This window comes from Nymphaea colorata, chromosome 1 (assembly GCF_008831285.2).
Source record: "Nymphaea colorata isolate Beijing-Zhang1983 chromosome 1, ASM883128v2, whole genome shotgun sequence".
NCBI lineage: Eukaryota > Viridiplantae > Streptophyta > Magnoliopsida > Nymphaeales > Nymphaeaceae > Nymphaea > Nymphaea colorata.
This window is the reverse complement of record NC_045138.2, coordinates 7318905-7390993: the sequence shown is the minus strand read 5'-3', so window position 1 is coordinate 7390993 and position 72089 is coordinate 7318905. Positions and strand designations below refer to the sequence as shown.

The 72089-nt window shown below is 38.5% G+C and overlaps 3 protein-coding genes across 4 annotated transcripts in view; 2 read left to right on the top strand and 1 right to left on the bottom strand.

Moving 5' to 3' along the window:
* The window catches only part of LOC116245709 (dirigent protein 1-like), a 621-nt gene extending 142 nt beyond the window's left edge, over nucleotides 1-479 (top strand). The window contains exon 1 of the mRNA XM_031617220.1: nucleotides 1-479. This exon is cut by the window's left edge and continues 142 nt beyond it. Coding sequence (XP_031473080.1) covers nucleotides 1-425 — 425 coding nt within the window. The 3' untranslated portion in view covers nucleotides 426-479.
* Nucleotides 480-18157: 17678 nt separating this feature from the next.
* LOC116255667 (protein PSK SIMULATOR 1) lies at nucleotides 18158-36513 on the top strand. 2 transcript variants are annotated; one of them, XM_031631568.2, is made up of 13 exons: nucleotides 18158-18405; nucleotides 19006-19771; nucleotides 23567-23892; nucleotides 24020-24112; nucleotides 24216-24306; nucleotides 27522-27615; nucleotides 28360-28457; nucleotides 29630-29699; nucleotides 32763-32869; nucleotides 34500-34616; nucleotides 35231-35307; nucleotides 35443-35487; nucleotides 35578-36513. In XM_031631568.2, exons 2-13 carry the CDS (start codon nucleotides 19445-19447, stop codon nucleotides 36092-36094), a joined length of 1962 nt encoding a protein of 653 aa, XP_031487428.1. In that variant the 5' UTR covers nucleotides 18158-18405; nucleotides 19006-19444; the 3' UTR covers nucleotides 36095-36513. The 2 variants fall into 2 exon arrangements, with proteins under 2 accessions (XP_031487428.1, XP_031487436.1); XM_031631576.2 differs by lacking the exon at nucleotides 18158-18405 and adding an exon at nucleotides 18510-18621.
* A 1220-nt stretch (nucleotides 36514-37733) lies between these two features.
* LOC116245915 (DAR GTPase 3, chloroplastic) lies at nucleotides 37734-66571 on the bottom strand. Its single transcript, XM_031617529.2, has 9 exons — nucleotides 66360-66571; nucleotides 64330-64473; nucleotides 64078-64194; nucleotides 63805-63948; nucleotides 63605-63691; nucleotides 40103-40218; nucleotides 39297-39478; nucleotides 38230-38287; nucleotides 37734-38146 (listed from the first exon to the last, which is right to left on the bottom strand). The coding sequence occupies exons 1-9, from the start codon at nucleotides 66534-66536 to the stop codon at nucleotides 38023-38025; spliced, it is 1149 nt and encodes a 382-aa protein (XP_031473389.2). The 5' UTR covers nucleotides 66537-66571; the 3' UTR covers nucleotides 37734-38022.
* Nucleotides 66572-72089: the final 5518 nt, after the last annotated feature.

The window sequence follows — 72089 nt, the reverse complement described above, 5'->3', positions numbered from 1 at the left end:
TCTTCCACGACATCATTGTCGGCGAGGAGCCGACCGCCGAGAAGGTCGCCGAGGTGGAGATGAGCAAGACCTCAATGACAGGGTTCGGCATGGTTGCTCTGTTTGACGACCCATTGACGGAAGGCCCAGACGCGACGTCGAAGCTGATTGGAAGGGCACAAGGTCTCTATGCTTCAGCATCCCAGAACGATTTAAGCTTGCTAATGGTGCTTAATTATGTGTTTCTGGAAGGTGAATACAATGGCAGCAGCTTAAGTATACTTGGGAGGAACTCGATCTTTAGTTCGACCAGGGAGATGCCAGTGATCGGCGGGACCGGAATGTTCAGGCTGGCGCGAGGCTATGCACTTGCTAAGACTTATAGCTTGGACCTATTGACTGGGAATGCTGTTGTTGAGTACAATGTGACTGTGATTCACTACTGAGTTTGTGGGAATGTTCATATTTTGTGTCCTTTGTAAATGCAATAGCTGAAATTTATGGGAAATTACTCAACTTGAGAACTAAAATATCCCATTTGAGTAGTAGAAATGGGAAGTTATATGCATATTTGTAAGGTTGTCAAAATGAACGAACCGCAAAATTAACGAACCGAATGAGTTGAGTCTGGGCCTTGGTTCGAGCTAGTTTGTTAAGAATGAAAACGTGTTCGTGAATGTTTTGTGATGAACACATGATCTCAAAAGAGTGGAAGGTCTAATTTTCTGAAATACTTAATATGCCAGCACTTTATGTCTATTTTTTCTCTTTTTTTTGGGAATAATCTGCAAAGATGGATCGCACCAGCCAAAATATTAGAACCCAAAAAAAAAAATCTAAATGGGGAATTAAATTCAACAATCCAGCTTTTTTATCTCATAAACTCTAATGTGCACTTCACAATTAGCATCATGGTTGTTTTTTTACCTTTTGGCTTTTGTAAATTTCTTCCCCATCTATGTTGTTAATTTATTAAAAAACCATTAAAAATAGCGTTCTACTTTTTTTTTCCTTTGCATATGGTTTTTTGTAGATACACTGCATTCTACTTTTTTCCCTTTACCAATGGCGCATTCAATTTTTTTTTCTCTTTACATATCGTTTTTTTGTAAATAAGCTGCATTCTACATTTTGTTTCCGTTACATGTGGTTTTTGTAAATCAGACACTATGTATCATGTATGTGATCAACATATAAGGGTTGATTAATGTAATAGCTAACTAGAACTCCAATTTTACCACAGATTTTTACTGTGGTCATGGCTAGTATTATCCATTCAAAACTTACGTTCAAAGCCATAGACTGCAATTGAACCAATACCTTCCAACTAAGCTATAACACTGACACCCAAATTTAGTTGATTCTAATTTGACTCATACCACATTACCATCCAACCAATGCCTACTACAAACCTTGCTGCCCAAATCAAGCAATGAATACTACAAACCTTTCTCCTCAAATCAAGCTGCATCACCCATTTTAATATACCTAAACCAAAGCCAAATAAACTTATATTAATATTTGTTTGCTGACCACTTGATACATCTAAGTTTATTCCACAAAAGACAAAAATCAACTTGAAATCTTGAACCTTCTTGGTCTACATAGCCCAATCAGCAACTAGCTCAAGATTTGGACCATAATATTTGAGTTTAAGGATCATGTGATGATGAATTTGGTTTTCAAATGCATGGGAAAGTATACTATCATGAGCATTTACTTCCCAAAATACTTCATGAGAAATTGACCAATTATGCTGTTGAACTTCTAATGAAGGGATGAATGTGAGATAGGCTCCCAACCTTTTTTATTGCTAAAAAACAATATGTACAGAAAAAAAAGGACAGAAGGGATACAACCACCAAAGAAACCAACGTGCTAGGACACAGCAGGTAAACAACCAAAAAGATGCAACAACAATAGTAGAGCCATCAACACCATATAAAAAAACACTCAGAACTGTGACGACTATCCCTGACTATCCAAACTCATAGCAAATACTTGCCTCTCTATATAGCATTAATATGGAACCTAGTAGGAAAGGAATGCCATGATCTCCCATCTGGAAGTACTCAGAGAGTGGTGCAATCCCAGACCATTTAATAGGCCATTGTGTGCTGCCATCTTGAAATATCTTCATTCTTCACTTCCAACCTACATTGTTTGAACTTACTAACGGTTTGATCTTCTCCTTCTGGGCAATTGATTAACCTCATTCCAACACAAAGAATTCTGTAGTGTCATTTCTGTAGGAAAACAAATGTGGGCCCTAGATATAACTTAGATCCAAACCCGAAGTTATGCGGAGAAAAACCGGCAGAGTCTCGACGTTCATAATAATTCTTAATAATAAACTTGACAAAGTATGCTTAATGGGAACTTAATAACAACACCAACAAAGTTCACAAAATAAACTTAGCCATGCAACAACGTAAAGTATGCACCAACTATACTTCAAACAGTAGACTTCTATTGTTTGCCAATAATGAAACATATAAAAGTGAGGTACAAGAACTCACCTCAACAAGCTCACACAGTGAGCTAACATCCAAGCACCCAACGCTCTTTCACTTGAGCACACACTTGAAATTCTCACACACCAGCTCACAAAGTGAGCACACAAACTCTAGCTCAAAGGATTTGAGACTCAACCTAACTCTCAATACCCACACACTATGCCCAACTTCCCTATTTATAGGGAGCATTAGTCGGTGGTGGAAGAATCCACCACATTCTAATTTTTTCTTTTTCCTTAATTTACTTTCTTTTTAATCATTACATCCACCAACCTACAAAAAGGAAGAGGTTTGTAGCCTCTTGAGTCTTCTCGACTCTTCCCAAGAGTCGGTGATGACTTTACAATTTTCCTGTACCACTCATGAGATCTCGAGCCATTTCTGAATTAAGAGATCCTCCAATCCCCTTTTGATTGCCCTTCTTATTGACTCTGATAACCGATGCTTTGTTGATGGTATAGAACCTTTTGAGATCATCAACCACCATCCCAGTCGACAACCATATGTTGATCAATAATTTCTTTTTTGTTACATTTCCAGTTTATTGATCTATAAACTAAAACAGCTTTTCAAAATATGGGAAAAGCTCTCTAAGATTTTCATACATTCTCAGAGGCTACACGTGGAGTATATATGGACAGTTTACAAGAGAATAGTGAGAATCTTGTACAGCTCAGAAAAAGTTACAAAGGATAAGAATGCTTCGATATAGAAATTGGATACACTACTAAAACTATGGACTGTTATTTAATGCAATATCCTTGATTGTAGCCATTAAATCTTCTTCTATCCATATGATTATTACTATTGACACCAGCACTTATTTCCTCATCTTTATCAGAATTAAAGCTTTGCTTAACATTCCCCATCAACCTGAACATGGTCTTCTCAAAGTTAAGGTTGCTCCAAAGTTTTCAAATTTTACAAAATGTAGAGGTTTGGTGAGACCATTTGCTAACTGTTCATCTAAACGAAGAAATTTAATCTTCAAATGCCCTTTATTGACATGATCTCAAAAGAAGTGAAAATTGACTTCAATGTGCTTAGTCATAGCATAAAAAACTGGATTAGCCACCAAATACAAAGCTCCAATGTTGTCTCACCAAAGGTCAGGTGGTTTGTCCAAAGAGATTCCCAATTCTTCAAGTAAAGCTTCTTGACTTCCAGCCCAATTGGCGTTCGTGTACCCACTCAAATAAAGAGAATCTGAAAACTGAAACCATAAACCATAATCCATCATGTCCTTTAAGTATCTCAAAATGCCCTTAACCATTTGCCAATGACACAATGTTGGGCTATGCGTAAATTGATTAGCCCTATTTATAGAAAAAGCTACATCTGGCCTTGTCAATGTTAAGTATTGAAAAGCTCCTATTGTCCTCTGGTAAAATGAGGGTCTTCAAACAGTGCCTCATTCTCACCATTTTGCTTGTTGGTTGATGGCCTCGTGGGCGTTGAGGTAGGCTTGGCATCAAGAAGAAGGGCACATTGCAGCACATTTTGGACGTAATGTCATTGAGAAAGAGTTACGTTCTTCTCTTCCTTCTTAAGCTCAATACCCAAAAAATATGAAATCTCACCTATATCTTTTATAGAAAATGCCCCCATAAGTTAGTTTATAACTGCTTTGGTCTTCTGGGTGTTTGGACCAGTCATGATAAGGTCGTCTATATAAACTAGCAAGTAGACTTTTTCATCACCCTCATTAAGTATAAATAGTATGAATCAGATTGCGACATTTTGAATCTATGTTGGAAAATAAATTCACTTAACCTTTAGTACCAAGCCCGTGGGCTTTGTTGTAAGCCATAGATGGCCTTGATGAGTTGGCACACATGATAAAGAAAATGTGGATCCTCATATCCTTCCAGCTGCTGCATATATACATCTTCAGATAGGTGACCATTCAAGAATGCAATGTTAAAATCCAACTGATGTGATGGCCAACCATAGTAAGTGGCAAGGGCAATAAAAACCCAGACAGTTGTTGGTTTGACAAGTGGACTAAATATTTCATTATAGTCTACACCGGTTTCCTAAAGATATCCTTTGCCACAAATCGAGCTTTTTGGGGAAAGATTGTCCAATCGGCATTTTTCTTGAGTTTGAACACCCATTTTGAGCCAATGACATTGAAGTGATCTTCAGCTAAGACCAATCATCATGTCTTATTATCTTGAAGACCCTTGAACTCTTGGTCCATGGCTTCCCTCCATTGTGGAAATTGAGCAGCTCGCTTGTAGGTAATAGGTTTGATTTCAGCTGGATATGTAGACCTCATGGTGATGAAGGCTTTGGGCTTAAGTGATCCAGTCATAGATCAAGTTGTCATGGGATGGACATGGTACTGAGGTCATGAGATGGGTGTAGGATAAGGACTAGGCTCCCTAGGTTGTGGAATTGGTGGTATTGGTGTAGGCATCAAGTTTTAGTTATGATATTCTACCAAGTCTAAGTGATGGGAAAGAAGGTCATCATCAATAGGGAGAGCAGGGTCTATATTTTCTAATTTAAATTTTTTTGGCCAACTCAAGAGGACTAAATCATAATTGTTGGTTAAAGTGGAAGTTGAATTATGTATTATTTTGGGAGGACTTGACATTGGTTCAAGAAAGGAAAACCAGTTTTTGATGTTCTGCTCTTTATATTTATTTGATTCACCTCCTTTATAATGAACACCTTCATCAAATACGACAGGCCGAGAGATGAACAAACGTCAAGTTTGTGGATCCCAACATATGTACCCTTTTGTTGAATACGATAGCATACAAAGATGCATTTTGTGGTTTTGTGTTGCAGTTTATTTTGATTATATGGAGTCAAGAAAGGATAACAAAGAGCTTCGAAAGTCTTTAAGTATGAGTAATCAGGGGCTTGATCGAATAAACATTCATATGGAAACATATGCTTGGGTAGCTTTGAGAAAGGCGGCTGATTTATAATAAATGTTGCAGTTCGAAATGCCTCGATCGAAATCTGTGTTCAAGATTAGCATTGTGTAACATAGCTAGTGTTGTTTCAATAATATGCCGATGTTTTCATTTGGCAAGACCATTTTGTTTCGGTGTATGAGGACATGAATACCAATGAAGAATTTCATGGAGTTTTAAATCCTTCTCAAATTTATTACTATAGAACTCACTTCTATTATTAAACTGAAACATTTTGATGGACTTTCAAGCTGTTTTTTTCACCAGAGTCTTGAAATTGACAAAGCAATCATAAACATCTGATTTATTTATCATGGGGAAATAACCAACTAAAATGAGAAAAATGATCAATGATCAACAAATAAAAATTATTTCCAATAGATCCAATAACTGGAGAGGGTCCCCAAACATCACTATCTAGTAACTCAAGATGCTGAGATGCATGGAAACTAGATTGACAAAACGCTAGTTTGTGAGATTTACCGGCCTGACAATGTTCACATAATGATGTGGCTGTTGGCTTCTTCTTTATTGAATTAAATCTCCTAGAATAAGGTTAAAAAATCTTCCTTGAATTGGCATGCCCTAAGCATTGGTGCCAATATGTGCATGTCTCCTTAATATTTTTTGACAGCAAACAAGGCATATGGTTTTAGATGTATCCTAATTGGATACAATCATGTGTGAGCCTTCACCCGTTTCCTGATCCTTTATCACAAAACAAGTTGAGGAGAACTCAAATATGAAGTAAACTTCCCTATGGATAGAAGATTATTTGATAATCTAGAGACATAAAGAGTATTTTTTTTAATAAAATGAGGAACTGCCAACATATAAGCGTTTGTTACCAACATAAGCAATAGATAAGGTTGATCAATTGCCAACTGTAATTGAACTCTTACTATGGTATCATTCTTGGTTAACAAGTAAATCACATAAATCAGGAAACGAAGGAAGCATAACCAACCCACCTATTGTGGGTGTGATAATAAAACTCTCATAATGAGAAGATAATCTATTTAATGCTATTTGCACTAAGTCTTCTTCTAGAACGGTGTGACCAACAGCTTTCAAGGTATCCAAAAGATGTTTAATCATGTTGAGATACTTGTTCATACCCATGTCTTCCTTTTTTATAAAGTGTAAGTCCTTTTTCAGCAGCATAATACAAAGAGGTAATTGTGAGCCAAACACCTTCTTCAAATAAGTCCAGGCCTCTTGTGTAGTCTTTGTATGAATTATTTGACTTGGAACATCCTCAGTAATTGTGGCCATGATCCAGTTAAGGGCAAGCTGGTTAGACTTTCGCCGCTTTAGGTAGGCATGATTCACCAACTTTTTCACCTTTATTATTGATGAGTTTTGAGGAGGAACTTGCTCACTTCCATCTATGAACAACAATAAGACTTGAGACACCATGACTACCTCCAATTGACTCCTCTAGAGAAAATAATTTTCTCTGCTCAATTTCATAGAAACAAGACTTTCAATGGCGTTCCATTGGTGTAGATGACACAACATTCATAACAGCAATGGAAAGGAAGTTATAGCTCTGATTCCATAAAACCGATTTTGAAGATATGAGAAAAGCTCTCTAAGATTTCATAGTTCTCAGAAACTATAGATTGAGTATATATTGACATTTTACAAGAGAATCGTGAGAATCTTGTACACCTCACTAAAAGATGTTATAAATGATAACCATGCTTCAATGTATAAGTTAGATACACTACTAAAAATATAGACTGTTATCTAACGCAGTCTCCTTGATTGTAGCTGTTAAATCTTCCTGTATCCACACAATTATTGCTATTGACACCAACACTTATTTCCTTATATTTACCAGAATTACAGCTGGCTTAACATATGCTTACTTGTATCTCTGCCATTCAATTCTAGTGGAATCTTCCGTCCAAGCACCATACATCACTTTGTTTCTTCGTCATCTTAGTTTCCAACATATTATGTGAAAGGTGATCTCCCAGCACATCCACAAGCAGTGGTTTTTAACTTCACCTTCATCAAGGCTTAAAATTCCTCTCTAATAGAGAGCCAAGGCAGCCTCTTTCTGTTGAATTACTTTATCACCATATTCCAGACTAGAGAGGCTACCTTGTAGTTAAGCATGATGCAGGAATTGCTTTCCTCTTCTTTTTTGCAAAGACTACACTAGTTCGCCAAGCAGATACCATATTTTTTAAGGTAGTCAAAGGGGGCAGCTGGTTTTTACAGGCTAAAACAAAAAGCAACTTGCTCTAGGATGAACTTTGTTGGACCAGATATATACTTTCAACTTCTTCTATGCCTCTTAGCATGGTAGCTTTGTACGTTACGTGCTCTAAAGGGTTTGGTCTTTCTATAATCTCACACAATCTCATTTCTATCGTAATTGGGATAGAGACTGCATACGCTGGATTTCATCATGAATAGTTATGAATGCACTGAGATCCTGAGATCTAGCCTTGATTAAAGTGGTCTACAGCTTCATTTGAATGTAACCATAATCTGCCCTATTAAGCTTCTCTACATGAACTGTCCCACTCCGGTTATCTAACTAGAATATAAATCGATCACCTTCTTGTTTTGTCTTTGCTTAAGGTTCAGCCCCAACCTAGATTGTCCTACATATTCTTTTGAAACCCAACCTGAAGACAATTGTCTTTACCTCTACTAAGGTATGCTTGCTGTAGCTAGGTCCAAATTGTCAGGTTAGCATTAATCAATTGACAAGCTCTACTTGCTAGTATGGCTTTGTTCCACAGACTCAAAGTTTCTCATGCCGATATTGTCTTCTTTCAATAACTTGCACAAGCTTAACCAAGCAATGAGATGTTTTTAGGTCTCATTACCTTCATTTGCCCATAAAAAGTTGGCCATGAGAATGGTGGACTGCAACAATTTCAAGCTTGTGTCCAGTAATTCATAGCTGTTGACATATTAAATTTCATAAGAATATTGATGTTCAAGCTAGCAAGCTTCTTTTACATCTTTTCAATCAGCAACCTGCATAATAGATCTAAAATCTTACCATGGAAGAGGGAGAGACTTAAATATATAATCTAAAAGCAAGTCCCATCCCAATGAAGAATAGTAGCCCACTAACTATTGCTCACTCTCGAGCCATGGATAGTTAGAACCTAGACTTGTTTTACAAGTTTAGATTTATCATTATGTAGAATTATGCCACTAAACATTGGTACTAAGAAATTTTATGTATGCTTATGTGTGTTACCCTCAAATACCCAAATCTTGAACCCTAGAGAAATAGACTCCATTATAATTAGGAGAACAAAGGGAGATATGGGGTCTCCTTATCTAAGGCCCCTTTCTCCTTGAAAGCATCTATCCTCTTTGCCATTGATGAAGATAGAAAAGGGGAGTGATCTAACACACATGACTCTTTTAACCCAAAAGACATGAAACCCCAGATTTGTCATACTTTTCTCTATAAAGGGCCATGAAACTCTTTTGTATGCCTTAGACAAATTCAATTTAAGGCAAACAATTTCTTGCCTTCTTTGCCCAAACCAAATCAATAAAATCCTGGGGGAGCATAACCTGTTCATGTATATGTCTATTCTTAAGAAATACCCTTTGATTTTCGCCAAGGGTCATGGCTAATATACTTTTCAGTCCTAGAACCATTATTTTTGTGATAATTTTATAAACAGTAATTCAAAGAGCAATAGACCTATAATGTTATACTCTCATTGGCCCCTTGGACTCAGGTAGAAGCATAATAGTAGTTGAGTTAATGCTTATGATAATCTTACCCACTTGAAAGAAGGAGGTCGTAGCTTTTGTTAGATCCTTACCAACGACAACCCAGTTTTTTTCAAAAAAGGAAGTAGTCAAGGCACCGATTGGGCCCTGCAATGCTGCCACCGTGCATGCTAAATGTAGCTCTTATAGCCTTTTCCTTAAACATAAGAAGTAAGAGACATTGGTTCCCACTGCTAGAAATTAGCATGCCTTCTGTCATATACTTAAAAAGTGTGGTGTTTACTTCATCATCATTGAAAAACTTCTCAAAACAATTAGTCATAGTTCTCAAAATGTCTTCATTTGTATCATAAGCTCTACCTTCAACAAGGAAGACTTCTACAAGGTTCTTTCTTTTCTAGTTTTTAGCCATAGTTTGAAAAAGTTTTTGCATTTCTATCCCCTACATGATGTCATCTAATTTTAGGCATGTTTTTCCAATACACCTCATCCATCTGAATCCTATATTCTTCTTCCTCAACTTGGTTCTCTACCTATTGCTGGACATCCTCCATGGATTTTGTGATACTACTATATTCTATTAGGCACATGCCCAACTTATTCCAATTCCATGATTGGAGATGCTTGGACACCACTTGGAGCATTTGCAGCAATCGTATCATTGAATGGTCATTGCTCACAGAACACCATTACGAATGATTTCATGAGATAAGGACCATAATTTGTTGAAGTAAAACTATGCTTAGACTTCACTTGGAGGTACGCTGCATTGTGTCTGACATTGCATTGTGGTCAAACATGGCTCAAGTGATTATCCTGCCCTTTGCATTACAGCTTCAGCCTTCATTCAATAATTGATTAATGAAAGTTCAATCTAGTTTGTGTTGAACTAGATCCCCTCTTTTCTGTCTGTTGGACCACAAAAACTGGTTGCTTGGATTTGCTAACCCCATGAATCTATATCCTGCAATAAATTCATTGAACATGTGGGAAAGTTGGCTGTTCAGGTGGATTATGGATACTAATTTGTTGCAGTGCAACTGCATGGCATTGGAGTCATCCATGCAGATAAAAGGGCAACTTTTGATACTAAGCTCGTCTTCCAATTGAAAGAGACTACCATCTCACATGTTTAGTTAAGAAGATAGACATTACCAATAACTATCTTGCAGTGAATTTCTGTAAGAAAAAAAAAACTGATCATCCACCATATAGATGATTTCCAAGAAAGTTATAATGTACTATCATTCCACAGACCGGCAATTCTAGCTTCCCCCTTTAACATATTAGGGTTAGAACCATAATCCATCTGGCATAGTCTAAAAGTTACATCAGCAATCACTTTGAGGGTCTACAGTGGTATCAATGAGACAAGAAAAAGATTGAGTAAACATTCATTCATGAAGGATATGATATCTATCAGAGTGCCCGTCCTCGCCACTCCACTCACATTTCAAGCAAGGTCTTTCTTTAGTCCTCCATGGCCCCTTTTGTGAGAGAAGTCGTGAGTTTTTATTTATCAGTCTCTTCACATTTATTTCTCACATGTGCCTATTCCTTGAACACCTAAGTATTATAGTCTTTGTTGGAGTTCTTCCTCCTCTTTCCATTAGCAGTTATCCAGCCTTCATCCTAAGTGGACAGGGAGTTCAAGCTCACTATGGGTTTTCTTCCATCCTACCCCTTTGGGCTAAAACTCAAACATGTTTTGCCCTCCAGAATTCTCTGACGTACAATTTCTCCGTTAGAAACTTGAGCTACCCATCGAGCTATTGAATGTCTTTTTCCACTTCCTATCCTCTACAACCAAGGAGGCCACAAAGGTTTACCTTGGACGTACATCCTTCTCCCCTAAACCCCTTTTTGCCCATAGGCAAAAAAATGATTTGAAAGGAGTGATCAAAATACCTAGGTTAGAGCCACAAATTTTTGAGAACATCTTACCGGATCCATTCCCTTCTGTGACTGCAAATGAAGTTTTGTCAGTTGTTGGAGAATGAGAGGCAGTCTTTGGTGTCATGAGGTTCATGGTTCCTTGACCAAGTAATGTTTCTAGACACTAATGGTGGAGCCCTAGGCCCCTTAGCTGCCGAATTGAACCCATCATCTTTCATCCCCTTCTTAGTATACCCAATATTGATTCTCTGGACCACTATAACCCTCTTCCTTGGGTTAGGAAAACCTAGCTTTGTAATGTATTTCCTGAATGAATATGTTGTTATCACCATATCTCAATTTGATGAGGAGATGGGAGTAAACCCCATAGGCACCTCTAACTCTATCTAGGCATATCCCACCTCTAACTTTATCTGGGCAATAGCTTTGAAAGAGTACTCATTCTAGAGTTCCACTAGTAGGTTAAGAAGTTGCAGCCCAATTTCAATCGATTGGACCTCTTTGATTTTCATTTCTTCACCAAGCCTAGTGTTGTCATGAAGTAGAATATCTGAGTGAGACATTCATATGCCTGAGAAGGAATTATAATAAGTGGACTCTCTAGAGAATGATGAACCACAATCTTCACACGGGAGGGCCGATAGCTGTCAGAATCTCTCACTACATCTCCCAGTGGTTGGAGGTTTCCCCCAAACCCCATCCAACGCTCCCATTTTCCACACCCTCACACTCCATCATGCAACAGAGCTCTCAAGCTGTGTTTCTGAACTTGTAAGGTTATGTCATATTGACATGGATGAAACCTGCAAATATGAAGGGTAAAAAGTGCTTTGACATTTTTCCATGGCCCTAGCCCTCTTTCTTTTGGCATGTCATTTTTCTAACAAGTGTTTTGCCTCGAAAACCCTTGACCTTGACTCTCTCTCTCTCTCTCTCTCTCTCTCTCTCTAACCCTCAACAAACTTGGCTGAGTTAGGTTGCCGCTAGAGTAGAGCCAGAATTTCTCAGTTAAGGGGCACTCAATTCTGGTGTGGTCATGACATATAATTTTTGAATTATCATAGGATAAATTCAAGTCTTTCCATAGAAATATCTGATTAACTGGTGTGAGCAGTGGCCCAGGATGCCACACCAGCCACCATGTATCTCTGTCACTGGTTCCTCCTCCTCCTCTCTCTCTCTCTCTCTATATATATATATATATATATGAGAGAGAGAGAGAGAGAGAATCATAGATGTCCACCCTTTAGTAGAATTGAAATCCGTGGATCTAAAAAATGCTCGTTTGATAGGCCATCATGACTCATAGCATATCCAAGGTTGAATCTGAAATGGGGGGCTATCAAATGCCCCCAAAAAGCACCATCACTTGACACAAGCTTGTCTATGATATATTCAGACCCTATCCCAAACATCACCTGCAAGCTAAATCCAAATAGAATAGATTTAGCCTCCAAACCATTTATGGAACAAGCTGGATGCCATAAAACCTATTTCGCACAACCTAAGAAGGGCTGAACTAATTAGGTCTAACAGAAAACATGCTGGATCCCATAACTTTTGATCAATCCATATTTCATATGTCATAATCGGTACCTGCATCAAAGTTGAGCCCTTCCATTTAATCTATGTTATCAACATGTGGTCTACCTTCATCCCCATGCATGTCATCTAATTCATTAGCTAATAAAACTGCATTCATGAGTTCTCGCATCGATTTGCCTGCAAAAAAAAAAAATCAATAAAAGCAACTTTCAATCACTCAATCAACTGTGTAATAATTCCGATAAAAGATGTGTTCCATTACTTACGTAATTTTGGCATCCAATTGAAACAACCAATTTTTGGATCAAGTTGAAATATGTGACTTTGCATATTGGAACCATTTACCTGCATCAACATTACATAGAACTTGTGCTTTTAGAAGAACCTAATTTGATGGAATAACAAATTAATTAACAATTGTCAAGTTGACTACATCACAACCTGATGAATGCAAGACGGACTTGCATAAATACAAGAGCTTGAACCCTATAATCATATAATAATGAAGGAAGATAGTGCATCTTCAAGAAAAGGTGGTTGAATCAAGAATTAGAAAATCAACTGCATGAATTGGCAAATCAAGAAACAATGGAAATCAAAAAAAGAATATCAGTACTTGGATGCCCAACGTCATGTCAATTGGGACGTACACAATTTTCACAGTCCAATAATTTTGCCTTGTAGATGCTAGGTTGAAATTGAACAGTGCAGCTAAATATTTTTTTGTGTATGTTGTGCTTGGTTGGATGCAACTACTTTGGTGGAATTGCTCTAAGGGACATAGTATAGTTGATCGGGCTGGTGGGCCGGTGAGAGCCATTGTTAGTTCAATTCTCGTGGGTGCTACTCCTCTAGATTACGAACAATTGCAGTATAATACTCTAGTTGATAGGTGTATAAGTACCGAAACAACCCTGAACCCCAGAGGTGGGGGATGGTTTCAGCTCACCTGAACTACTTTGGTAGAATCAAACTCATGGATCAAATGGATTGTGGGAATGAAGTGATGAAAAGTTGATTTCCTAAATCAGAACCCAAATTCCCATCGATCGATTTGCCCCATCTGTATGAACTTCAAAAGAAATTGAAGAACCAATTGCAGATAGACCAATGTAAAAGCTTCAACCAACATAACAAATAATGATGAACGAGAAACCTGCAATAGGGCTTCTCAAGCAAATCAATTACATAGGTTCCATGAAGTAAGAGAAAAGGTAAATTACATGTTCAGTGGACAATGGCAGGTGCCGATGGAGGAAGAAAGTTGGCTTACTCGTTGGTCAAAATTTTAAAAACAAAAAATTGTATATAATATTTAAAAATTTTCACATAACGTGTATAAAATTTTTGAAAAAAAAAATATTTTCACCCCTGTTAAAATTTTGAAAGTTAGTTTGACCCTCCTAATGAAAAAATCTTGGTTCCGCCCCTGGCTGGACGGCTATCCACTAGCTATCATGAACTCTAGAGAGAGGGAGATGAATCCCCATGGTAGTAGGGATTCCCTCTTCCTCTGGCCTCTCATAGCACACCCCTCATATAATGCATAGAGTGCTGTTGATTGGATGGTGGTTTGGATATATATATATATATATATATATATATATAGAGAGAGAGAGAGAGAGGGAGGGAGAGAGAGAGAGAGAGATGTTTTCCTTAGACTTCTTATATCTGGTTAACAGTATGTAACAAGCACCACACAATGGAAGACAATATTATATTTTTGAAATTCTTGAGAAAGGGACTACGTAAATGACACCTTTAAGGTAGTGGCGGAGGCATATGTGAGCAGCCCACACCAGCTCACATAAAATTCGTATATTTTCTGTTGATACCCCATGGCAGCTTAATTATATATATATATATATAGATTGCCTCATAAAATAATTGAATTTATATATGAATGCTCATACGCCATAAATTTCTTGCTCCCCCTCCGTCTATAGGACCTGGGGATGCAGATACTAGAGATGGAGTTTAACTCCCACCAGATTGCGACTTGCCTCTCATATTCTATATGCATTTTTTCGTGTTAAAAATGAAAAAGAAGAAAGGCTGCCAATGCCATGTATAGAATTGCGCACATCCCAATGCACACACCCAGAGTCTCTTGTAACTTACTATATTGTCAAAAGCCTAACTTCTCTCATTATAAATCAATGATATGTTTGATAACCTTAGATCTAGTATCCGGGGTTGATTAGAATTCACATCTATATATGGTCATAAGACTAAGATCTCTCTATCAAACTAAGGATAGCCTCGAATCTCAAATCTGATGTTGGTTTGAGTATACATTATATAAGGCTTTTGTTTAAATAAAAAGTGTGGATCAATTTAGTTGTGGAGCCAGAAATTTTTGGTTGAAGGGCACCATTTAAGGAATTTTCATTCTTTAAGGGGCACTAGTATATATAAATAAACAAATATTTGATGGCACCTTTATGCAAATAAAGAAAAAGTTTGGGGCTGATGCCAATATGTGTATCGGTCACTAGACAATGGATTTTAACATTGTCAATCCCAAATCTATGATTTATGTTATATTTCTAAGCTCTGACAGTAAGGGGCTACATGTCACTGAGCATAAATCACCATGGATCTTAGATCTGCAGTTAATAGACCAACCCTAGAACTTAGAATGTAATTCAAGCTAGCTCCATTTACTTATTAAGAAGAATTTAAAGTGAACCATAATAAAGAACCTTTCAAAAGTAATGTGCACTTTACTCCAAGGCTGCTTGTCCTTCTACATGTTCATCAAGTTCCTCGCCACAAGCAACATTTTGGTCATATTATATCTACAATTAAGCAAGGTGAGATGTGATTATTCTATAACCAAAAACTTATTCAAATAATTAACTATTCATGGGTTCTGCTGGGAGCCACTAAACGCTTAGAAGGACAGCTTATGCAATGTGGACCAATGAGTTTAGAGCTTCAATTATTTGATTTGATTCCATTAATCATGAATAAGACAATTTATTGAAAGATGAAGACCTATCTGGCCCTTTATTGTTTTCTATGCTACCTCCATGTCCCCACATGTAGCTAAAAGTTGACCATCTCTCTCTCTCTCTCTCTCTCTCTCTCTCTCTCTCTCTCTCTCTTCTATAGTCAATTTTGTTGACGGTTTATTATTTCCAAGATAGGCATGTTTAATGAATATATGTGATCTCATTGGTGTAGCATATATCTTTTTCTTTTATGTCCATTCAGCTCCAATTTTGTAATATTTTTATGAGTCAAAGACAATAATGCATCTCATATATATAGTATGAAATGCAATAAGAAAAATGAAACAGTTGGAAGAATTCAATGGCGTTTCATGATATGCTGATCGCTGAACAAGTTAGCCGGAATAAATTTTGGCAACACCCGGCCTTCTAAAGTTCTTATAAAACAAAGTCATCTGTGAAGAAATCGTGATACAATTTTACATCTTTAGTTCTAAATTGAAAGCAGAAGTGACCTTCTGTAGAGAACTCCCATGTACTCTCTCTTAATACCAGAGTGCAATTATATAAGAGCTAGTTGAGTTTGGTAGATACATACATCTTCTCTTTTTGTATGCTAACAAATATTTTGAATTATCTTGGTGAGTAGGAGGTTGACAACACTCTGCCTAGAAAAGAGGCTTAAAAGGCCCCTCATTCCCCTTGCCTCTGGATTCTTGAGTGGAGTGTCGTATACCAGTCAAAGAGTGTCTGATCTCATCATTTACGGACTAAGTAAGTAGCACCCACATGAATCAAATTGACGATGTGCCTTTAACACGCCACCTGCCCAACCTTCTATATTACACCCCGCTGACCAGCTATGCCACGGCCCTTAGGGTAAGATGTTTTGAATTATGAACACCTACATTTTACGTGATCCTTTAAGAAAGTGTATTTGCAAGAATGAGGTCATCCAATGTATAAGCAGTTAAATCAACTCAAATTTTCCACTTAATTTCCTAAACAAGGTTAATGTTCAAGCACTCAATGGCATGCAGTAATGATATTGGTGATTCCTGACCTAAGCCAGCCCTTGCCAAATTGAGGAGCCTGATATGAACGTTCATAATTTCTGTCTCAATTTTAATTTTCTATTTTTTTTTGCTTTTTGCTTTTGTGTTTAAAGCTACAATTAACTTCTGAAAATATATAGATCAACATAGCTAATACAACGTGGTTTTATGTTAAGTTTTGCAAAATGTACCCTGTTTTTAAATCCACCTACCTGTGCTAAAAAATCTGAATCCGATCACCGATCTGGATTTAGGTTCGGATTCATTATGCAGTTCCATAACCAGATCTAAATCTCAACCAGGTATACCAACTAGGATCCAACAAAGGTCGATCTAGTAAAAAAAGAATTCAGTTTTGAGTAGGCTCTGAATCCAAGTCCGAATCAAATTCTATTTAAGAATCGGACCTGACCCACATCCGACCCCATTCATATTCCTACCCTGAATCCTCTTGAGGATGACATCAGGGTACTGCTAAAATATCTTTCATGTACATTTCTAATGTTAGGTTGTATAACTTCCGCTTGTATAAATGAAAATTAGATCATCACCACCTCCATGACAACTATAGCTCACACCATTATGTCAAGCCTGTTGGATATGATATAAATTGGAAAGATTGAACAGTTGAACATTATTTTCTTTTGGACAGAGTGAACCCTAACGATCAAATTTTACCATGACAACACTATGAGGAAGCTCAGACAGCAGAATGGAAAGGCAAGACTGCAGAATCAGAATGAGATTGATCTAAAGCCTTCTGCAGCAACCCCGTTGGCGACTACAGTCTTCAACTTAACATTTTGCACATTGCTCTCTGAATCTTCATGCAATCAAGCGTGAAAATCCACTCTAAAATAAAAAATACCCATGGTAAACTGATTATGAACCTTTGATTAATTTGAAAAGCAGGTTTGATCTTTGCATTTAAATTGAAATTCAATAATGGATAGAAACTAAAGTAGGCCCAGTACGTAGGAGAAACAAAGGGTTCGATGGAAGCTTTGATTCTCCTTTGAGCAGTAAGATGAAGTTTGATGAGATTTTCGATAGTAAGATAAAATACTCCTTCTACTCATTAAGAAGAATTGACAGAATCAAAATTGTCTCAACTCCCAATATCTCCAAGCTTAAATTTTGAATACAAACAAATGTGATTGACTTGACTAACCACATAGAACAAGTTCCTTCTCTCTTTCTTTTGTTTTTTTCATTTCTTAAAAGGGAGTTTAATTGACCAATGACCCAGTACAGCAAGACTCAAACAACTGGCCAACTTAAAAAGTTAATGGCAATTAGACTTGGGCATGAACCGAGATAAAAGGAAAAAGAAGAGAGAACACCCAAGTCCTATAATATCGAGATATTATTCTTAGCCGTAGGTATGTTTGTTTTTCATTGGCAATTGCAGAAAGGACAAGGCTGGTGCGTCCCCTTCGTCAAATTTCACTTTCTTTTGTTATCTTTTCGTCAAAGTGCGAGTCGAAGTGGGTGGGCGCCGCCTGGGACGCCTCGAGGCTTCTCCAACTCCTGGTTTGGTCTCAGAATGGGGTTCGATTGTTTTTTCTTTATTTTTCAGAATTTGCAGAAAAATCATGGCTCATTTATGGGGAAAGAGGTGTAGGTGTTAACTACGGTTAGAATTTAACCATGGTGGGGTTTGACTAGGCCTTCTTTGACACCCTGGTTAATCGGGTGGGTGGACTTGGTGCAGCAGCTGTGAGCTGCTGCTGCTGCTGCTGCTGCTACTCTTTGTTGTTGCTGCAGTCTCGTCAAGCTTTGTCTGAAAAGTTCCGCCCCAATGGTCAGTTCAACAATTTCCTTTTGCTTTCTTACTCTTTTTAATTTTTTGTTGCTTTAAGTTTTTGGGATGTTTGGTTTTCTTTTTTTTTTTTGTCATTTTTGACCGATCAATCGGTATTAAGTTGCCTCTCTGCCCTTCTGTTCTTCTATCTTCACGATTCTGTGTGGGAAAATCTGATCTCCAAGTGATGGATGGTGCTGTTGGTGGTAGATCTATGTGGGTTTTCTAAAATTTTGATTTTTTGTAGTGATTTTTGGTTGTTGTTGGATCTGTCCAGAGAATGGGCGGATGGTTTTCTAAATCATCTGTTTTCGCGGTGAATTCGCTGATTTTGGGTTCTTCAAGGATAGCCATTCTTTTATCAATTTTTGTCTTCGGCTACGGTGGTCTTCGTGATTTTCCTTTTCCTTTTTGAAGAAGAAAATTGTTCTTTAGAAATTCTTTTACGCGATTTTCTTTTAGTTTGGTTGCTCACCTTCTTGTTCATCTGTGGTAAAAGAATAAAGTGGGTAGTGGGTGTTCTCTATCTCTTTATTTGGCCTAGGAAACCAACAGCAGCCTTGTTATTATTCCTTGGTTTTCTAACTTTTGATACGACAGATTTTGGCAGCAAAAGGTTTCTGCTGTTGCTGTTGATTCCGATGCGGGATAATTCCCCTTCTGTCTCCAGATGGATGCTTGCTTTCGGGTTCATGGATTTGCAATAAACGAAGGGAATTCAAGGACTCCTTCTGAAGTATAAACTACTCTCTTTACATTTCTCTGTCCTAGCTGACGAGTGAAGAAATAATACCGCCTGTGACTGTGAGAACCATTGGATCACTTGTTCTAGTCCATAATTGGGAAAGAAACGACAAATTACTCAATTGAGCATGCAAGGATCGGTGTGAAAGTGAGTCTGGGCACAGTTTGGATCCCTTGGAAATTTTGAGCTTCGCTAGCCATTGAGCTCTAAGCGTATATGTATAATATCTTCGAGGGTGGTGAGTTTCTGGATATTCCAATAATCAGGAATCAATATAGAACAATTTGAGAAAAAATGGGTGGAATTTGCTCAAGGAGATCGACCATAGATAGGTCCATCGGTGGAACCTTTGCACGATCCAATGGCCATGGTTTATTGAATGATCCTGATGGCATTGGTTTCCATCCTGGCGTGTCATTACCAAAGACACTGAACAACGCACCATCTCCCATGATGATGGGTATGGAGAACCAGTTGCGAGATCCTTTTGCCTTCTCTGATACACCTGAATATGACAATAGTCATGAAGAAGAGCCGAAGGAGCCACAGTTGTCTAGAGCTCAGTCTCAGAAATCCAAGTCACTTGGGCCAGTAGCAGCAGCTAAAATTGGTGCAACCAAGGTTTCTTTCCGTGCTCATGTTTTCTTTATTTCTTAGTTATGCGTTCTGTTTCCTTCTTTGCTTTTCTCACACCCACTTATTGTGGGTAATTTTTTATTATTCTGCATTTTCTTTGAGTTAAGTACCATAAAGTTGCAAAATCTTCTTGCCAATTTTTTAGATCCATTTTTTCGATAACTGAAAGTTAGTCAGTTTTCAAAATTCAGCCATGGAGAGAATGAAGCACTTGTACAGACATTATATGTTATTGTTCTGGAGCATGCTGCTACAAAGAATTTCTTTTCGGCACAATAATAATGTCCCTGTACATTTGCCCACTTTTGTGATTTCTTGAAATGCTTTTGAGTTTGTACATGTCCCAGTTCCTTGTCTGACAGAAACATCTTTCTTGTGTGAGTCCATAGCTTTCTTGTGTGAGTCCATAGCATTACAGAAAATGGTCAAATCTGTGATTCATTTTCACTTTTTAGAGCCATAGCATAGCATTGCTCCGTGGCTTTGTTCTTGCAACAGCTGCTTTTTTGGGATATGTCCACAAGCAATGTAGAGCCATAGGGAAAGACTGTATGGATCACTTCTTTGTTCCTGATATATATATATATATATATATATATATATATATATGTAGGTATGTATGTATGTATATATATATATGAAGTCTTGTCACTACTTCCCTTGCAATGTGCTGTCTCTGTTGTCATTGATGTCAGATGTATGCTGGCAAGCTGTCATTGCTTTGTAGCTCCCAAATCTTGCTACTCCATTGAGCTATTTCAGTTCATTCCTTTAGAAAATATTAGATTAGAATAAAGTATGTGCTTTTCTTTTGTTTCCTGTACAAGTGTTATATCTGATGCTGCTAAGGGAATTGATGCACTCCATATGATTTTCCCCTCTTTTATGGTGAGACATCTTTCTTAGTTGACATGATATGCTCCTTAACTTGTTGATCTTTATTCCTGGGACTGTCCAGATTTAACCTTACACAACCAGCAAACGGTTCTCTATCAGTCATCAAACATTTATTCTGAAAGTATCATGTTTTTATCATTATATATAGTCTAATATTTCAGCATTCAGCCATGAGTCATAAACATCATTTCTAACATTAAGTGTTGCATGTGGCTTCTTTAAATCCTTCAACTTGAGCTCATCAAAAACAACATGTCGTGAAATATGCACGCGTCCAATTTTTGGATTGTAGCAGCGATAGCCTTTATAATTTTCTGCATAACCCACAAATCTACACATGACAGCTCGATCTTGAAACTTATTTCTCAAAGAAACATCAACATGAACATAACAGATGCATCCAAAAACACGTAGCTCATCATAATTTGGTTGTTCTTGATGTAAAATAAAGAATGGAGATTTTCCTTCATGGATAGTGGCAGTCGATTAATAACATGAACAGCAGTATGGAAGGCTTCAGTCTATAAAGTCATGGGCACATCAGTGTTATGCATCATACTGAGAGCTTTCAACTATGTGCCTATGTTTTCTTTCAGCAATACCATTCTGTTGTGGTGTGTGTGGACAGGAAATCTGTATGGTGATCTCATGATTTAGTAAGTACTCAGTAAATTCATTTGAAATGAACTCACCACCACCATCACATTGGAAATGCACGATATTACTAGAGTATTTGTTTTGGACCAAGGCGTAAAATTAGGTGAACAAGCGGAAAACTTCTGATTTGCTTTTCATGAAGTGAATCCAAGTGTAACGAGAATCTGCTGTCATTAGAATCTGTTGCACATCAGGGGAAATGTTCGATGCCGCAGTCGTGTTCGAAACAGATGACCTTGCTGCCTTATTGTCATGCCTGACCTGTTTTCCCTTGTTCTGTGGGTTATGCCAACATTCTGATTTCACATGACCTCTTTTATTGCAATAAAAACAAGTAGGTATCCTTCGTGGTACATTTGCCTGTGCATTTGTGTTAGGTGTAGGAAGGATACCTCTCCCCATCCCTACCTGTGAGTTCCAAACTCTTGGACGACTTCCTTGTAAAGCATGGGTCCCAGTGACCAATACATTGTGACCGCCAGAATGAACTAATTCATGTCACTGTACACGACTTGCAATTTTGCTTTCAGTCTTTAAAAGAGGGAAGAACAGACAATACCTCTAATGCAGTGCAGAAAACATCAAATTCTGGCCTCAATCCACTCAAAGCCTGTTGTACCTTGTCCTTGTCACTGACTGGATGCCCTATGATGGCAAGCTGATCGCTGACATTTTTGATCTCATGTATATATTCCAAGACTGAACGTGTGCCTCGCTTGATATCCTGAAATTGCCTCTTGAGTTGTGGAAATCTCGCTTCTGATACTTGAGAATATGTGGTAGCAAGTACATTCCACAACTCAAGTGCTGAAAGATCATCATCAACGCCCGCCAAAACTTCCTCTGATAGTGTGGAGGTGATATAAGCAACGAGAGATTGATCATGAGCCATCCACATCTCATATTCAGGATTGATTTCTGCAATGGTCTCTTGAACTTGCCCTGCAGCATTCTTCACCTCTCGCATAATCCATTCAGGTGGCGCAGGTGTGGTGCCATTGAGATGTTCATAGAGACGGTGACTGAACGGGATTATTTGACGTTTCCAATTTTCATGTCAAATAATTGGTATGATTTAGCTTTTGTGAGATGAGTTGGGAGAGGAAATTGGACGACAAGATGCTGGAATTGCAGTGGGGATCCATAAATGCAATAATCAGAAAATAGGGAAAAAATAGAAATTTTGAGATTAGGGTTAGGGGTTGACGGTAGGGCAGACAATAGGATTAGGGCAGATTAGGGTTAGGGCAGAAATTTGGGGATTAGGGTTAGGGCAGAAATTTGCGGATTAGGGCAGAAAATACAGATTTGAGGATTAGGGCAGAAAAGAAACAAAGATTAGGGCAGAAATTAGAGATTCTTACCGAACATTCTCAGTGGCCAAACCTGCTATGATACCATATAAGATTTTGATATCTAATACCAAACCACCGAATGAACTTAGATGCAAGAGGAGGAAGAGGGAAGTGGGCTGCACGTCCAAGCAAGAGAGAGATGAAAGAGAGCAGCAACGAATGACGTCTGCCTCTTGTTATCATTATATACTAATCACGATTTAGGGTACATCATAAAATACACAAAATAACAATAAGTTTTACAAGTATGCCACTGCCCATGATGTGTTGGACGTGTGGATCAAATGGGTCGGGTCTGGGTGACCTGATCCATATGTACAAACTTAACAACATACACATAGTGTTTATATGTGAACTGTTCAATCTTGTTGATTGGATGGCTTATGGTCCTGAACTGATATATATATAAACACACATTTTAATATCATTTGCATTGTGAATGATTGTGCAATGCATGCATATACATTAGATATTTAGATATCTAAATGACTTAGTTAAGCCAACTTGTGATTTTGTGGAAATTTGCTGACTTGGCCAGGCCATCTCATGATTTGGCAAAGTCTTGTCAATGTCCTTGTTTTTCATTTTTTGACTAGGTTGATGGCTGAGCTACTAAGTCAGCTGAGTCAACTAGGTTGATTCGGCTGAGTTTTCAAACACCTGACAAGGACCGCCAAGTTTTATTCCTTATACTATTATGGTTCACCATAGACATGATTTATTTTAAGGTTGTTGCTGCTGGTGAGCTCTGCTACTTGTACTTCTATTGAGTAGATCGTGGTTTGGCTTGTACTGGTGCTTCTATGTGTTAACATTTTGTTTTATGCTGCAATTCTGTTGATGCCTTCTTTAACATTTTAGCCTGTAACAGGTATCAGAAGTGAGTTCACTTTTGGGGAGAGCTGGTACAGTTGGGCTTGGTAAGGCAGTAGAGGTTTTGGACACACTTGGAAGTAGCATGACCAATTTGAACCTGAACTCTGGGTTTGCATCAGGGGCCACATCAAAAGGCAGTAAAATAGCAATTTTGTCATTTGAGGTTGCTAATACAATAGTTAAAGGTGCAAACCTTATGCAATCTCTTTCAAAGGAAAATATAAGATACCTGAAGGAAGTGGTTCTGCCTTCAGAAGGTGTTAAGCGGCTGATCTCTTCAGACACAAATGAACTACTAAGAATTGCTGCTTCTGACAAAAGGTAAATATCACCAGTATTTGTTTTCCTCTTGTTTAACCTTTCTTCTTCTGAGAAGTTGGAAGTAATCATTGTTTTTGCCTTCTCCAAAAAAGTTCTATCCAGTTTAAGTATTTATTATTCGCTGCAGGGAAGAGCTGAGTATCTTTGCTGGTGAAGTAGTGCGCTTTGGAAATCGTTGTAAAGATCCTCAATGGCATAATCTAGACCGCTATTTTGAAAAGTAATCCAGATTCTGTAGACACGTTTGCAAATTTTGTTTTCTTAGATTGTAATTCTGGTATTTTATTTTACTTTCTTAACCGTCTTACATGTTTATATGTCAGACTTGGTTTAGAACTTACACCTCAAAAACAATTAAAGGAAGAGGCGGAAAGTATTATGCAGCAGCTAATGGGTTTGGTTCAGTGTACAGCTGTGAGTAGAAATTGCCCTTGTGAATTGAAATGAATGTTCTAGATTTCATTGTATGCCTGGAAAATTGGTTGTGCTGCTAACTTGCTTTTACATGATTCGGGGTATCAATGTGGTACACCTATTCAATTTAGGAAGTGTTAGTGACTCTCTGTGATAAGTAATTTGATGCTTATGGTTGGTTATTTGGATTTGAGGTTTGTGGACATCAACACTTTTATTTTAATATCTCTACATGCATTACCAAAGTGAACATAATTTGAAGCCTGATAGTTATTCAAAGATATTGTTTCTATTGTGAAAGGCTGGAAAACTTGATGGTGATCTTGCATATGTGGATATTTGCAGAATGCATACTCTCGAATCCATATGCATGTACATGCATGTAATACATGCTAGTGTTATATATATATGTATATATATATATATATATATATAGAGAGAGAGAGAGAGAGAGTCTCCCATTATGCCAATGCTCTGGCATAATGGGCATGATGCTCCTTAAAAAAAAAAAATCATGGTCACTCCCTGACTATGCAGGGGGAGGCCATGAGCATTGCTGCTGGGAGGCCATTGCCTCCCCTCGCCACTGCCCCCTTTTTTAGGAGGGGAATATGGTCGCTTTCCACGATGCTGTCGGGAATGGTTCTGCAAGGCATCATTGAAGGCCCAAGACCACCACTGACACCTCGCCAAGCCGTCCCTGGTGGCATCGGGGGCTGGTGATCACCTCACCTACTGCAAATTGCACTAGCGGAAGCCATTGACCTCCCCACCGTGGTGCTGTGAGTCTGTGATGCCTGGCGAAGTGTCATTGGTGGTTTTGGGCTGTTGGCGACCTCCCACTGGGCATTATTGGCACCGTAGAGGGGAGGCAACAACCTCCCCCCACATGGTACTCGCAAGGTGTTGGGGTGGTCGGATATTCGATGAGGAGCGTATGCTTTACACCAAATGCTTGGCGTACAGGGACACACACACACACACACAGATATATATATATATCGAATGAGAAAAATAGACCCAGATGACTGTGTTAGAATTAGGAGGTCAGGATCTAGTGGCCTCAAAGTGGTGACACTATGCCTGTTTTAAAATCAGAAGCCTTCTCAAACCATTAAATAGAAAGGCTACAAAAGTATCACTCTCAAGATGATGAGATACTTTTATTACTTGATAAACACTAATGCTTGGTAAATTCACAAATATTAAGTCATGATACCTTTTTTATTCCATAGGTTAAAACCTTCTAGAGAAGCATAACTACTACAAAAAGGCCAACATAATATATACACTTGAAAAGAAAGCCAATTGAGAACATAAATCTGGGTCCTACGGGGGCCTCAATGTAAAAAGTCCATTATTTGATACCCAGATGGCACTTAAGATTCTTTATACCCAGATGGCACTTAAGATTCTTTAAGGCCTGTTTGATCACCCAGGATTTCACTGTAGAATGGGAATCCGAATTCAAAATTTTGAATTGGTTTCTGGTTCCATCAAACAGGGCATTTGTTTTTTGCCTGTTGTGGTGGATTCTAACATCGCCATTCTGGAAGACCTGTCCCACTGCGAGGGGTCAAACGGGCATCCCAGCATCGGTTTTCTGCCTGTTAGGGGTTCCCATGCTCCATTGATTCCATCTTCATCGCAGACGCAGAAGAAATTATGATTCACGAGATGGCTGACTGCTCGAAGCCGTCCGAGAGGTCGAGAGCATTGCGGACAATGGGAAAGTGGTTGAAGCGGAGGCAGCCAAGCCTTGACATTATGAGGAGCTTGCGGAGGTGGAGGACTCAGCAGTGATCTGATGAGAAGCAGAGAGGGTCAGGCGACACCAGAAAGCAGAGGAGAGCAGAGCAGGACTTCCACACCTTCTTGTGGACCTCTATGTAGTTGTCTTGGGCATACAAGGTTTTAGGGTTTTAGGTAATCGTGTTGTCCTCCATCAAGCGGGTGGCGGCTCCTACAATGTATGGAATAATTTTTTGGTTCTTATAAGCAGCAGGTAGTTTTGCTAACCATCTCAGATGTCGATGTGTTCACTGTGAGCAGGGGTGGAATAACCAGCAAACCCATTCCATTTCGTCAAACAAGGGAAAACTCCTTCTGGAAACTCCATTCCTGTCCATCACACATGCTGTTAAAACTGGAATGGGGACCACAGTTCCCATTCCAGCTATTCCTGGAAACATTTTTCTGGAATCATGATTCCAATTCCATTTTTCCAGGGCATCAAATGATACCTTAAGGATGCTTCTTTGACACTGTGGCAATCCATCTGGATATGCTTTCTCCTTCTTTATAGTCAAAACCCTTTAGTTTAACTAAATGGTTGTCAACCGACCTGTGTCTGCACACCAGATCAATTAGTCAGACTAGTTACTATTGATGAGCAAAGACGTCCTAAAAGACTGCCATTAGTGTAAGGCAGCAGGATACCACCAACATGACTGTTCATCCATAAGATTAGTATATATATATATATATATATGTGGCAGACTCAGACCAACTAATACCAGTTAGTATTTTTAAGGTCTGGAATAGCTTGCATTTGACTTCTAGTTTTGAAAACTTAGTTGTCTGCTCATGAAAAGTGTGATTGCTAGTCATATAGTTCACACTCTTTTTTCAATTTGAGCCTGCCATCCAAATTTGAAAATGAAATTGCAACATGTGAATTTGAAAAGGAGACCTTCTTTCAGAAAGGCATATTAGACACCCAGTATAAGGAAGGAATTGGCTATATATGTTTCTAATGAGCTTACTTGAGCCTAAAGGAGCTGTGTTCACCTGGCCATGCTTGACTTGTTAAAGAAGATGACTTTTAATTTTTTTATTCAAATCCGGCTCATTTTAATAAAGGAGTCGAACTTGAGTCGAGCTAGATTCGTTAGCTCAAGTAGCTGGACTCTTTGCGCACCACTAACTGTTAATATCTAAAGCCAATTCTAGTTATGTCATCACGGAAAGTGTAGGTGAGATTGTTTGGCCTTTACTGTTGATGAATGATTTTATTGCTGCTTGTTTTCAAAAAATGATTTTACGCATCTACTTCATTCTCTTTTGTGCATTCATGTTTGTTAACCTTTATCTTTCACTTGCTAGTTTTTGGATATTGCCAACCTTCCACCTTCTATCTTCTAACTGACTCCAATTTTAGCTTTTTTTTCTTGGACTTTTAATGAAAACATATTCATAGTTTTTGTTTCTCACAGGAGTTGTACCATGAGTTGCATGCGTTAGACAGATTTGACCAGGACTATAGACGGAAGCTTCAGGAAGAAGAAAATCCTACTGCAGCTCAGCGAGGTTGGCTTTTCTTCTCATGTACATTTACAAATAAAGCTATACTTGCAGATATATCTGATATTTTATAGATGATGATCAGATATTTTATTGTGACATAATTACTTTAGTTTAAGGTTATATATGCTTGAGTGTTCCTTGAAACTCAACGTTAGTAACAAAACTTGCTTTTATTCTTCATCTGTCATTTTATTATTAAGTAGTTATTACTTCCTCTTTTTCTGTTTAAAATTCATAGGTCTTCTTAAGCTCTGTCTGTGAAAGAATTCATACCTTTTAAGTTCTCCTTTGAAGTTGACTTTTCTGTTGCTTGCTTGGAGACTACAGACTAAATTTTTCTTAATGCAATGGTTACCGAATCAGCATGTCATGGCCTGATTTGAAGGAGTTGCCATGCTTTGGCATGCAGTTATGAAACATTCTGCTTTTTCTATTACCTAATTTTTCTATAATTTCTTTTTTAAAATCCAATTTAGATTGAACTAGATCTTTTTTTAAAGATATAGTCCTCCTCAGGTATATGATAGGTGCAACAGTTGTTACAGAAAAATCTGTCATGTTCTGATTTGGCAGGTTATGCCAAACTTATTAAACATGTTTTTAGATTTTTCTTAAATTGTTGAGTAACAATTGATGTTTTTTTGTTTTCTGAAAGTTTGCAAAAGGAACCCACGTTTTCTACTCTTTATCAATAGGACTGGATCTCTTTGCAGTTACAAGTGGTTAAGACCTTTTTCTGATCTTCAGGGGACAGCATTTCCATGTTAAGAGCAGAGCTGAAAAGTCAAAATAAGCATGTAAGAAGTTTAAAGAAGAAATCCCTGTGGTCAAAGATTTTGGAAGAGGTATATACTCAGTACTATCTTCCTTGATATTTCATAAGCAATATGGTTGGCAAATTCCTTTCCACTTGACACTTGCAGATCCTACTTCTAACTTATAGCTTCATACAGGCTTAGTTGTTCGATTGATTTTTTTTCCCTAATATTCAGTATGCTGTTTACATTGGTAACCAATGTGCCTGGAAGTCTCTGGCTTGCATTGGCTTTTGTACCATGATCTAGACCCCATTCAGGTGGCTGCCAATCGCAAGTCAATGGGTACTCGTAGGCCAATGCAGCTTGAGTATGGATATACAATGTTTTCAAATTTCCCAACTTAAATATTTATGAAAAGCCACATTGACGTTACATTCAGAGAGATTCTTAATTTTTTCAAATCAAGTTTAAGAGTTCTCATTAGGATTATACCTATTTTATCACAAAAACCTGAATGTTCAAATATGAAAAATCATCTCATGAATATAACTTGGGCAAGATTGGCCACCAGTCATTTCTAATATTATCTAGTTAAGGCATTCAATCTGCAAGTTAACTTGCTCCTATCATGGTAAACAATATCATTCTCTGCTTTGTATGACAAGGCTTTTTCTTGTGTTTTGTTCGACCAAAATTATTTTTCTCAGAAAATTCTTCAGAATTCAAAATTTAACCATATAAAAATAGAAAAGTCATACAATTGAAAGTTCTGTACTGTTTTTCTTATAAAGATATTGATAAAGTTGAAAATAACTAACAAAATTTTAAGATAAAAAAATATTGGAAACATTCACGAAAAGAAGGATTTTTTTTTAATAATGGGAAAATATTGTGATGATATTGCAATATTATCGTTGAGAAATATGATTTTGCATTTTTTGAAAATATTGCAAGTATTTCCATTTAAAAATGGCTTATGCTTTTTTTATGATATAATGCAATATTTTGAAAATCCAATATTTGTGATTGTGGTTCCTGTGTTAAATTATTGACTCGATACATGTAATGGAATTAATCAGAACGAGCATAACTAAGAAAAGGGCCACAGCCCATGTACAAGTGAGTCGTTGTATAGGGTTATTTTGTGACACTTCTCTCAAGCTTAAGTCTAGTTGAACTATTGTGGTCAGTCACGACTTAAACATGCTTCTGAAATTATCTTCCCATTGGAAGCACAATATCATCTTTTCCTTTTGCAGGTTATGGAGAAACTTGTAGACATTGTTCACTTTCTGCATCTAGAAATCCATGAAGCTTTTGGGGGTGATGGTATGTGTGCAAATCTGTTTAACTGTATTTACACGTCTCTTTCTATTCTAAAATTTCTTTACTTATCTGCCACAGGTCCCCTTCAAAACTAATTTTATGAATTGTCCTTATTTTCTACCTTCTAATTAAAATGCAGAAAGTCAGAATAAAGAATTTAAATTAAACTGAATGTCGTTAAAGATGTGTTAGAGATGTATAAGTAGGAGAAGGCATATTTGGTAAATTTACATCTTACATTGAGGGCTTCTTGATGTTATTCTTTAAAAATCAAAGAAGTAAGATAGACTCTACTATAAATCTGGAAAGCAAATCTATGTTGTGAAACAGTGTTGAGGTGATGCTAGGTCTGGTGAACCATTACATGTGCTTAGGCAGCATGTAGAATTTGGAAATGATAGGAACATTTATGGCTAATACGTATTGGAAATTAAATTAGATACAACAAATAGCATATAGGTGTATAAAATGTAATATAACTTATGTATATTTATAATAAAAATATATGCAATATTTTTTTTAAAAGAATCGTTTTTTGCCTTAAGACCCCATAGTTAAACTTGAACTAATAATTAAAATAAACATTATTTTGTGAGGCTGCATTGTGGCTGAGTAGCCTAATCAAACGTTTGAAGATGCCAATATATTTGTCAACAACAAAGTTTTCATAATCTCACCATCTAACTTGTATGAAACTGACTGCATTCTCATGTAAACTAGCTTTCTCTGAATGTTTTCACAATTATTGATTCTTAATGGATGTTTGTTTGCATAAGTTAAAGAGTCTATTGTAGCATTATTTAGAGGAAAATGTTTATAGTCTGTTGATGCAATTTTTTCTGATAGATGCTGATGCAAATTACCATACACTTAATGTGCAGTATTAAAATTCAGGTGCTTTTTTATGTACTGAATATTGTTTGCCTGGACTTAGCTGGCTTGCAACGTCTCTTTGTAGTTTGTACAATTAAGTTAACTGCACAGATACCTTTAGTGTGTCATAAAGGAGCATTGAATTATAGGTTCAAACTTCAAAGAAACATATAAACACAGGCCATAAGGTAGAGTTTGGATTTTCTCAGAAATTTGCCTTACAAGTCCATACAAGAAAAAGGAAAAACATCAAGAATTTGTGTTTTGCAAAATTTTATGTTATCCATAACATGTTATTCTAGCCTTCTTGATCTATAATTATGTCTGTGACTATTGTGTTCTCATCTCTTGCATAGCTATGCAAATTTTTAACTTCTGTTTTTTCTCATATTCCATGTTTTAGTAGTCCATTGCTGTGAGAATCGTTATAAAATAGGCAGTGCTGTACTCTTGTTATTGACCTTCAAAATAGACAATGCCATACTCTAATTCTCAACCTTCCATAGTGCTTAGGCCCTGTCCGTTGACTCAGTTTCCTGTCAAAATCGCAAATTTTGCCATGAAAATGATGATTTTTCCTGAGGGATTGAAAAAAAAAAAATTGAAGTAATATTATACTCTGTGGCCTAATGTGAGGGAAGGACAAAAAAAAAAAAAAAAGAAGAAGAAGAGAAGACCGGAAGCATATTTTTGATGGTGAAGTTGTGTGGCATCTTCCCCCAATGACTTTGCTTTGCCTGCTAAACTTCCTCTACTTTGTTCTCGGGAAAAAGGACACTCTCTTCTTATCTTCATGGTTGTAGACTTTTAGTGTCTTCCTTGTTTCTGTTCAACTCTATCTCTCTCTTTCTTTCTCTTGATTTTGATCCCATGAATGCTTCATTTTACACCAAAACGGGTCCTGCAGATAAAGAGGTAGAATGATGGGAACCTGTTAAAACTTGTGCCGTTACATGCATGCAGTATCAACAGCACTCTTTCAAAAGTTTGTCAGGAAAATTCGTTCTTGGAGCTCTTGCTTTCCCTGGACTATTCGTTTCCCATAAAAAACTTTTCCTTTCCTGAAGCTTGAGACAAATGGGGGCCTCAGTGACAAGTCTTTTCATTGGAAAATGACTCAGGAAAAAGTCTCTGTCAATGCATTGTGTTCAGAGACATTGATGTCAATTAATGAACACAAAATAAGGTTGTTTGCAATTCCTGTAAAATTTTTCAACAAGGCTGCAACCTGCAATATCTAGAGAATGTTAAGTGAATTTCCCTCGAAGAAGATGATGGAGATATGCATTCATTTAGTGTAACATCTCTTTTTCCCTTATACAATTGAATTTTATATTAGGACCAGTTTTAGCAAATATGAGAAGCTTTTGTGACACAGTTTCAATGAGATTTGAGAAATGTACAACATTAGCAAGGTCTGCTATTTCAAGAACTACAGAGATTAGCTCTCAAACTTCTGTAATGAACAAAAAATGGGGTGATTTTTCCCTTGAACTAAACTAAACTTTATTTTACTGACACTAAATGTCCTATGCGTTCATGTCTTTCTCATCCTACTTGCTAAGGCTGCTGAACTTATAGCAGTTTCCTCCAGAATAACCAACAATGTAACTGTTTTTGTGTTCACTTTATACCATAGTATCAGCCAATCAGAATTAAGAGGGATCTTTTTAATTCTATGGACACAAGGCATTACCAACCTTATGCAGTCTGTCACTTGGAAATGTTGAGGCTGTGTTGGGATTATCTGTACCCAGTGGTCAACATAAAGTTGATTGATTTACAAGTGCACTATGATGTTATTTTCTAAGTGCTTATTTGGTATTTTACTTGCCGTTTCCTGGCCCCTATGGTCCAGGCCTGCATTGGCTTTATCCAAGGGTGGGCACCTCTTAGATCTGAACAAGTGACTGGCCACCTGCCAGTCACTTTCCCAACCAGTTGTGCCACACCCCTTGGGAAAAGACATACATATAGTCCCTTATAGACGTATGGTTCTCTGAAATTTGACTGTGTATGTACTTTGTGGTTAGTCCTAATGTTTTGCATGGAAAATGTTAGTAATATGGCTTTACAAAGTTATGAAGATATGACACATAGAAACTTTAAATGCATTTTGATCTGCTTGCTTTATGAACTTATTCACTTGGAGAATATCATTTTATAACAAATATTGCTCTCTGATGTGAATAGGAGGTCTTAAGCTGGAAAAGAAGGCAGCTTCGAGCAATCAGCAAAGATTAGGTTCAGCTGGCCTTGCATTGCACTATGCAAATATTATCACTCAAATTGACACCCTTGTGAGTCTATGCATCCAAATTTGGATATTTTATGCTCTTGATATGTTTGGTTCTAATATTAGTCGTTTTTTTTATGTTTAATCCTTGCTGTAAAATAGTGGATACTAAAGACTTATTCTTGGGTGCATGTGGCCCTACATGTGATTCCTTATGTGTTCTGTAACCAAAAGGGGAGGCAGGACTCAGAAATGGGGAAGCAGGATTGACGAATGAAGGTATTTTGGGTCCATATAAAGAGGGACAATGAAAAGTTACCAGATGTCATGTAGCATTAAGATCTTGAAAATTCTAAAAGTGGATGGGTTAACTTATTTCTTCATACGTATATGTTTACTTATTTATAGTCAACCAATTTGGATCTACTACCCAACTACTCTTGTCTAGTCTGACTTGTGTTGGGTTTCTGATTTTGACAACTTGGGTTATAAAAGTGATTGCTAAAGCGCACTGTAAGATGTAGATCACCTTTGTAAGAACACTAATATCACTAGGTTGGCATTCTGCGGTTGCTTTAGATGGTAGCTTCTCAAGGTACACTGCTAAGATAACTTCTGTAAGCAAACTAGCGCTAGCAGGTTGGCTTTTGATCATTTGCTTCAGATAGTAGCTTCTTTGCAATATGAGAGAGAGAGAGAGAGAGAGAGAGAGAGGTGGATGTTACAGTGCAGATGGCAATCAAGACATCATCATAAATGAACAAAGAGATGGAACATCATTACAGCAAGAGATAGAAAATACATACTCCTTGTGGGGGCATTCTCCTTCCAAGGGCTGACTATGGCTTGGCTTTCTCATGAAATATCTGGTTAAAGGGATTTCAGCTTCCATTCAACTTCAGGGTCCACAAGTACTCTCATTTCGAGAAAGCACCTATCTATCAAATATTCTGATCTTTTCCATGTGATATGACATGAATCTAACACAGTTCAATAAATTCATTTTCTGGGGATTTAGCAAAAGGTGCACATTTGGAGAAGCTCAAGCTTCCATCAGAATTTCTTATATGTATACTACCAGATGTCTATTGGAATGTGGAAAGCTCTGCACACTTATTTACATTAATATTAAATGTTCTAATGGTGATGTGGGTTTATTTAGTCGTAATATGTTGTTTCTCCTTCCATGTTTTCCTAGGTATGAATAGACTTCTTTATAATCAGTAAATGTTTCACGTATGTCAAATCACTTTCTTCCCTTGAAATGGATACTTTTGTGGGAATATTAATGGATGTGCAACTGTAGAAACATTGCTTTTGCTATTGCATGGGTTTATCGATGTAAACATGTATTCCCACTGAGAAAATATTGGCCTCTCTTGTTATTGTGTTTGAACTTAATTAGAAAAAGATGGTTTTCTGTGATATATATTTGCATGCATAGATAATTGTGCTGATCATGCTTACATGCTTTTACCTTCTTTTGGCATTAGACATGGTAGGCACAAATTTGGAAGGCACTATATATATGTGTGTGTGTGTGTTTGTGTGTGTGTGTGGGGGGGGGGGGGGGGGGTGTGCGTGTGGATGTGGGTGTGCGTGTGTGGAGTTTGCATGCACGTGTATGTGTGCGTGTTTTTCGGGACTTCTGTCTGTCGGATAATTGGTAATTAGTAAAATGGTTGAATATGCAGGTATCACGTCCAAGTTCCATTCCACCAAACGCAAGAGACACATTGTATCAAGGACTGCCTCCCAGTGTAAAATTAGCCTTGCGCTCAAAATTACTGACGTTCACTGTCAGTGAAGAAGTATGTCACTTGAAAGTCTTTACCCTTTAAAGTTTAACCTATGGAATATATTTTATGATCACTTGTCAACTTTTCATGGCCTTTAAGCAGGGGGCGTGACATCATAGAATAATACTTGTTTTATTTTCTTTGCTGTATGTGTTGGATATTTTGTTAATGTTTAATCATAAGCATTGGACCACTAAAACCTAAAGCTCTCTTGCTGCCTGTTCGAGAAACAACAAGGTAAATAGAGACTGTGGCTCTCGCTGCACAGCTTTTATGCATAAACACTAAAACATGGCTCAAATAGCTCTATTACGATAAACCCTAGCACATGAGGAGGAAACCACCACGTGGAGGAAGGTTTTCATGGATATTCTTAGTCAAACAACTATGTCATTCATGACACGTGGAGGAAGTCAGATGAATACCTTCATATATGTTATGGGAGCCTCATATATACTTCATGGTTCATTTGTGGTTATGAGTGCTCTGGGTTGTCTTTGTTGCTTAAAGTACATTTTGAATGTAATACTAATGTTGTCTTTTGGTGGTAGTCTGCTCCTAGATTGGTTATTTCTCAATCACAATTGGACTAATATTCCATATACATATACGTGTGGATGCTGTAGCTTACCATTCCTCAAATCAAAGCAGAGATGGAGAAAACTTTGCAGTGGCTAGTTCCTATTGCTGCCAACACAACCAAGTAATTTCTTTTTTCTGTATAATTTCAGAAATCATAAATGAACCATACAAATTTGGCATTACATGAAAGCTGAAAGTTAACCGTTTAGTATGTGTCTCTTGTTTGTGTTTGCTGCTGAAATGTTGACCTCATCAGAGCACATCATGGTTTTGGTTGGGTTGGTGAATGGGCGAACACTGGGTGAGTCAGTTGTGTTATGCTAGTACATTATGTTTTCCCTTACTTTTCTTGTTGGGAGCACTTACTGGATATCTATATGCCCTTGAGCAGATCTGAGGTGAACCGTAAACCAGCTGGAGCTGACTTGACCCGCATAGAGACCCTCCACCATGCTGATAAAGAGAAGACTGAAGCTTACATGCTCGAGCTAGTCGTGTGGCTTCACCATTTGGTCAGCCGTGCAAGGCCTGGTCTCAGTTATGCCAGGTCTCCCATTAAATCACCTATCCGTTCACCAAACCAGTTGCATGCAGCCTCACTGTCATCTACAGAGAAGTCAGCAAAATCATCAGGTCTATCTGAAGAAGACCAGAATATGCTACGTAGAGTGACCTGGAGAAAGTTTACTCCTGGGATTAGTAAAAGCCAAGAGTTTGACATTGTAAAGCCCAGATCTTCTAAGTACCATAGGTTGAGTAAAAGCAGCAGTCAGTCTCCAAGTAGTTGGGGTAGGAAGGACTCCTTTCCTTTGAGAAGACTTTCAATGTTGCCTGTTATTGACTTTGACATTGACAAATTGAAAGCATTGGATGTCATCGACAGAGTAGACACTATCAGAAGCATATGAAACTGAATTGAGGATATCCACCCACTTGTAGATAGGCAGCTCTTGATCCAATGATCTGATTCAAGTTGGTTTTGATTCATTGAACATGGGCATAAGCATCCTGACCTGAATGCATGTTCATGGCGGACAGGAATCCAGGGTAGGATAAAGCTGCCACCATAATGGAATAGAAATATTAAGTGGTTGATGGGTGGTCTCGGGGAGACATTTTTGTAAGTAATTGTAGAGATAATGTGGGAAATATGTATCATAAGGGATATTTGGTAAATGGGGTGGTGTAGAGAGCTTCGCTGTTGGTTGGAAGGTGATTTTGTTAATTCATACACATCAAGTTCGTGTTCAATTTTTTGGTCTCCCTTGCTGCTGTATTTGATCTTATAATTGAATTTTGCATAATCAGTTTCTCTTTTTTAGTTTCAGTTACCGTGTAAACTGCGTCTTAAGATCTATTCTTTCAATGATTTTGAACTCTGAGACCTGCATCGACTTTGAGATTCAAGGCTTCCTGGTTGCAGCCACCCAGGTCCCAGATAGCTCCTTTTCATGTATCATTCTACGAAAATTCATCTGCTATGTGCATCCATGAGCTACCAGTGTCTAGTGGACCCCTACATGCACACCAGAAAAACTACCTTTGATACCATGTTCCATGCTCGATATATTCTCTTCCAGAAAGTTAGAACCATGTTTGCAGAATCAAAGCATACAAGGAGCGCTGAAGCACTGCCCCTAATGTAAAAAGACTGACAGCCATGTTGGTACTTGGCCTACTTGTATCAATAAAATGGTCTGTGGTTCCGAAATTTTTGTTTTTGTTGAATTTTTATTCTTGTGCATTTAGATTTGTCCTCTGAACCAGTTAGATCTCTATTTGCTTGCCATTGACTCGTAGATAGATGAGTCCGACATTTATCTAATAATAGTCTCTGTCTTTATTCGTTGCCTGGAAGGTTTCTGCCGCGAAAACTGTAGTAAAGACAACGGTAACAAAACATACAGGGTTGTAGGTGCAGGACCTTAGCCCCAGCTTCAGTTTCTAGTATGAAATTGTGGGCACTTCAGAGTTTTCTTTCCCTACCAATTTTTTGGCAGAGGAGACATCGAGTGGTAAGACCAGGACCGTAGTTACACTTCTAGCAGCATAAAACTCGGATTAGGACGGCACCTTCAAGGCCTTTGCTGGGCACCACTCTGTCCAACAATGAGATACGCAGGAGAAGGCCTTTTACCTTCCACCGAAGGATCGCAATGTTTTATGGCGATCAACTTCATATTATGGATGATTGGTCCAGATAAGAGTCTCATGGACACCATTCTAACTCCTGAGGTCGAGTATACCACTGCTTTGCGCAAGCCAAATCGTGGTGCCTTTGTTGAGAACCTCCAAAGGGTTTATTGCTGCTCTCATGACGGTTCAAGGGTGAGTTTTTCCCTACCAATGTTACAAAGAAAAATCATATCAACATCAATTCATACGTTCTGGTTCAAACAGCCATTTGTGCTCTCATCAGTGCATATACCGGCAAGGGCGCTCAGCTCACGATTCACACGCACACTCTGGACTTTGCATTGAGAAAACACATCACAAACCCATCTTACTGAAGTTTAAAAGCAAGGAAACACACTCTTGAAGAAAGCGTTTAGCTAACAAACAATGAGATTCATTTATTTATTTATATGCAGCCTTTTGCCATTTATGATCCTTACCGTGTAGTTTATATCGACTAACACAACCTTTTTAATGTTCTTGCAGGATAAAAGGTTCCAAGTATACAACGTAAAAGTTCCCTTCTTGAATACAAACCTGAATCTAGAATAATTTCTACGCAAATTATAAAAGGGAACCATAAAAAGGAAATAGCTATACAACGTGCCTCATGAATAGCAGGATAGTGAAAAGATGAAGCGAGCAAGCTCATCAAGCATGCCTATATGGGAGGTCTCTCAAGTGCAAACCAACCGAACTTCCCCTTGCGATAGTCTGTCAATATTCGAAATGCTGATTGGTTTACATCTCCATTGAACAATTGAAGTGAAAGCTTCTCTACAAACCTGTGCATGAGAAGTAGAATGACTTGAAAATTTTGAAGAAAAGAAAAAGTGGTCAGTGTAAGAAGGTTTAGCAGAAGACATACGTCCTGCTGGAGAAAGCATCTGCATCAATCCTGTAGCGATTATACAGGGCCTTTGAACCTGCAGGAGAAACTCAATTTTCAACAAGAATAACAACGACCAAGCATGCATATTTCCAAGATCACAACTGAAGTCTTTAGGTTATCCAGGCTTAGGAAGACAAAGAAATTGACATGTCTCATAAAGCAAAGAACTAATAAATTGCATCCCATTGCCACTAATAAGTTCAGAATTGTTCCGGAGTAGAATCTTCCATAAAATTAGTGCTTTGCCCAGTTATAATTAATGTGCTTTATGTTTTAAGAGCTTCCACTGATCTATGAAAAATATGCAATATAGAAGAAAATGCATACTTGGAGATTTCATTAAGAAACAGAACGTAAGCTAGATTGATGTGGTCAATCACTACTGTGAAACATTTTTGATAGAGGAGTTACACTAGATTATTTTTCAAGACAAATTATCTTAGCTTGCAAAATCAATGTGAAGGATGGTATCACTAAATCCAAGAGTTCATTCGTAAAATCTTCTCTCTCTCTCTCTCTGCCTCTCTCTCCTCCCCCCTGTAACACACACACAAACACATTCATCAGTAATGCATTTGGAGACTCAGAAACTTCAATTCCTAAATGCAGATTCTTTCTGATTTTGACATGTATACCTAGAAATTTGATCTAAATCATGTATCCTCTATTAATCCAAAAAGACAACAGCAATCTAGGAAATCCATTTGGAAAACCAAGTTATGTCAAACTAGGAATTGGAGAAGGTACTCAAACGCTAAATCCATGCTTGCTTATGCATACACCGACAAATTAACGGGCCAAATTGTGTCTGCTCCTATGAAGCAACTACATCAGATAATGAGATAGAAAAAGTTTTAGAAACTACCAACTGAAGAGTAGCAAGACAAGTAAATTCAATTCTTTGAGCATCTAAAAATAAATCTCTAAAGATGGATATACATATCCCTCACTCTTGCACCAGTAAAATTTATCAAAATCAGCCGATGCAACATAGGTGAAAAAAGATTCATTTTCTTGAAAAAATGGAAAAGCAAATTATATACCTATTTCTGGGTGCCTTTTTAACAACTGAACAAGAATTGCAGCCACATCAGACACATCATAAGAACGTTCCCCAATGTCATCACATATAGCCAACTTGATAGCAGCTGTCTGGTCACTAATACGCATAGGTAATATGCCAGGCGAATCAAGCAACTCTAGATCCTTGCCAAAGCGAACCCACCTTTTAAAAGAGGAACAAAGTAAGCACCATTACACATTTGTACCATAGTCACAATCCATGTTCTTAAACACTTGCCTAGGCTTGCTTTGGCCCCCACGCTTGGCTGGTTGCCTAGGTTAGCTTTTCCTATATGACCTATCCATAGGCTCACCTGTGAGGTCAATAGCCTAGACATTTTTTCTTAGACGAAATCCAACTTAAATGTTGGGATCAGGGTGGTAGGCATCAAAATCATATAAAATGCTTAACAAAAGCCATATGTTGATTTAATTTCGTACAGGTTTACTCTGACCAATTTTACTTTTGTCAATCAATAGACACTGAAGAATATCACATTTTACTGGATTAGGAAGCCAACTAGGAGACGTAAGCGGTTATCAAATTGGAAACTGCAAAGACTAAATCCATGCTTGCTTCATGCATAGCCTGACAAAATTAGCCGACCAATTTGTATCCAATACTCTGCTCATGCAGAGCAACTACAACAGATAATAATGAACTGCAAAGCAGAAAGACAACTATACTCAGCTTACTTATCCAAGTTGGAGTATCTCTTTCTAAGTCACAAGAAAAACACTCTCAAAGACATCCCATCCAAATGAGCTTAACTAGTAGAAAACTTACCTTAGTTCTCTTGTGACACCAGGCCTGGGGGCTGCTGGGCACATTCGTCGCTTTAGGAGACGATTAATTAAAGAGGATTTGCCTACATTTGGATAACCAACCACTCCAGCTCGAACCTGTTGGATATTATAACTTTAAATAAAATAGGAATTAAAGTAACTTGAAGAATAACTACAATGAAGAAACCAATGTAAACAAAAGAAAAGGACCAGATAGTGACACTGTTTTATATCTCTTGGACTAACTCTTGAATATAGTTGATTGATTACGATGATTTTGCCAACATTTGGATAACTGACTAATCCAACTTCGGCCTGTATGTGTTGGACGACCAACTGCCTTCAATTTGAAGGTCAGAAGTTGACCCAGCTATTCACGTGATGGAGATGTTCGCATTTCCCATCAACAAGTTCCAGCAGTAATGGAGGTCATGTACCCTAACATAGTTTAACTTTAAACATCAATTAAGCTTCTATAGCTTCTTAGTACATGTCCATCATTTTAGACCAGTTCAATTTGTCTTCAGCTTCCAGCAGTTTTCTCCTTTACCGAAAGCTCACGAGTTTAATATCTACTAATCCTGATATCCTTGTACTTCCAGGCTAGTTTAACGTTAATATAACTTCTACTGGCTTCAAATAAAAGGAATCAAGTGCAAGAGTGAGAAAGATATGGACCTCCTTAAGTGATCTTTGCTATTATGTCCTACATGAAATTGTGGCTAGGGGACCGTGAAAATAGACAGCAATTTATTTCAATACTATCCTCACTAGAGAAACACATATAATTCTAGATTCCTATGTCTCTATATGTGAGAAATGTGAATATCATAATTCTAGATTCCTATTTCTCTATATGTGAAAGATGCGAACATCTGGATGAACTCTGAAACCAGTGCCTCAATGTCCATGCTTCAGACAATAAAAGTCATTCTTTTAGTACCTCAACCATCAACTCAAAGGGCAACAACCTAGTACACATGCTGCCAAGGTAAATACACCACTCTCTCTCAATGCCTCTCTCTCTCTCCCTCTCATGAATAATACAAACATGGACAATCTACAGTGGCAAGTTTGTGACAAGTACACAATGTTGAATTAGTGGAAAGTGATCTTGTTAGCCATTGCTAACACGAACACCCCTTACAAGGGGAACCTGATAACACACGCACACCTTACCCTAATCCCCGATATGCTCAATATTCTTCGTTTTCTCAACTAAGGTTCCTTCGACCTTATTTATAAGCACTACTGGATCAGCCCCATAGATCCTATCCATGTTATACCCGGTGCCTAACAGATCTCTCTCTCTCTCTCTCTGTGTTTGTGTGTGTAGGAACAGAAGTCAATGCCTCTGCTATAGCTCTTTTTTCCTTATCCTGCCAATCACCTCTTTTTCTTCCCCTGGCTCCTACTCTTCTTTTTCTTCCTACCTTTTATATCCCTTTTCCTTTTGTTTCAAAGTTTGTCCAGCTAGCCATCTTCTTCTCCTCCCTCCTTTTTTCTTCTTCTTCTTTGGCTTCCTCTTCTCTTGGCTACCCTACTCTTTTTATTCTTGTTCTACTTCAACAGCCTGTCTTCCTCCTCTCCCTTCTTCTTCTTGCTACCCCGTCTTCCTATCTCATTCCTGCTTGCAATAACATGCATATGTACCCAGAGAATATATAATACTGATATTCAGACTACAATATTCTCTATTTATTATTCATCCCAGCAGACTTGGTCATCAACCTGATAAAAAAATGAAAAAGAGGTAGTTGACAAGACTACACCAAGTCATCAACGTTTTTGCAACGTCACAAAATGGTTTAACAGTTTCATTAAGTCATTCATGCAGATAATGTATGTATACACATTACACAAACTATAAAAAAGACATTCAATTATATTTGTAGTATAAGTACGGGTATGTGCATCCTATAAAGTTTTCACAATATTATACACACAAGAATAAAGCCAGTAACATCATTGCAGGAAATATATTAAGATTGCTGTTCATATATGGAAATATATTATCTTACATAATGGAAAATTGAAATCTGCTGACAGCCCGAATGACTAAATAATTAGAAGTCCTAGACAAATGCAATAAAAATCATCACTAAAAAGCACCATAAACTGTCGCTATACCATAAACTATTGCATGGTATTTTAATGATGGTTTTTAAATATTTTGTCATCCGGCAGCCGACTTATCTTAATTCCTCCATGTTTTAGATAGTATATCGGCGATTAGCCCCTATCTTAATTCCTCCATGTTTTCTATATCATCGGATCTCTTTAAATCGATAACCTAGATGATTACCATCAAGTCTAGTAGCTACTTATTTTCCTATATATATATATAGTCAAAGCTATGTGGAGTTACTGGTTTGACCTCATGAGTGAACCACATTGGAACAACACACACTCTACTATCCATGCAACATAATGTAGAGAGTCTAGAGACTAATATACTTCATGCTTTTTGAATGCTCTCTATTTTGTTGTTATTGACTTCAACAATTAGTTGTCTTCTCGTTTTCCTCTATTTCTTGGTGAACAGCTATGTCACACATATGCTTCAAAACATCATTCGCACTTACGTCAACGCAAGTGCAAGTGCGGGTGTGGCTTCAACACGACACCTGACACAGTCAATGTGCATCGGTTGCAGTCATTCAACAGCAACTGATCAAATTTGTCTTGTTTTTGACACACACCTAACTCGAGTCAATAGTAACTTGGGTGCGGTCAACCCACACAAAGACATACTTGTCCTTGTTTTAAAAGGAAAATTGAAGTGAAAAGGGCTTTGTTTAATCAAAGCCCTAACCTTGCTATTTACATATATGCATTTGTTACAGCAGCCAGCCTTAGAGAGAAAAAACGTAACTTCATTCACTAACCCTAATCTCCATAATAAAGAGATTATGGTTGAAGAGAGATTTACAAAGACAGCAACAAAAAATAGAGGAATGTTTATAGAGACCTCCTAACTATTAAACATTGCAAAGAACCACCTAGAAACATAAACTCTTCTAATTCAACACTCCCCCTCAAGCTGGAGCATACATATTAATCATGATGAGCTTGTCACAACATCTAGAATAGTCACCAATAGGAAGAGCCTTAATGAAGACATCTGCAGCTTGATCTTTTGATGATACATGAATGGTGGTTATGGTTCCTCCTTGACAGTCTACTTCAATATGCTTAGTTCTCTCATGGAAAACTGAATTATTCGCAATGTATGTGGCTACTCGATTGTCACATTACATCTTCATGGGAAGCGGAATCGACACACTTAGGCTAGATAGTATGGATTTAGCCCAAGTCATTTCAACAGCAGTTTGAGCCATAGCTCTGTATTCAGATTTTGCACTAGATCTTGACACCACACCTTGCTTTTTGCTTCTACAGGATATAAGGTTGCCTCCCACAAATACACAGAATCCTGTGGTAGATTTCCTGTCTTCTATTGAGCCAGCATAGTCAACATCACTATAAGCTTCCACTTCCAGGGTCTTGCCTTTTGTGAACAAAAGTCATTTGCCAGGAGATGATTTCAGATGTTTGACCACCATTAAAGCAGCATCCCAATGAACTTTCCTGGGTTTTTCTATAAATTGACTTAGTTTCCCCACTGCAAAACTAATGTCTGGTCTGGTCACAGTAACATAGAGGAGCTTTCCAATAAGAGACCTGTATGATCGAGAATCGACTAATTCTGATTGGTCATCATAAAGATGTATGCGTGGATTCATAGGTAGATTGGCCGGTTTAGCTCCTAGCATCCCGGTGTCTTGCAATAAATCCAGAACATACTTTCGTTGAGAGAGAACTACACCTTCCCTGTTGCGAGTCACCTCTATTCCCAAGAAATATCGTAGTTGACCAAGATCTTTCGTCACAAAGTGTTTTTGAAGGAACAAATTTGTATTAGAAATTTCTTGATCGGAGTCACGATAATATTGTAGAAATACGAAAAGAAGAAGACGAAGAGAAACAATGATCACGATGTAACGTGGAAAACCCTCAACACGAGGGAGAAAAAACCACGAATGAGGAGGAGTTGGTGCCCACTAGCAGCCAGACTCTCTCTCTCTAAAGATTATCATTAACACTTAAGGATTAGGGTTACATGACTTAAGTAGAGCCCAAAACGGGCTACAAGGCGGGTCGGGTATGGATCCAGACCCGCAACACACAATCTATCAACACTCCCCCTCAAGTTGGGCATACATATCAAACATGCCCAACTTGGATACATTCCTCTCAAATGAAGCTGAAGGAAGAGCTTTCGTCAGAACATCAGTTTGGTCTTCAGACTTCATGTAAGGTAAGATCAACTCTTTCGCATCAATCCTTTCCCGAATGAAGTGACGATCAATTTCAACATGTTTTGTTCTGTCGTGAAGAACAGGGTTGTTGGCTAAGTTGATTGCAGACTTGTTATCACAGTACATCTTCATAGGTCTTTCAATCTCTATTCCAATGTTAATAACTCTGACACTCCCATAGCAACTGCCCTATATTCTGCCTCTGCACTGGATCTAGAGCAAACATCCTGTCTCTTGCTCCTCTATACAACAAGGTTTCCTCCCAAGTAGACATAGTACCCTGTAGTGGATCGTCTGGTATTACCACAACCTGCCCAATCCGCATCAGAATAGCCCTCGATTTCCACAGTCTCTTGTTTCACATACAGGAGTCCCTTACCAGGATTTTTCTTCAGGTAGCATAGCACTCTGTCCACAACCTTCAGATGTGCATCGGTTGGCGCATGCATGAATTGGCTCAAAACATTCACCGCAAAGGTGATATCAGGTCTCGTGAGGGTAAGATAAATTAGCTTCCCAACCAAACGTTGATATCTTCCCTTGTCTTCTTCACAGAGAGGCTCTCCATCTCTAAGACTCAACTTGTGCCCAGTGTCAAAAGGGGTAGGAGTAGGTCTACATCCCAATTTACCAGTTTCTTCCAGCAGATCTAATGTATATTTCCTTTGGTTTAGTACAAGACCAGTACTAGACCTAGCAACCTCCATACCAAGAAAATACCTTAGCTTGCCAAGATCTTTGAGGTCGAATTCTGTAGCCAGTAACCCTTTTAGCTTGATAATCTCCTCCTCATCATCTCCAGTAACAATCATGTCATCTACGTAGACGAGCAGGAGAGTAACCCTGCTCTCCTTCCTCTTCACAAACAGAGTGTGATCTCCATTTCCTTGTTTGTATCCATGACGTATCATCACTCTTCTCAGTCGTTCAAACCACGCTCTGGCGATTGCTTAAGGCCATACAAGGCCTTTTTCAGCTTACAACACTTTTCTGGTTCTTCATATCCTGGAGGCATATGCATATATACTTCTTCTTCGAGGTCCCCATTGAGGAATGCATTCTTAACATCCAGTTGATACATCTTCCACTCCTTCATCACAGCTAGGGATATAACCACCCTCACAGTCTTCATTTTCGCAACAGGAGCAAAGGTTTCCAAGTAATCAATTCCATATTTCTGGCTAAACCCCTTGGCCACAAGTCGAGCTTTATATCTTTCAACACTCCCATCTGGTTTGTACTTGATGGTATACACCCATTTGGATCCAATTAGGTGAGCGGCTTCAGGAATCTTCACCACTTCCCATGTCAAGTTTCTTCTTAGGGACTCTATTTCTTCTTTCATTGCATCAGCCCACTTGGAGTCACTTTGAGCTTCAACGACAGTCCTGGGAATCACAGCCAAAGAGAGAGTAGAGACAAAGCACTTGTAATCTTTCCCAAGTCTGGAATAAGAAACAAAATTACCAATGGGGTGTTGAGTACATGACCTGACACCCTTTCTCAGGGCAATGGGAAGATCGTCATTCTTCTTTTCAACCTCATCATGAGTCTCCACGGTCTCCTTGGTAGAACTTGGTTCATCCAGGGAAGGAGTGGCATTGGGATTGGAAGTAGATCTAGCATCACAAGTCATCACCTCTGTCCGAGTACCTCGTCTAGAGTAGAACTGTCCAAACAACTGAGGGCCTTCCTTCTCAATGCTATTGTCACCCCTTTCCTCCTTCTCAGGCACATCAACAGTATTAAGTGATTCTGCTTTCTTGTAGTCCAAAAAATCTATAAACTGAAGTTCCTGTCTCTGAGAATACTCTTCCCTGCCCACAGACTGCTCCCCCTGAAGAGGATTCGCACCAAAGTAAGAGGCATGTTCCAAGAAGGTAACATCCCTCGTAACATAAGCTCGACCAGTAATAGGATCAATACATTTGTATCCTTTTTGCGTAGGGGAGTATCCAACAAAGACACCTTTGATAGACCTAGGATCAAGTTTCTTGACATTTGGACTGTGATCATGGATAAAACATACACAACAAAAAACACGAGGAAGAGGAAATGGTGGACGACTACCAGGAAGCAACGAGTGGGGAGTCCTACCATTCAAAACACGACTGGGCATGCGGTTAATAAGATAGGCACTAGTAAGAACTGCATCACCCCAATAGTGTTTAGGAAGATTTCTCTGAAACAAAAGAGCCCTGGTGACATTAAGAAGTTGACGATTTTTCCTTTCAGCTACCCCATTTTGGGGGGGGTGTAACTATAGGATGTCTCGTGAACAATCCCCCGTTGTCTAAGAAACTCCTCAACAGGCTGACACATGTACTCACGGGCATTATCGGACCTGAAAGTTTTAACAATCGCACCATACTGGGTATGCACAAGAAGAAGAAATGTCTCTATGATGCGAGGAACCTCGCTGCGGTCTTTTAACAAGTATATAAATGTAGCACGAGAGAAATCATTAATGAAAGTGATAAAATACTGGAAACCTTGACGGGTATGAATGCCCGAAGGTCCCCATACATCAGAGTGAATAAGGGAAAAAGCTTCATTAGCACAACTAGAAGAAAGAGGGTACGAAGCCCTCACATGTTTGGCAAACTGACAAACATCACAAGAAATGGAAGACAAATCAAAGGAGGAACACAAGTCTGGAAACAAATGTTTCAAAATCCCAAAAGGTAAATGCCCAAAACGTTCATGCCAATACATAAAAGACTGAAGACAATCTTCTCTTCTCTTAGTCTTGCGGATCGCTGTCAACAGAGCAGTAGCCACACGTATGGGAAGACGATATAATCCATCAGAAGCTAAACCAATCCCAATCCTCTTCCCTGTCACCAAGTCCTGCAAAACACAACGATCGGCAGAGAATATAAGTTCACAATTCAATTCTTTAGTAAGTCTACTGACTGATAAGAGATTTAAAGGAAACTGGGGAACATGTAAAGCGCCCTGCACATGAAATTTGTCCAACAAGGACAGAGTGCCTTCGCCTGCCACACAGGTAGAGGAACCATCTGCAAGAGAAACACGTTCCTTTCCCGAGGACAACTTATACTCATGAAACAATTTTGGATTACCTGTCATGTGATGAGTAGCACCACTATCGACAATCCATTCCCCCACAGAAGAGTTACCTTGATTACCAATAACCGCGAGAGCATGATTAGCTGTAGTTCCCTCTGAGGTTTCAATCTTGTTGACATCGATCCTGCCCAAATAAGCCCTTAGTTCACGAAGCTGGTCAGCAGAAATGGAGACTTTTTCTCCACTGGATGCTTGCACCTCAGACACAGGCGTTCTCCCAATCGAAGATCTCCCTTTGTTTCCCTTCTTTTCTGGATGAAGATCCCAACAATAATCCACGGTGTGACCTGTCTTCTTGCAGTGAGTGCACCGGCGAAGGGATCTAGACGGGCCGCCAGGACCACGACTCACGAGAGCGGATCTCTCGTTATAGGGCACAAGTTCCTTCTTCCCGTCTTTTGTAACAAGCCTCCTCTGTTCTTCCGCTTCAATACAGGAGTACACATCTTCAATACTGGACACCTCCCCTGAATTCAGAATCTGGCTTCGAACACCTTCAAACTCATCATTTAAACCTGTTAAAAATAGGAACACCCTGTTTTCCCATTCATGAGCAACATAGAGCGCCTGATCATGGGGACAATGCCAAGGAATATCAGAATGATAGTCAAGCTCTTCCCACTTGGCTTTCAAAGCCCCATAGTACTCTGCAACAGACGAGTTCCCTTGTCGAATGCCATAGACTGTCTTCATTACTTGGTAAGTACGAATTGCGGTCTTCTTTTGGCCATACATTTGCTCGAGGACCACCCACATGTCTCTAGCAGTCTTCTTCCGAAGGATAAGGGGCTGAATATCGGCGGAAACGGAATTGACAATCCAAGTTTTCACTTGATTGTCCTCAAGAAACCAAGTATGCCACACATCACTTGTTCTTGCTGGTTCGGGGTTGCTCCCATCAATATAGGCCATGCGACCACGGCCAGCAATCCCCATAGTCATAGCAGGCGACCACGAGAAATAATTCTCCTTGGTGAGGCGAAGAGTGATGACCTGCATGGGAACATTCTCAGTTCTAAAAACCCCTATTTCAGTGGGATTGGTGTTGACGGTTGACGAGGAAGAGGCTGCCATAATCACAGACCAGTCTAGCTACGGGAGAAGCCTAGTAGGCAGCAGGGAGCAACAACACAATACAACACCAAAAAAGGCAGAGAGCAGGCAACGGACAAAACGGAGAACGCCTAAACCTCACCGGCGGAAGAGACAGCAACAGAGAAGCAGCGTCGGAGAAAAAACGAGGCAGAGCGACGCGATGCTGGGCGGAAACAGACCGCCGGAACCTGGCAGAGCGGCACAACGGCGGAAGCAGACCGCCGGAACCTGGCAGAGCGGCGCGGCGCTGGGCGGAAATAAACCGCCGGAACCAGGCAGAGCGGCGCGACGCCGGAAAAAAGGCACGGTGGTGGGCGATGCGTCGGTTGACAGAGAGGAACGCCGCTGGACAAGGCGTCGCTGGGCAGGCCGACGCTGGGCGGAAGCGGCTGAATAGGAACGGCGTTGATCAGGGTGTCGCTGGGCCGGTCGTCGCTAGGCGGAGACGGCGGAATCCTGAGCGGCGCTGATCAGGGCGGCGCTGGGCGGAGACGGCGACAGACGAGGCGTCGGGCGAAGCTCGGGCACGAGCGTCGGGCACGGGCGATGAACAGCGCCAGGCGAATCCTCCTCCAACACGGGCAAAGGACAAACCAGAAACGCCGGAACTTCACGGCTCTGATACCATGTAGAAATACGAAAAGAAGAAGACGAAGAGAAACAATGATCACGATGTAACGTGGAAAACCCTCAACACAAGGGAGAAAAAACCACGAATGAGGAGGAATTGGTGCCCACTAGCAGCCAGACTCTCTCTCTCTAAAGATTATCATTAACACTTAAGGATTAGGGTTACATGACTTAAGTAGAGCCCAAAACGGGCTACAAGGCGGGTCGGGTATGGATCCGGACCCGCAACACACAATCTATCAACAAATATCATCAACATAAACCACTAGAACGGTCATACCCCTGGAATTCTTCTTGATAAACAGAGAATGATCAAGAGGGGATCTCGCGAAGCCATAGTTTGAGACTACCTCAAAGAACTTGTGAAATCAAGCACAAGGACTCTGCTTGAGTCCATAGCTTTCTTCAGTTTGCACACTTTTCCACACTCCCCCTGTCGTTCAAACCCTGGTGGTTGTTGCATATAGACAGTCTCATCGAGATCACCATACAAAAAAGCATTTTTGACATCAAGCTGATACATGTGCCAGTTATGGTGTACAGCCACAGAGATGATAAGACGAATGGTCCCCAACCGAGTAACAGGAGAGAAAGTCTCGAAGAAATCAATCCCGTAAGTCTGCGTGTAGCCCTTAGCAACCAACCGAGCTTTGTATCTTTCCATAGAACCATCAGAATTATATTTCACTGTGAATACCCACTTGGAGCCAACAATGTCACAACCAGGAGGAGGATCAACAAGTTCCCAAGTGTCTCGCTAAACTAATGCATCCATCTCTTCTTGCATAGCTTGTCTCCATTGGGTATCTAATAAGGCATGTTGGTGACAAGTAGGAACTGCATGGGCCGCCAGAGCTTGAATAAACTGTTGCATACTTTTACCAACACTGTCAGTAGAAACAAAATGATATATAGGATGCAGAGTACATTGTCGCTTGCCTTTACGAAGAGCAATAGGTAAGTCCAGACAGAGATAAGATGGACTAGGTATACTCACTTCAGATGTACTTACCTCCTGAAAAGCGGTTGGGGAAGGATCATGAGAAGGGTCTTGTTGACGTGTGTAGACCAGCGGATGATCACGAAACTTGAACACTACAACGGGAGAATCCCCAGAAGGAGACTCGTAGGGGAATGACTCCAAAGGAATAGGAGGAATAGATAGTGGGTAAGATGACAATGGCATCTCAGTAGAGGTAGGTGAGGAACTATAATAAGGTTGAGACTCAAAGAATGTCACATCCACACTGATATACTCCTTTTGAGTCAAGGGGTCAAAGCCTTTGTAACCTTTATGATTTCTGGAGTAGCAAATAAAAATACACTTAATGGCTTGGGCACCTAATTTATCACGTGTGGGTCCAAGTATGTGAACGAAGCATGTGCAACCAAATACTTTGGGAGCTACTGGAAACAAAGATCGTTGTGGGTACACAAGTTTAATGGAAACCTTGTTGTCAATGGAAGATGAGGGTAAACGGTTGGTCAAGTAACAGGCAGTGAGGATGGCATCTCCCAAAAAATATGCAGGTAGATTAGTATGAAGCATTAGGGAGCGTGCCACATTTAAAAGTTGGCGATGTTTCCGCTCAGCTAGTCCATTTTGTTGGGAGGTATGGAGACAAGTAAACTGAGGAGAAATGTCATTATCAGAGTAAAATTTCATTAAGATAGATGCCTTTCGTTAAGATAGATGTCTTGAACTAAAGAGCATTATCAGTACGAACGTTTTTAACAAGAATACCAAACTGGGTCTTTATTTCAAGCATAAGGTTCTTGAGAATACATATGACCTCAGACATTTCTTTCAAAAGAAAAACCCAAGTGACTCGAAAATAATCATCAACAATGACGAGGAAATAACGAAATCTAGACCTACTAGCAACTCAGCTAGGACCTCACACATCAACATGAAAAAGATCAAATAGTCCACAACTGGACGGACTAAGACTCATGAATAACTGCTACGGGTGTGCTTGCCAAGTTGACAGGTCTCACACTGGAACGACTCTGAAATTGATAGATGAGGAAGTAGGTGACGGAGCTTGGAGACAGATGGATGACCAAGTCTGAGATGCCAGTGGAAGGAGGAGGACAATGAAGAAGTCGAGACGACTGCAATACCCACAGAATCAGACAGGAAGTAGATGCCCCCTTTCTCATAGCCTCCACCAATCGTCTTCCCAGTTTGCAAGTCTTGAAATGAACATACACTAGAGTCAAATGTAACACGACAATGTAAATCATTAATCAATTGTCCAACTGATAAAAGATTAGTGGGAAATTTAGGAGCATATAACACATTAGGAATTGTCATAGACTGAGAAATCTTAATATCTCCATAACCCATAATAGGAGACCATCTACCATCTGCAAGTCTCACATGACGTGTCTGAGGTAATGAGTGTAGCACGATAAACATAGAAAGCCTACTACAAAAGTGTCTTGATGCTCCTGAATCAATAATCCAAGTAGTACATGTATCATGTGGAGCAGTATCAACGGACATAGCACTGTCTATCATAACTGTAGAGGCTAATGGTTGAGTAGATCTGTGTGCTAAGAACTCCTCATACTCTGACTTGTTGATACTCACAGTCACAATCTCAGGATTGAAAGAAGGTAAAGACCCCTTTACTACTGATGAAGCTGCTTGGATAGATCCAATAGGAGACTGTAATGAATTCTTGCCCTGCTTAGATGCATCACCTTTTCCTAGGGGTATAGCGGAAGGACGACCAAGCTTATCCCAACATCTGTCTTCCAACTTAAGAGCATCTAACTTTACAGTAGAGCCATAAAAAAAGAAATTGCCTGTGTTCTTATGCTCATATTGTGTCTCTGTCTTGCCTTCAGCGGCCATAGTGCATGACTTGACAATGTGATCTTAATCTGGTTGCACTATGATACAATCAAGAGTATAGCATGCAACAATCAACTTGAGAAAACTTAGGCAGCAGATAGAGATATATATATATATTTTCTTGCACCAAAAGCAGTCCTTAAAAAGAATTTCTGTGAACTTGCTACTCAGTAAATCAGTCCACCAATCACAGCAATCAATAAATGAACAAGAATATACGAACTTCTTGTTCAAAATAGGCCACCAGACATATGCATATAAAAAAAACATTGTTGTTCAAATCAGTCCACCAATCACAACAATCAATAAATGAACAGGAATATATGAACTTGCTGTTCAAAACAGTCCACCAATCAGTCCACCAGATTATAGAACAGACATTCAATATGATAAAAAGATATACCCAATGTGCAACTACTCCACTTGTAGCCACTTTTCCACAGTCATCAAAAAGATGATAAGAATATGGTCCAAGTGCATTTAATCTTCCACGAGCCCAGATCTGAACTGAATCCACATGCAGCTACGCTTCCCATGAGCCTAGATCTGAATAATAATGGAGTCCATGTGCTGCTATTCATCCACGAAGCTAGATCTGACTTACAACTTTCCACTGCAACTCCCACGCAGTTGCTTACACTCCACTACATCCACGTTGAGGACCTAATCACAAATACCTTTCACATGTGATTAGGTTCCCCTTTCACGTTGCTTCACTATCTTTCGATCAGCAGAGAGAAGAGAGAAAGGAAGGATAGAGGAAGAGAAGAAGTGGGAAGAGATGGGAGAGGAAGAGGAGAAGGGGTCGCCGGAAAATCACGACAGCCGCCGGCGGAGAAGGGTGGAGATCGCGGGCTCTGATACCATGTTACAGCAGGCAGCCTTTGAGAGAGAAAACGTAACTTCATTCACTAACCATAATCTCCATAATAAAGAGATTAGGGTTGAAGAGAGATTTACAAAGACATCAACAGAAAATAGATGACTGTTTAAAGAGACCTCCTAACTATTAAATATTGCAAAGAACCACCTAGAAACATAAACTCTTCTAATTCAACAGCATTAATGCCCTATTGCCTGTTCTTATGAACTCCAACCCAAGCTACCCATCATGACATGTGAAAACTTAAAATTATTTGTTAATATTTAAGCTAATCACTGTATTTGTTGCAGACCGATTATGTCTGGCCCCGCCAAGCTAGCAATATGGGATGTTGCTTGACCAGTGAGAGAGAAAGAGCCAAAAGAATTTTGATTAACGTAGCCCTAATCTCCTTTAAAAGCTATGTCACATGGGTGCGGGTACGATATGGATACGGGTACGAGGACACGGCAATTTTCAAATTTTTTGGATACGCGGACACGGCGAATTTTATATTCTAAAAAATTAAAAATAATAAAATAAAAAAACATTAAATTAGTAATTCACTCTTACAATCTCATAAGAAAGAAAGTCTCAAACAAAACAGTCTTTGTCACAAAACATTGTTCATCATCATTCTAGTCATTGTCACTGCCCAAATCGTTCTCCTCTTCTTCCACAATAGAAGATGTTGATGGAATAGAAGATTCTTCGAATCTTGAATTAATAGCTTCAAGTTCATTGTCTTGTTCTAAGTTAAAGTCCTCAACATTCACGTCCCAATTTTTAGTTTCTCCTTCCCTACAAAAAAAATTGTAATTATTATGATATTATAGAATAAGAAGAAAAACATCTTAATCAATAAATCATATACTTAATTTACCTATATTCTTCTTTGTTCCGTGATAGAAGTCGAAGGTTAGAATGCACATAAACCAGATTTTCAGCATGAAGATATAGCAGGTTGAACTAGCAATCTGAAAGCAAGGTATTGAAGAGTAGGATAAGCATGTCTATGTTTAATCCACCAAGATATAGACGAATAATCATCTTTATCTACAGTTGCACATACATCTTCTCCAATTTCTGTAGAAAACCTTGCAAACTCATCATGAACTGCACGATTTTGACGTACATCAATAAAAATCTTATTAAGACATGCCAATCTGTTTTTTGATAATTTAGGATCCATATGTGGTGGGGTTCTTCCAATACCTTGTGCAAGCCACTTTTGTCCATAATATTTAGGATTCAATGAATGTGCCATGCATTGAAGAGGATTGCTACTTTTATCCCATCTTGCAATCAATATTTTATGCACATGATAAAAAAATGTTGAAACTTCAAGTGCAATATTTTTTTTCTCATGCTTAAAAAAGGCCTCTTGGATTTTTTCAACCATCGTGTCCCACATCTCATAAACACAATGCAACGTTGAATTATTACAATCAAGAACTCTCAACATCTCCCAAATAGGCTCTGTGAATGCAATAAAATAAAAGATTTTATCCCACCACTTGTCTTCAAGAATCAGTCTTTTGATTGCTTGAGCTTTGTCATCATCATCAGCACGATAGAAATTCCAATCATCATCAGTCACCATACTTATCAATGCACTTTTAACCCTTTTTATCCTTTTGACCATAACAATTAAAGATGCAAAACGTGTCTCTGCAACTCTTAACAATTTTAGATCAGAATGCTTGTTATAAATGAAAAGTGCATGTTGATGATTTACTATGAAATTTCTGATGTTCCTCACATCCTTTTCCAAGACTTCAATCCATGAACATAATTCATAAGCATGAGAATCTTGCTCTTTACTTGGTGCATTGCATATACTCTTTAGAGCCAAATTTAAGCTATGGACTGCACAAGGGGTCCAAAAGATATGAGAGTAATCATGTTCTATCGCAATTCCAACTGCTCTGCATACAGGTGCATTGTCTGTAATTCGTTGAACAACTTTATCTTTCCCCACTTCTTCAATTATTTCCATGAACAATCCTTGCAAATACTCAGCACTTTTGTATTCACCAGATGCATCTATTGCTTTCAAGAAAATTGGCCCATTTGTTGAAGTTGCAATGAAATTAATAAGAGGGTGCCTTTGCAAATCTGTCTAGCCATCAGAAACAATAGAAACTCTGTGTCGCTCCCAAGTTAACTTTTGATACTCTAACAATTTGTTCACTCGAGTCTTTTGTTGTAATAGTAGTACAGTGTGAAGCCTTTCAGAACTAGAGGGAACATCCCAGTCAAGTTACAATTTGCAATAGAAGTAACTAAATATCTCTAATATGGACTTCTAGCTACATTAAATGGTATGCAATTAGCATAAAAAAATGTCGCCACTTTTAGATCTAATTCTCACCGTCCTTGTAAACTAAATGAATCCTTAATTGATTTTTGATTAACATCAACAACTTTTCTTTTTTTTGGACCATCCTAAACATCATCATGTAAAATTGAAGCAATGTCAATGTAACTAAATCCGGATGATGTCGTGCTTTTCTTATTCTCAAAGGCTTGTTGTTCTTTCTTCAACTGATCCAAACTCTTGTTAGTGATATCTTTACATGGTTGAATTCCCATTCTCTTGATTTTTAACAGATGCGCTTTCACTCTCGTATATGATCCATTGAACTCTCCCCCACAAAAAGTACAACGAAAAACAACATTTCCACCACGTCCAGGAGGTTTCCCTATTACTTTCACGTATGACCATAATGGTGGCTGTGCAATAGACGTAGCTGATCCAGAACCACAACTTGAACTTGTAGGTTGAGAGACTCCCTTTCCTTTGTTCGCCATACTACATTAAAAATAATAAAAAGATGCAAAAAACATATAATGAACATAAAATTGAAGAAATAAAACAATGATCATACAATGAGAAGCGCAACGAAGAACAGAACTGTTACAAGCACACTCAGTCACTCACTATTGTTCAAGAACAAAACTGCTATTCCACGAGTAAGGCTAAACAACAAAATCTCCAAATCGGCAAATCAAAAAAAGAACATATAGGACATAACATTGAAGAAGAGTTAAGGATCAAGATCGACGGATTAACCGTCCAATCTTCAAACAAAAACATCCCCGAATTGGCAAATCCAAGACAAAAAAAAAAAAAAAAAAAAAAAAAAAAAAAAAAAACCAAATGAAGAACATGAAACCCTAACTTCTAATATCGAAAAGAAAAAAAAAACCACTTACCTGTCTGTCGCCCACTGCCGCCGGACACCACAAGATGTCGGCGTGGATTGCCAGACCTCGTCTCCATCGCCCGCCAATGTTGCCGAACTCTGTTGCAGCAGTCGTTACCGGTGTAAAGGTCAAGCGTGAAAAAGTCGAGGGCCGTCCTAAAGAAAGTCGAGGGTTAAAGAATGTCAGGTTAGAAAAGTGGTTTGGATCGGGTCTAGCCCAGACCCGATCCAAAACGTATCCTGTCGTGTCCACGTGTCGGAGTATCGAAGCGGGTACGCGGCCTCCCTCTAACTTTCTAATATTTCAGAAATACTCTTTAACACTCCCTCTCAAGCTGGAGCGTAACTTCAATCATGCTCAGCTTGTTACAACATGTCAGAAAATCGCCTATGGGAAAAGCCTTGGTGAGGATATCAACTACTTGATCTTCTGAGGAGACATGATAGTGCTAACAATTCCTTCTTGAACTAGGTCCCGAACATAGTGGCAATCCACTTCAATGTGTTTAGTCCTCTCATTGAAGACAGAATTGTTAGCAATATATGTAGCTGCCTTGTTGTCACAATACATCTTCATTGGGAGATTCACTGAAACGCCCAACTCTAAAAGTATTGATCTAACCCACGACATTCCAGCCACAGTTTGAGGCTTTGAGCCATAGCCCTATATTCTGACTCAACACTAGATCGAGCCACATTTAGGAGTTGTCAATGTTTGCCTTCGGCTACACCATTTTGTTGGGACGTATGCGGACAAGTATATTGAGGGCAGATTCCATGATTGGCATAAAACTGAAGTAGAATGGAAGACTTGAATTCAAGAGCATTATCAGTGCAAATATTTTTGACAATGAGACCAAACTGAGTTTTTATTTCCTTGACAAATTTCTGAAGAATACATATGACTTCAGATCTTTCCATTAACAAGAAAACCCAACTGACTCTAGTAAAATCATCAACTAAAACAAGATAATATCGAAAACATGACCGAAAAGGAAAGTTGCTTCGTGTATGCTTTCCCAACTGACAAGCATCACATAAGAAGGACTCTGATACAGGAATATCTGGAAACATGCGACGAAGTTTTGGTACTGACGGATGACCTAGTCTAAGATGCCATTGGAAAGGAGAAGGCTTTGAAGGGACTGAAGATGCAACAACATCAACTGGGATCGACAGAAAATAAAGTCTCTCACATTCATGGCCGCCACCAATCATCTTCCCAATTGGTAAGTCCTGAAAAGAACAAGAGCCAGGGTCAAAAATGACTTTACACTGTAAGTCAATAGCTAGCTGCTTAACAGATAACAAGTTAACAGGAAACTGAGGAGCATATAACACACGTGTAATAGTGCCTAAATGTGGAAGGTAGATATTACCGCTGCCTAAAACAGGGGACAACTTGCCATCAGCCAGCCTGACATACTGTGGTATAGAGAATCTGACAAAGGATGAAAAATTCTGTGGTTGATTACAACAATGTCTAGAAGCGCCAGAATCTATCATCCATGTCATACCTAGATGCTAGATCATCAGTAGGAGCACCAATAGAGAATGCTGAATCTATAACAGTAGCATTGGCAGATGCAGACCTCTGAGCAAGAAATCAATCATATTCATCCTTACTTAAGTTAAGGGAATATGACATAGATATAGAAGGATAAGTAGAGGACTCAACCATAGATATTGTTGTCTTTGAATGAGCTGCTTGGGATGAAGAGGGACCTTTCCCTGTGGTGATTCTACCTCCACCACGTCCAGAGGAAACGCTAGAACGGAGGTGAGGATGCTTGTCCCAACAACGATCCTCTAGATGACCAATTTTGCCACAATAAGAGCATTGAAATCTGCCGCATCTTGCACCACGACCTGTACCACGTTCCCTACTGCCACCAAAAGAACTAGGGACCCGTCCTCCAGACATCACAAGTGCAGAGACTGGTGTGTCTTGCGTATTCTGAGAAAGAGTGATTGCAAGACGACTCAGTCTATTATACGTGTTTGCTAGATCTGAAAGATCACTGCCTGTGAGAATTTGAGATTTTGCCACAGAGTATTCTGGAGATAAGCCAGATAGAAACTTCGCTATCATACTAGTTTCAAAGTGTGATGCGTAACAAGGCAGGCAAGGTGGACGAAGAGCCTTTAACCGTTCATATGCAGCAGTCAGAGTAGCAAAATACTGAGATAGATCCTGATCCCCTTGCTATATATTGCATAACTCTTCTTCCAATTGTAGGATCTTAATTACATTAGTGGCATGCGAGTATGTCTTTCTCAAGAAAGACCACATATCATTGGCCTTGGTATAATATGCAATAGTTGGGGCTATATGAGACTCCACACTATTCATAATTATAATATATTCATCCCACACGGCATATATTCCCTTTTTCTTAGTAGGTCCATCCTCCTCAAGAACATATTTCTTCCTATGCCCAGCCACAGACATCATGAACACCCTAGGTCATATTTCATAGTTTGAACCATTCAATTTGATCGTGGTATTTCCTTTTTCTTAGTAGGTTCATCCTCCTCAAGAACATATTTCTTCCTATGCCCAGCCACAGACATCATGAACACCCTAGGCCATATTTCATAGTTTGAACCATTCAATTTGATCGTGGTTCCACAAGAGAATGAATTTCCAGTCATCTTGTATTCAGTAGAACTTTCTGATTTACTGTTTTCAGCCATAATAAATCAAGAGGACCCAGCTGACTGCAAATAATAGAGGAATATCAAAATCACTGCAGCGTAGGAGAATCTGAAAATTCTTACAGCTCCAACATCTGATCAGAAATTCAATAAAGCAGGCAGCAACCCAGGCATAAACTCTAAATATTTCCAGCAGACACAAGCAGCAACACAGACTAAAATTCAGGTAGTAAAATAGGAAGAAACACAGGCAAACACTCAAATAATAGTTGCAGCCAATGGCTGCAACACAGGCAAGAAATCTTCAATAGACAGTAAATTCTAAACTTCAATCATATCTGCCAATGATAGCAACTACTTCCACCATCAACAAATGACTGCTGCTATTCTTAAATACAGCCACACCACATAAGACTGGCTGTCCACAATGTACGGCAAGATTCTCAATACAATCAAATGATAGATTTCATACTTACGATCAGCAGCAGTCCACAAATCATTAAACTTCAACTTTCAGACTTCATATCCACGATCTATATAAGTCATAGTTCACATCCACGATCTATAGGATATTCTGCTCCCCATGGTCAACACAAAATCTGATCAGAGCAGCAGTACCATCCACGAGATTGATAAACAAGGATCTGATCACGCCTTCCACATAGGCGTGATCAGGTCCTTCTCCACACAGCCCACGCAACTTCTATTCTCTTACTGTCTCCTTATTGGGTGGTAGGAAAGAGTAGAGATGGGAGATGAGAAGAGGGAGGAAGGAAGAGATCACTAAAAGAAGGGGTCGTCGGAGAATCACTGGAGGAAGAGGTCGCTGAAAAAACTCACTTAGCTGTCGGCACAGAACCTGGCTCTAATACCATGTTACGATGAGAGAGAAAGAGCCAAAAGAATTTTGATTAACGTAACCCTAATATCCTTTAAAAGAGATTAAGGCTGGCGGTACACACTTTATAAAAAAGGTCCAACAACTATAAGAAAATATTTAAAGAGCTCCTCTCTAACTTTCTAATATTTTAGAAATATTTTTAACAACCAGCTCGGGAAGCATGTGGGATCCAATCGTACGCTAAGCCAAGTAGAAAGCAATGCACTTGGAATGTGTAGCGCAGTGGTGCAAAGACGAAGCGTATAAGTGCATCATGTCATCAATTCTTTTCTATGTCACATTGGTACAGGTACAGGTGCTGGTATGGGTATACGGCGTTTTCGCCAATCTTGGTACGGTGGTACAACGATAATTATATATTTTTAATTAAAAAATTGAAAATTTTGAAAAAAAACAAATGATATCATCATATCATTAAGACAATGTTCCTTTCATAGTTCTTACATATAATGTCTCTAGAAATGCTGTTTTAAGTATGAATCTAACCCCTAAAACAATGCACTAAACCATAAACTAAACAAAAATATACATTTTATAGACATAACAAATACATTTAAAACCCCATAATGGTATAAAAATTTAAATCCCAAACCAAGCTCTTTTTGACAATTTTAACCAAGCTCTAATGAAAAGGATCTTTCATTATCTAGATACTTGTTTGTTCTCTTCTGGAAAAGGTTTGCCTTGTGGTTCCTAGTATTTGCTTAGAACCAACAACCAATACATGAGACTGCATAGGCCATTGTTAATGTTCTTTTGCTATACGACTAGTACCAACATGAACCAAAATTCAGTTAGAAACAATATCACAGCAATTCATAAGAAGGGAAAATGCATTCAGATAGTAACTATTTTTCATTTTGTTCCTTTCCTTAAAGGCTAAAGAGTAAAGATAATGGAGGAAGATATTATTCACGTTAAGAACTTCAAGAGTTGCCAATTTATTCCTATTTAGTCAGAAGTTCTAGTTGATTACTATTCAATAGAACCTCCCAGAAAACCAAGATGAGACTAGCTACTCCCAATCAGTTTGCTGCAAGCAAACTAATAAAAGAAGGGAGAAACAAATTGACTAAGTTGCAAAATCAATAAGAATAACATAAGTATCACATTGAATCAAACAAATTTAAACCTGTTTTTCCAATTTTGCAGTGAAGAACTCCAACGAGTCTATGGAAATCTCAAACCCCTAAAACTTAACCCCCTAAAACTCAAAACCTAACTATAGCCAAATGGAAAAACTTGTCGTCGACAGTCCGTCGCCATCCGTCAGCAATTGCGCAAGCTGTCAAACCCCCAACAGTTGCAGCAACCCTAAAAACCACCGAATGGAGAAACCTGCCGTCGCTCACTCGCCGTCTGTCGCCAGCCGCCCTCCGTCGCCAGTGGCTGCCAAAGCTCTTGCCGGACTCCAGTCAAGCACCTGCCGGAAGACGAAAGAAGATCGAGAGGGAGAAGAGCGTCACGGGTTATTTTTACATTTTATTATGGTTTGGATCTGGTTCCAAGCCGAAACCAGATCAAAACGTACCCGCGTACCCAGTTTGACGTACGGCATACCGGTACAACGCGTCAGTTGAGCATACCATGGTGACATTGGTCCCTTTGAGACGTGCAAGTCCATCGTTGGGGAATCGGTGGGTTCCCCACGCGTAGCGTTTAGATGCGCATGGGGGTGCGCATGGGTTAGGGTCAATTTTCCCAGTGGACGCATATGTTGCGTCCACAACTGCGTAGAGTCATGCGATGGTGAGCAAGTGAAAGCTCGTCGTCGAGTAGGGCGATGGTCGGCCGCCTTACTTAATGACATATAGTCGGCAACTGGCTTCAGTTGAGGACTTCCTCCCAAAGGAAGTCTACTCACACCCAGATTTTGTATGAAAGTACATAAACGCTTGGATGAATGGTTGTGTTCTGACAGGGCCTCATAGCCACGACATGCCGATGGAACACTGTGAGATAATCCTGGGTGATGGTGTGCCGAGTACCTAGCACTCGTCTAGTCCACGGTCCCAGAAGATTGATGAATGCTTTCGCTACATTAAGATTGAGTTGGCCAAAGGCTTGGGAAACCTTCAGCGCCGCGCTGGCCAAATAGGCTTGAAAAAGTCAGCCCATGACAGTATTAGTCATATTAATAAAGTTTCTATTTTTAATTTACTTGCATTAATAGAAATGCTTTCTAGATTTCATGACTCCTTAGATTTAAATCAACACAGTTATGTTAGCAAATTGTTTAACATTTTTTTTTGTGTGTGTATGTATATAATATTATACACACACACACACCTTCAGCTAGGTTTTGGAAAATGCTGCATCCTGCATCCACATCCACACCCATATCCCTCACCCATGTGATAGAAGTTAGAACAACCCATGTAACTGGCACAGAAACATTGGTGGCAGCATCATAAAATTAAAAACATGTCAAATATTCCAAATATTGGAAATGCATACACTACAATCTTTGACTGCAGAGGATAAATGTAAGGAAAAGTGTAAATGTACAAGGGGATTTGTAAACTAGGCATGTGAGCTGCTGGCCAACTGTTACTGGAAGTCGGGTGGTTTTCTTAAGGCACAAATGAGATTATCACTCTTCTTGGTGGCTTGTTGCTGACACAGCTTTTAATACTTCCGTTTTCTCTATGTTGCATGGACACTTTAAAAACTATGAAGTGTCATGTCCAGCCATGTCCAGCCAATTTTTAAACTATGATACTGTCCAGCAGGTGTCACTTTTTTCCCCTTTCTCTCACTTCTCATTTTCTTTCCCTCTCCTTCTTCCGGTTTTTAGGTCATCTCTCTCTCTCTCTTTTCTCTCTCCATCTCCTTGTCATCACTTAAGAAGGACAACAAGGGGGCCTATCATCCATTTAAAAAGGAAAACAGGCGTTCTGTTCTCTCTCGGTCTCTTTGCACCCCTTGCTGACCTTTAAAAAGGATGACAGGGGTCTATCATCCTTTGAAAAAGATGACCCATGGTCATCTTTTAAAAACAATTCCTTTAAAACTTTATTTTATTTAATCAAATTTTTAATTAGACTAAAGTAATCTTAATATAAAAAATATTTACAAATGTAAAAAAATAAATCTACTAAACAATTAATTAATTGTATAACATTTTTAAATCAATATTTTGTCACTCTTTGCTTGTGAATTTTTTTATTTCTCTATAACAGTACACGCACACACACACACACACACACACAGCCATGTTCAAGTGTCTAAATTTTTAAGACTTGTTGTATCTAACACTCGTACTCTTGTCCGACATTGACACCCGTGTCCACGTCCACGCAACATAGATTTTCTTATTTCTCGTTGTTAAAGAAATGTTTAGAGCATGAGAACAGCCACCAGAAAAGTCAAAAGCCTATAGTGAAGTTAAACTGGACAAGAAAAATATGGGAACATAAACTATTCCAAATTATAAAACAAAGAAAATCAACAGCAGGAATGTGTAATTTCAATAAGTACGAAACAATAGGGATAACATCTAACAAAGCTAAGTTCCCCATATGAATGCGAAATACAACAGACATTATAACACATAAGAAACTAAACAAGAGCCTCACCCCACCACAGGTTCCAGTATGCTTCTTGATCATCACATGCTCTGGAGTTAACAATAACTATTGTTGCTGTTATAAATGATCGAAAAAAAAAAGAACACTAAAATCTAATATATAAATAAAAATACAAGAACACCCATTTCAGGCACATATATTAATTTCAAAATTATGCTGAAATTATGCTGTGGAAAAAGACAGTAATGGGAGCTATAATGCAACAGAGTCACAAATGCGTATACATGTCCTTTGTTTCAGAAAGCAAAAGACTCCAGTTTCAGAAATTCATGAGACTCACTGGCCGTGGGAGAAGTCCTTTCTTCCTGCGTTTAGCATTCACAACAAGAGCTAATGACTTTGCCAACCTTCCAAGTTTCATAGTCCCCTGTAGTTTAACCACATGGAATGAGCATTGACTCACCCATCCACCTATGACCAAACAAAGAAAAACTGATAACCGACAAGAAAAAGAAAAAGCAAAGAAAATATGTTCGATACCATTCCAAGTTGCCCATTGGCAAAAACCACCTTTATTCCTTGCCTTGCAAAGTATGTAGCCCATGCATTCCTATCTGCAGAAGATATCATGTCTTCCCTGTTTAAAACTAGTATTTTTCGCCGATTTCCAAGCCATGAGTCCATCTATGCATGCAAAACCAAGAACTGAGAAACCTAGAATCTAGTGTTTAGAAAAGCCAAAACATACCTTTGTGAGTTGCACAAAAAAAGCTACAGGAAATTAGCATTTCAATAAGGATTTCAGACATTCACCTGTGGATGGCTTGTTGACAAAGGAATTCTTGCATCTCGAACCTCTATCACAACATCGATCAATTTAAGTTGATCCTTCAATTCTTTCTCAGTTTTTGCAATATGACCTGGATACCACTGCAAATGATCTCTCCTTAGATGACATAGAATTATAAGCAGAGAAAGCACACAGGAATCCATCAAAATCATGCGATTCAATCCTAACCTACAACCATAAGCAGATAAAAATAAAATATGGCATGCTTTATGCACCTGCACCGGGCGTAAAGCTTTTATCGATTGATAAAGATCAGCATCAAGATTAGCCCACTCATTAGTTGTTTGGGACCCCAATGATGCATAATTGAAATCACCTCCTTCCATAGGTTGCCAACTTGAAGACCTTCCTCCAGGAATCTGCAGGAGGACACATATTGCACATTGTGGAATTAGATAGATATTACGATAACCTTTTAGATACTCAGAACACAAACAAGTATAGAGGGTAAATCTTGCTACTTCAATGTACATGCTAAGTAGAAATCACCATTTTTCTACATTTTGTTTCCAATTTTTCCACAGGTCGGAGCTTACCAACTTGAACAACCTGGCTTACTTGGTCAGATTACATAGATTTGTGATTCAAAAGAAGGTTCTTCAAGGGGATGAACAGTAACTTACTATACTTTTAGAAAAGTATGTAATCTTATATTGCAAAACATGAACTAAATGGTTTCCATGCTTATCTAGCTTATCTCAAGTTGTTATTGGAGAATGTAAAGAATTGACATCTGAGGTGCCTTTCACTGCCTTAAGGCTGAAACCTTCCTGCCAAGCCATGGAGGCAGCTGATGGTTCAGGTGGCAATGTGCTGGAGATAAATCCTTCCTGTCATTACCACATGAAGTCATGACTGGAACTTCTTTGGTCAATAAAAAATGGATGAAACTTGAAACATGATCTAACTTCCAATTCTAGCTAAAAAATTATGAGAAACAAATTTATGAGGTTTGATTAGGTTCTTACAACTTCCACCTATGAGTATCTTAGTAGTTTTGCCTCATCACAGGTATTGTGCGTATGGGAAGACATCTTTTCTTACTAGATCAAGTCTATCATGCAGAAACTGAGAGAACATTCAATCAGCTCCTTGAAGTCATGACTGGAACTTCTTTGGTCAATAAAAAATGGATGAAACTTGAAACATGATCTAACTTCCAATTCTAGCTAAAAAAATTATGAGAAACAAATTTATGAGGTTTGATTAGGTTCTTACAACTTCCACCTATGAGTATCTTAGTAGTTTTGCCTCATCACAGGTATTGTGCGTATGGGAAGACATCTTTTCTTACTAGATCAAGTCTATCATGCAGAAACTGAGAGAACATTCAATCAGCTCCTTGACTGCTGAAGCAACTTTCATTTGCTAATATTATCACGAAGTAGATTGTCAAACAGAAATCATTCATCTGACCAGACAGATAGTACTAACATGCTAATTCTACCCGATCTTTATGCTTTATTCCTTACAAGAATCAACCTATAACATAAATCTTGCCACCTTGCCGAGTATGAAACCATCCAATTATGTAATGTCTGTTACTACATTGCTAGAAAAAACCATCCAGTATCTGAAAGCATAATTTTCAAAAAAACCTTTATACTGTGCATGCCTGGTTCGACTTATGTGAACATGCTCTAAATTTCTTCAGATGCCTAAGACTTCTACTTTCGACAGCCACATGACACAACACCACTCAAAGTAATGCCCTAATTTCACTTGCTTCATCCAAAAAATGTCGACCTCGTGTTTTGACGTAGCTGAATGAATTCCTTATTTGCTAATCATCAATTTCTTCTACAAGAGGAAGACGGGAAAGGGGAAGGTTGGTGATGTGTGTAGTTGAATGGACCCACCAGGAGGTAACGTTGGGATATTTCAGCACACCAGATTATCCCTCTTTTCGTATAAGTGGATGCCCGAAGGTTGTCTATTAACTGATCAACAAGGTAATCCCACTCTTCTTTCCATTATACTAAACAAGAAGGCAAGCAGGGAAACGAAAATCCCAAAAACCATTATGTCGAATAAAATACCAACGTCTCCGTCTACAGTAAGGTGGATTAAGAAACAAAAGAACTACTTGGACATCTATTATCTATTTTCAAGTATTTTATGCTCGAAAATTATCTAGTTTGATGAAATGAACGCCATTAGAAGCATAGATTACCACTAAGAAAGGAAAGTAAATGATTCAAGTGAAGGCGAGGGTAAGAAATGACTACTGGTGCAACGAAACGACCTGAACTATGGTGGCCGATTGAGCAGAAACAACGGATGCCCGCGCGCTTTGAGCAGATGGACATCGGATACTATAGGGGAAGGGAGTGAAAATGGTCTTCTTCCCCCTCCGTCTGAGTGAGTTATTAGGTCGACCGGCAGGTGGAAGCAAAGAGGCAGAGAGCTGCGCCACTGCCATTGTGCTCTTGGCAGAGCAAAAAAGGCCGAAGGTCATGAGATTTTTCCCTTTAAAACTGGAAGGATAACGGCCCATGGGCAGGCCAACAAAAATGAACGGGTTTGGACCATAGGTTCGACTACAGATCAGATCCAAAAACCTATATTAGGGAATAGAGGTGAAAAAAAAAATCTCATTTGGCTGTGTATCTCTTGCCCATGATCTCAGAAGACAGTCACGTTTCTAATTTTCTCAACAAGAGCCTCACTTTAGCCCATAACTTCGAAACGAGGATCCACGTTTCTTTATTGCTCCCACCTACTTAAAATCTGAGTTGAGACGAGCAATAAATAAACGAAAAGGCCTTCCTCTTTTGGGCATGTTCCAGCATTAAGTGATCTAGCATTATTTATCTGGAGGCTGATATCAAGAAAATAGAAGATTTTGAGTTCCTTTTCAGAACTGATATGGAAGATTGTCCCCTTAAACAAAATTTCTTGAGGAAACGATCTGTTATTGATTTAGTTATCTATAAGCAATCTAAAAGAAAGTGAGGGCAACTTGTATTTTCAGTCCTTTCACATAGGTGAAAGGGCACAAGCACATTCTTGTACGATTGTTGTCTTAAAATGGTTGAGCTCTTTCATCGTTGCAAGTGAAATGACATTCACTCGCATGAATGAGCTAGCACTAGTGTGGGCCCAATCAATGACATCATCTGCCTTAACATTGGAGGTGAAATACCTTTCATCATTATACGAACTAGCATTGTTCCCTGACTCAATTTGGTGCACCACTATGGGGCATAAAACCAGTTTTGGTCATCAGTAAATGCTGTGTGCGTAGTTATGCGTGTGCTGCTTATGTACACAGGAAAAGAAAGGGGTGTTTTTGTAATAAAAAAAAACATGTCCTTTATAATCATTTTACTTTTTTTAATTTTCATTTGTATCTTATAATTTTTTTTTTGTGCACCAGTATGGGAACTAACTTTGGTCACAAAGTGCTGTTGATGGCATAAAACTTGTTGTGGCACCAACCAAAAACAGTGCCACATGGATATATCACCCTGCGGGGTGTGGGTGTTCGTGCGGGTGCTGGAGCGGCACATTTTAAAAAATTTAGGTGTAGCAATGCGATGAGAGTATTTTATTATTATTATTAATTTATTATATATATAACAAAATAAGCATGTATATATTATTATTATAATTTAGTTATTAATGTATATAACTTGTATTGCATAGAAAAATATCATAACAACATATATTATATAAATAATTTAGTAATATATCATTTTAATTGGGTTCAGGTGTGAGTTAGAGTAGTGAGCACTCGATTTTAAAATAGAAGAGTCCGGTAGAAGAGTCGGTGACTTAACACAATGATGAAGACACAAAGCTGTAACAAGTGGCCCAATAGTGCCAGAAACCCCAATTTCACGCATCGTTACAATTACCTTTTTTGTAAACTCTCTTTTGTTTGCCTGACCTATATCAGCAGTTCGATCTCCCTCTTCAAGCCCACCGAACGGAAGTTATCTCGTGACTTGGTTTGCTGGTGCCAACGCCGCTAATCATCAAGCATTCGTGAGTGTCCTCTCTGTCTCTCTCTCGCGTTGCTCCCCATGTAGGTGCTGTCCCCGCCCCCGTCCTCATTGCTTTGGCGTCTGCCCACAGTGGCTGCCGCCTTTGCCTTCTCCACCCCATCTTGCATCCTCTAACCTTTTGCCCTGGCCTCTTCTGCTCTACTCTCCCACGTTCTCTCTCACTCACCGCCCACTCTTTGCGTCGTTGTCTGCCAGGTTGTTGCCACCCGACATCTGCACTCACCCGGTCTCCTCCATCCTTCCTTTTTTGTTGGTCTCATCCGCTTTCTCTTCTCTCTCTCCTCCCCCTTCCCTTGTTCCACCCATTGGCCGCCTTATTGCCACCGTTGCTTCCACCACAACCTTCGCCCCCCGGCTTTCACCTTCTCTTTGTCACCATCCACTTCCTTTGTTTCCAGTTTAGATTGATATTTTAAATCCAAATTGAAATTGAATTTCAGACTTAAGCTCCTTGGCTTTGGTTCAGATTGATTTTAGAGCTCCACTTTAGGTTTAATTGAATTTGAATTCGAAATTTCATTTCAAAATCAGTAGAAGATTTGATTTTGCAATTCCAAGTTCTAAGTTAATTTAGAACTAAGATTGCGATTGATTCCTAGGCTTTTCTTTGGGGTTGAATTGAGTAGGCATCCAAGCATATTGCTTCAAAATTTACCTAAAATGTAACTTTATTCTAAAATCTTTCTACATGTTTTCTTAAGGGAGATCGAGTTGAAAGTTACAGCAATCCTCTATGACTGAATCGTTCCTCTCCCAGTCTCTTCCATTCAGCTTCTATAATAGTGCGTATATATGTATATAAACTGTAGTATAATATAATATATAGAAGTTGTAAAAACTAGGCGAGTAAGAGACAAAAACCAAACCCATTATATATATATATATATATATATATATATATATAACCAAACCCATTATATATATATATATATATATATATATATATATATATATATATATATATATATATATATATATATATATATTGCAACCTAACCTTATAAATATGATCTTAAAAGTGATTTGGTGAGAAACATATATTAATTAAGTAGGTCGTTATTTCAAAATGAAGAATACTGATAAAGAAATCTCCCCTTTCTTCCGTTGATAAGGACAACAAATTAGGGAGAAGTGAAATATGTCATAATTTTTTATACCCAAATTTCAGGAAAAACCAAGGAAAAGGAGACACTATTTCAAGAAATCTGAATCCAGTCTATCTTACGCTTTTGAAATATGTAATTTGAGCAATATTGGATTCTTCTTATGGTTCGGTAAACTATTGGCCAGCTCATGAACCATTAGTATTTGTTCTTGAATATTTCTTTAAGGAACAAATGCTCCTTGATCTTTGTTTATAATTCTGCAAAACTTACTTTTCAGTCTTCTAACCGTCAATTTAGTGATAATTTTATAAATACAGTTATATAAGGTTTTGGGATTCGATAAAGCTCATACCAAATGATTGTCAGTCCATATATATAGATCGTTATGACTAATATACACCTCTAAGTAGCAGTGTGGCTATCTCATACTCATTAGCTCATACTCATTAACTCATACCATTGTCAGCAATGTTAAAGCATTAAAGTGGATTTGTATAATGGTAATAAGGTCTACCCTGGCATACACTTGTTGTGTACATGGAGATGACGTACAAAACTTAATGGCAACAAGGACTGACTGCCTATAAGCTGTTAGCTTAGCTAGGTGTGCCACATTCCTATCTTAAAAAGAAAATTACATGCAAATATTCTCGAACATTTTATCTTCCCCCCATAAAATTTTAAAATAACAAAAAAAAAATTGGGCCCCTCAAAAAAAATTCAGTAGTCTTATTCAATTTATTGTTCACGAGGTTAAAAGTGTCGTTTTCTTTACTGATTTCATTGTTCATACAAGTTTTAGTTTATTCTAAAAGTCTTCCTACATGTTTTCTTAAGGGAGAGTCGAGCTGAAGGTTACAGCAACCCTGTATGACTGACTCTTTAGTCTCCCAATCTCCTCCATTGGGCTTCTATGATATTGATAGTGTGCATATATGCATATACTGTAGTATAATACAATACAATATATAATATAATATAATATATAATATAATATAATATAATATATAATATATAATATATAGAAAACCTGGTAAAATCTAGGCGAGTAAGAGGCAAAAGCCAAACCTATTAAAATTAGTTATTAATATATATTGCTACCTAACCTTATAAATATGATCTTAAAAGTGATTTGGTGAGAAACATACATTAATTAAGTAGGTCATATTTTTGCGTAAATAATGTTTTTTAATAATAAAAATGTACAGCTCTCGTCAAAATTTGATAGTGGAAAGATCAATTAAAAAAATGATTTGAACTAAAGCCTGATTTATGTAAAATTAATGTTTATACAACACAATAGAAGGTTCATATTTTGTTTAATACATTTTTAACAATAAATTTAAGAGGTCTGTTTTTATCTCTTACCTAGGTGGTCTGAGATCTACCAATCATTACTGTGGATGGTCAAAATATTTTGGTCCGTCCTTGGCCAGATGCGGACCAATATTATTTTAATATTCCAGCCAACCACCAAGTGAATAATGTGAGATCAAGTTATAAGTTCAGGACCAAACATGTTTGGGAGGGTGGATTCTCATATCCTAAATGTTAAAAAAAGAAGGAAAAATCCAACCACTACATTAGTTTTATTTTGAGAATTTTCTGGACCAGACGATATTACAGATTGGTAGCTGGCCAACTGCTGCTTCAAATGTCATGGGGGCAGGTCACACATACTATAGTAATTTAATATGTGCAATAAAAACAATACAAAAATAGGATGGAATAGGTGGTCAATGGTGCACGTGGTTAATCCCTGCTTCAAATGTCATAGGGGGCAGGTGACACATACTATAGTAATTTAATATGTGCATCATACCTAAAAGGCTTTTTAGAAAAGACTATTTATATTATTTCAAACACATGTTTCCCATGTATGTTTTAAGAACACCATGTTGGAGAAACATGTGGTTTTACTCATGTCCAGTGCTTGATTGTTGAATATATAAAAAATGTCCATAATTACATTGACAAATCAAACACGCGTGACTTGGGAAAGGATTTCCATCGATTACTGTTTTGTATTGTAAATATGTCCTTTGTAATCTTTTGTCAACAAAACAACCAATTTTCTTTCCCTCTCTCTTGTACTTTATCATGGTATCGGAACAATTTATGGACTTTCTTGATACTCATAACTTTAAAGTAAATCTTTCAAGTATGATTTACCTTTCTCATATTCAAGAGCAGAGCTATGAATTTTTAGTTGGAGAAGCTCAACTATAGTTTTAAAATTTTAACATAAACCGAAATACAACTTTTCAAAATGTTTTTGTATATGCGAAAAAGCGGAGAGGGCAACCACGTGACCACTGCCATCTCTAGTATTTCCTCCTCCACTGTCACGCTACTGCCACTCATGTTGGCCAGTTACTTCAAAACTTCATTTATCTTGTCCAATATTTTGTGTTTTTTGTTCAACCTCATCTAGGTTTGAAACTTTCCATTGAAAATCAATGCGACGTAATCTTTAATGATAATTCTTGTATTATCCAGGACCGTCGATGCTCAATCGAGACAGCGGATTGGGAAGGGTAGGTTACATAATGGATTATATTTTCTAGAGCTTGAGGAAAGGCCAGTTGGTTTATTCAATTGATTCATTGTGATGTCTGGAGAACAGTCAAATGGCCTCAGCCCATTACTTTTTAACTATTATTGATGTTTTTTCACATTGCACATGGACATATCTCATGAGATATAAGTATGAACATTTTTATATATTCAACATTTGATATGCATGATTGAAACTCAGTTCCAAACGTGCGTGAACAAGCTTCATTTCCACTCTGGGACTGAATTTTTTTCACATAATATGACATCTTTTTTGCAATCAAAGGGCATTGAATGACAACA

Coding starts and splice junctions, on each gene's coding strand:
- LOC116255667 (XM_031631568.2), top strand. CDS start 19,445: ATGGGTGGAATTTGCTCAAGGAGATCGACCATAGATAGGTCCATCGGT. Junction 23,893..24,019: donor ATTGCTGCTTCTGACAAAAG/GTAAATATCACC, acceptor TATTCGCTGCAG/GGAAGAGCTGAGTATCTTTG. Junction 32,870..34,499: donor TCACTCAAATTGACACCCTT/GTGAGTCTATGC, acceptor TTGAATATGCAG/GTATCACGTCCAAGTTCCAT.
- LOC116245915 (XM_031617529.2), bottom strand. CDS start 66,536: ATGGCAGTGGCGCAGCTCTCTGCCTCTTTGCTTCCACCTGCCGGTCGA. Junction 64,474..66,359: donor AATCGGCCACCATAGTTCAG/GTCGTTTCGTTG, acceptor GTCCTCCTGCAG/ATTCCTGGAGGAAGGTCTTC. Junction 64,195..64,329: donor AAGCTTTACGCCCGGTGCAG/GTGCATAAAGCA, acceptor GATCATTTGCAG/TGGTATCCAGGTCATATTGC.